General features: G+C 30.4%; 5 protein-coding genes across 12 annotated transcripts in view; 2 read left to right on the forward strand and 3 right to left on the reverse strand.

Moving 5' to 3' along the window:
- Positions 1 to 259: 259 nt before the first annotated feature.
- On the reverse strand, positions 260 to 25,708 carry LOC129918029 (rho-related BTB domain-containing protein 2). Of its 7 annotated transcripts, none has more exons than XM_055998327.1 (16): positions 25,613 to 25,708; positions 24,989 to 25,396; positions 10,701 to 10,904; positions 10,534 to 10,637; positions 10,275 to 10,472; positions 10,004 to 10,211; positions 9,701 to 9,940; positions 9,552 to 9,637; positions 9,217 to 9,475; positions 8,998 to 9,021; positions 6,729 to 6,842; positions 6,423 to 6,593; positions 6,109 to 6,351; positions 5,780 to 6,044; positions 3,514 to 3,664; positions 260 to 3,451 (listed from the first exon to the last, which is right to left on the reverse strand). In XM_055998327.1, exons 3-15 carry the CDS (start codon positions 10,878 to 10,880, stop codon positions 3,537 to 3,539), a joined length of 2,220 nt encoding a protein of 739 aa, XP_055854302.1. In that variant the 5' UTR covers positions 10,881 to 10,904; positions 24,989 to 25,396; positions 25,613 to 25,708; the 3' UTR covers positions 260 to 3,451; positions 3,514 to 3,536. The 7 variants fall into 7 exon arrangements, with proteins under 7 accessions (XP_055854302.1, XP_055854301.1, XP_055854305.1 ...); XM_055998326.1 differs by having other exon boundaries at positions 3,514 to 3,682; XM_055998330.1 differs by having other exon boundaries at positions 3,514 to 3,682; positions 9,217 to 9,404; positions 9,538 to 9,637.
- Positions 25,709 to 28,732: 3,024 nt separating this feature from the next.
- On the forward strand, positions 28,733 to 37,699 carry LOC129919648 (insulin-degrading enzyme). Of its 2 annotated transcripts, XM_056000603.1 has the most exons (18): positions 28,733 to 28,865; positions 29,163 to 29,235; positions 29,323 to 29,508; positions 29,695 to 29,826; positions 32,742 to 33,012; positions 33,078 to 33,306; positions 33,364 to 33,566; positions 33,631 to 33,716; positions 33,778 to 33,892; positions 33,953 to 34,090; positions 34,152 to 34,358; positions 34,414 to 34,764; positions 34,825 to 35,056; positions 36,486 to 36,692; positions 36,761 to 36,918; positions 36,980 to 37,114; positions 37,179 to 37,388; positions 37,452 to 37,699. In XM_056000603.1, exons 2-18 carry the CDS (start codon positions 29,177 to 29,179, stop codon positions 37,665 to 37,667), a joined length of 3,135 nt encoding a protein of 1,044 aa, XP_055856578.1. In that variant the 5' UTR covers positions 28,733 to 28,865; positions 29,163 to 29,176; the 3' UTR covers positions 37,668 to 37,699. The 2 variants fall into 2 exon arrangements, with proteins under 2 accessions (XP_055856578.1, XP_055856579.1); XM_056000604.1 differs by lacking the exon at positions 29,163 to 29,235 and having other exon boundaries at positions 28,739 to 28,865.
- Positions 37,700 to 37,949: 250 nt separating this feature from the next.
- LOC129919654 (uncharacterized) lies at positions 37,950 to 46,041 on the reverse strand. Its single transcript, XM_056000613.1, has 5 exons — positions 45,785 to 46,041; positions 41,776 to 41,904; positions 41,333 to 41,710; positions 38,166 to 38,353; positions 37,950 to 38,103 (listed from the first exon to the last, which is right to left on the reverse strand). Exons 1-5 carry the CDS (start codon positions 45,876 to 45,878, stop codon positions 37,966 to 37,968), a joined length of 927 nt encoding a protein of 308 aa, XP_055856588.1. The 5' UTR covers positions 45,879 to 46,041; the 3' UTR covers positions 37,950 to 37,965.
- Positions 46,042 to 50,668: 4,627 nt separating this feature from the next.
- Positions 50,669 to 60,687, forward strand: LOC129919650 (toll-like receptor 13). The gene is made up of 5 exons (XM_056000607.1): positions 50,669 to 51,219; positions 54,928 to 55,173; positions 55,232 to 56,889; positions 60,161 to 60,288; positions 60,369 to 60,687. The coding sequence occupies exons 1-5, from the start codon at positions 50,718 to 50,720 to the stop codon at positions 60,565 to 60,567; spliced, it is 2,733 nt and encodes a 910-aa protein (XP_055856582.1). The 5' UTR covers positions 50,669 to 50,717; the 3' UTR covers positions 60,568 to 60,687.
- Positions 60,668 to 64,882, reverse strand: part of LOC129919653 (DNA/RNA-binding protein KIN17) — a 4,346-nt gene continuing 131 nt past the window's right edge. The window contains exons 1-2 of the mRNA XM_056000612.1: positions 63,859 to 64,882; positions 60,668 to 60,947 (exon numbers count right to left, since the gene is read on the reverse strand). The exon at positions 63,859 to 64,882 is cut by the window's right edge and continues 131 nt beyond it. Coding sequence (XP_055856587.1) covers positions 60,753 to 60,947; positions 63,859 to 64,863 — 1,200 coding nt within the window. The 5' untranslated portion in view covers positions 64,864 to 64,882 and the 3' untranslated portion in view covers positions 60,668 to 60,752. The remainder of the gene's footprint in view (positions 60,948 to 63,858) is intronic.

Raw genomic sequence — 64,882 nt, forward strand, 5'->3', positions numbered from 1 at the left:
TGTTTCTATATATAAAAGTTGACAAATAAAACAATATAATAATTATAACATACTTGTTGTTTTGGCATTGTTTTAGCAAAAATTTATATATTTTTTTTTATTGATTAAGCAAAACATAAAGAACAAAATTAACAAATTTTGAGTATTGTGATGTATAAAATTTAAACACATACACTACATAGTCACCGGAATGTTTGTTGTTTTTTATTTATGTTTGTATATTTTTTTAAACGGTTGTTCTATGTTTTTAACAAGTTTGTTTGTTTTTATTTTTTTTTTAATTTATATAATTGTGTATGTCCCATTATACGACGTAATATTGGTTTAATATTGTTTGTTTTTTACTTTTTATTTAGTAAGCATTTTGTTTTTTTTTTTTTGTCTATTTTGAAATATTTTAAATTGCATTAATTGCTATATAATAAGAAAATAATATACATATAATTAAAGTATATAATAATTTATTATTGCACATTTAATTAAACAAAAAATAATTATAAGAACAAATAAAATAATACTGGCAACAATAACATTTAATAATTCTCTTTGTTTTATTTTTTTTTTAGTAATTTGTATTTTTTTATTTTTTGTTTCATTTGTATTTTGTTTTGTTTTGGCGAAAATCTAAATATTCATTTACTATAACTATTTTTATACATGTTTGCGAAAAATGGCGGATTATTTTTTTTTTTTAAGCCTAGAATAGATAGACTACAAACTTCCTACGAATCCCTAAGGCTTTGTTTTTGTTTGTTACATGTGAAATTGTATTTTTTGTTTTCTTTAAATTTATAATTAAAATACAGTTTGAGACAAATAATAATAATTTTATATAGAGTAATCTCATATGTAATAGCGGTTTATTCAAAATTAAAAATGGCAAGTTTATCGCTAAGTATGCGTTTAGTATTATTTAAGATGAGCAGCAAATAACTTTGAAAAAAATAAAATTACATCTTATTCATGAATTCATGATACAAGGACGGCTAACTGCAGGATATTAAGCTACATCTTATATATTTGCATAATGTATGTTGATTTTATAAAGTCCGTATTGTTTTTATAGCTACATTTCTGTATTAAATGAAAGTCATTTACAATATCAGTTTTGTGGAATTTAATTCTGAAAGAGAATCATTTAATTCAGAATATTTTTTGTTTGCGTTTAACGAACCGCGATAGGTCAGTTACATTCGTGTACAATTCGTCAGTAAATCTTACTAGATCATCAATTTTATTTAATTTAAAAAAAATTAACAGACAATTGTATTTGGGGCTTGAGGCCATACCAATTGGTAATATGGAACAAATTAATTAAAACGTCTTAAAACAATGCACTGTTTTTACCCAAAACTCTTGGGTCCATTTGGTACCCGGGCACGTCGGTGTCTAGGGAAATGAGGAGTCGGACTCTTTAGCAAAATCGGGACCAATTTTCTTATTAATAGGACCCAAGCCTTATTTCGGGAAAGAATAAAATAATATTCGAAACAAAACAAAAAAAGACGACGAGACCAAAAGGGCAAAAGACTGGGCAATGCCAACTACCAAAACTGAGACATGCCAAAATGATTCTCGGGAACTACAACAAAGAGCTTTTCAAATCCTATATCAGCTTAAATAGAAATATCCTCAGGATAATCACAGGTCTTTTCATGGGCCTCTGCAAATTAAGAGGTCACCTACAAATTTTGGACCTGCAATTAACAAGAAGAAACACTAGACCACATTCTAGGGAGTTGTAATGCTCTAATACACCAAAGATTCAAACACAATACACTCTATGAAAATACCCCAAATACTCAATCTCCCGATAGGAATCATCATACATCCCAAATACCAATTGGCAGTACGGAACGACTTAAAGATAGCTTATAACTTGATCAATCTACTCCTACTGTTATACGAAGCATTTTCATTATATGGACAAGTATAATTGGTAGCTCTGTTTAAATATGAAAATGAAATTTATTTGAAGACTAAAACGCAATTATTTTTGAAAGTTTAATAAAGTATTTCTGCTTTGGAAATTATTATTGAAATGCAAATTCTCTTTGCATGATATCAAGGCAGTTTAAGGATTCTTTTATATTGAAAAATCGAATTAAATAAAGATGAAAAGCTAGAAATCAATCCAGTGAATCAAGCTGGAGACCTTAGTTGGAATGTGAAAATGTCTACTGACTGATTAAATCTTCGTTTTCCAATAACCTTAAGAATTTATTTATTTGAAGGAATACTGACAGGACCAGCCTGAAAGCTAATTTTATTCCTTCAATTAAATTCCACGCGACGACATACTGTTAAATAAATAGCTAATTTTATAGTTAAGATTTAAAAAAATGTTCAAGAGATCAGTGAACTACCGCCTATAACTTATGAGATTACATTGTCTGCTGAGTGAATGTTATGGCATGGTATTTAGCAATTTATATATTCAGTGGTCAGATAGAATTAAAAATATTTTATGTTTTAAACATATTAAAATCTTTTTTGTTTTGTTTTAGACAACCACTTTTGTTTTGAGACTGTACAAAATGTATATATATTAAGATACATATATATAATATGAATAATTTTAATAAAATTGTTGTACAATAAATTCATTCAATGGTATTTAATTTTAATTAATTTTTAATTAATATTTCTATTTTATTTTTTTGTTTATTGCAAACTATAATGTTCTTAAATATAATTTTATTATTTTATTTTTTTGTTGTATATATTTCTAAGTAATTCTCATTTGCAATTGTGCAATATATACATAAATATATATATACTTATATATATACTTACATAAATATATAAATAAATATATATAATTTTATATACGTATTTAAAAATTGGATTAAGGTACTTAAAAGGATTGTTTGGAAAAGTATACAGATTGAAACATAGAGAACGTTTATTTTATAAATATTTTAAATTTGTTTTGTATTTATTTTGTTTTTTTACTTATAAAAAAGAAAGTTTTATTAAAATGATTTAGGACAGAACAAAAATAAATATTCATCGAAATAATTAATTAAAATTAAAGAGATTTTTACTGGTTGTGTTAAGGAAAGAAGATTTTGTTATGTTTTATTTAATTTTATTTTTTTGTTTATGGATAAATAGAAAGCTTAATTGTTTATATAAATTCCAGTTTATTTTCTTTTTGTTATATTTTGTAATTATTTATTATATATAAATTGTAAGGGCTAAAAAAATAAACTTATGGATTTTATTTTTTATTTATTTTTTGTTGTTGTTCATTTTTAGTTTTTAATTGAATTGCAATTCGATTTTATTATTTTTATTTTATATTCTTTTAGTTTCGAATTTAGTTGGTTTGTGGACAATATATAAAAATTTGATTTGCTATGTGTAGATTTGGAATAAAATTAATATACTTAATATAGTACAAATAAAACATATCAATACGGGCAGAATCACTATAAACCGCAGTGATCTGTGTTGAAGAAAACAAAAATAAACCGAAATAATGGTATTTCATTAAATATTTTTACATACCTTCTCTGCCCCAAGGCTGGATGTCAGAGATTCAAATCAACTTCCTGCTCCATATCAATGTGATTAATTGAATTTGCAGTGCTGTTAAATATTTGATTTCCCTCAGCATCGTTGTTGTTGCTGTTATTGCTATCGCCTCTTCGACTTTTACCTGTTAGCCAAGAAAATACTTTTTCCAAATTTCACAATTATTGTCAAGTTAAACTAAAAAGATAAATCTCATTCACTACCACACCCAAGATACATACACTCAGCACACAACTCAATACCAAACCATAGATGAATTTTATAGAAAATATTTGCAATGCAAGCTGGACAGCAGAATTTTGTGGTATTCCGAAAAATACATCCAACCAACCTCAGTTTTATATGATGATGAAGACAGTGAAATAATGAATGAACGACAACCAAAATGATGAATAATATAATTTTTTTAACATAACAAACCCTTTTATTGTATACTCTACGTAGTCGTGACATAGGTTCTGTTACAAATTTGGTACACCGTATTTTTCTTTGATTCTGCTTGCAACCACTTTAATAGCAAGTTTGTTAAATTAAAGAACAAAATATAATCGACTCGTCAACATTGTCCAATGACACAAATTAATAGTAAATAGTTTCAGGAGGTAGCAGCCAATAATTGACAATAAACTTAAAAAAAGTGAAAAAGTAAAAAATGGCGCCCAACTTAAGATCAACGCTGAGCGAATTTAATAAAAAAGTGCTTAAAAATGTTTAAGAAGAGATTGATATACATGAACTAGCGGAGTTTATTCATCATCTGCAGAATCATCTTCCTCACATAAGCATATATTTAATTTTAACTTTTGAGACCAAAAGAATACGAGCTTTCCTTGCAAAATAATGGACAACTCGAATTGATTTTTGTCTTTTTTTAGATTTGTTGGACCGTTTATATAGAAAAAACGTAGAATAAATGTCAAAAGATATAAGCCAAAGAGGAAAAATATTCAATATAACATCAATATGAAAAAACAAAGGGGTTTGTTTTTCCAATGAAAAGTTTGTATTAACATTCATTAAAATGAAGACCCAAAAGGTACTTAGTTTAGTATTAATCTTCAAGATAATCGAATTACTAGGTTAACGTGAAAAGTTCTTTCCCTGGCAATGATCGACAATTATTTCCACTCAAAAAATGCTTTTGTTTTTCTACTTTTCAAGTTAATCGATCAGCAGAATCCTTTCCGCATTCCAAAAATCTTTGGCCATAACCTTTTCGGTAAAGACGATGATCGACTTTGCAGAGCGGAACAAAGATTTCTATCTACTGCTCCGACTGTTGTTTGGTTTGGTGTATAGTGGTGGACCCAAGTCTTGTTTATGGTTACAGATTCCAATAAAAAGCTATCATCATTCTTTAACACTTTAATTTCTGAACTTTAACAAGGCTCTCAATAAGTGGAAAACCTTGTTTTCATTTAAAAATCGGACCCAATACCTCTTGTCAAGCAATGGAAACAAATTTATTCTTATCACTTCAGTTTGTAAATTTCAAGCAGCTCTCAGCAAGTTTTTGTTTTTCGTTTGAAGGATTCATCAGTAAATCCGTCCTTATCTGAAACTTGTCATAGTTCTACATCATACTCTTTGGCAGGACAACTGAAGGGCAAGGTCGTTCAAGAACAAGAGACTGATCAAGCCGGTCTTTATTTGATTTAGCTTTGAATATGTCGAAGTAACCCATATAAAGTCTTCGCTTAGTAGGTGTTAAGTTTAAAAATGGCGCCCAACGTTTCAACTATTTCAAAACGATGTAGAACCAATATGTACTAATAACAACAAAAATTCTAAATTATTTACATATTTCAATTCTTGAACTCAAAGGAACTTTAGCGGATGGTTAGTATAGAAACTTTATTTTAAATATGCATATGTTATTTCCATTTGTAACAGAAAATTAATATAAATTCATGGCTGTAGGATAGAAAATGAAGAAGAAAGACATACGCTAGAAATGTTTTAAGATGTGATATATTTTGAAATGAAAAATATTTTTGACGAAATCAATGTACACGTTATGTATTTTATGCATAACAACTATTTTCTTACCCTTCTAATTTGTTTCCATACTAAATTTTAAAAACAAAACTTCCAAAGTAAACAAAAAAATATCAAAAAATAAATAAAAACCGAAACATCACCATTGAATTGAAAAACCAGACTCTATTAAATAAAAAAATCCATCACCACTAACAAAAAACAAAAAATATAAAAATTATATTAATCATTCGTCGCTTACCTCCGGTAAAGCATAAGCATCCCTCGTCGTCACTTGGTGAATCACCACGTGCATCTTTCAATTCCTTATTCATCTCATTAATGCATCGCTGATAGTAGTCATAGTCTTTAAGATACCATACTGGTGGCCATCGATGCTCACGCAGATATTCCTGATTATCCTGATGCAGGGCTTTTAAGCCTTTTAATGAGAACTTACAAATAATATTGTAATTGACACACAGATAAGACATACACCATTCGGCCAATTGGTGTGCGTTATGAAGCTAAATTTAAAGAAAAATTAAATAATTTAAAATCAAGTTAAGTTTAAAAAAAAATTGAATTTACCTTTACTGCTTCAAGCAGCTTTAAACAATGATCAACTGTTTCATTTGTCTCGTTTTGTGATATTAAAGTCAAATCTTCAATCGCTCTACACTCGACCAAGTTCAATAATCTCGGTAAACAAAGCCTGTTTGCTAATTCCAGAAGATTTAAACATTTATCCGCAGAAACTGCAGGAATTTCATCTGTATAGAGATAACATAGAAGCTTGTGGAATGTATAGACCGTAACGCCAGGAAATACAATCTATAAACAAAAAATAATTCATTAGAAGTGTCGATACATTCAATAAATTTAAAATTTCTTTTGTTACTTACAACACTTGAATGTGCTTCTCGAAAGTCGCCAGTTAACATTGCACGCATCACATCACATCTAGCTACTAGAATAGAACGATGTGCTTTCATGTGACCATCGTCCAGCTCAAAGGTAACATCACTAAAATAACCATCGCCTATACAATGTTTTTCCATATTCTCCTTAATACTCTAATAAAAAACAAAATATTCCAAAATCGAAGAAATAAAGTAATTTTATTCACAAAAAATTTTAATTTATTTAAAAAATTAATTATATTTATAATACTTTTTCAGTAGAAAAAAAAAAATAAAACAAAAACTCACTAAGCAATAATGTTGAATTGGTTCTTCTGATAGACTAGCTAAAACATTTTGCGGCTTAGAAAGGAGCAGTGTTAGTTGAGGCAGTTCTAAGAAGTCAGCTGCTTGTTTTATTTCCTAAAAACGGGGTATATAATAGAATGGAAATTTTGTCATGATGAAATGAGGAAAAAAAATATTTTTTTTTTATATATGAAAATTGATATAATGATTGGAAATGATAAAAAATCTCTGAGTTATTAGTAATGTCATTTTACGATACGATATATTGACTTTTGACAAACCAATTTTATGGTGATTTTTACAAAACTAAAGTGAAATAAATCAAAACAAAAAAGCTTCTCTGTACAACGCCTTTAAAAATATATTTTCAAGGTTAAGTTTTTAAAACAATGATTGAAATTTTTTTTAAACAATACTTTTTTCGATGTATTGGATGGATGATATATTGTAGAGCCAAACATTTTTTTTTTTGGTTCATTTAAGTATTTTGAGAAGGTCGAAAATGCAGATTTATTGCAATTGGTTTAAATATTACGTGTCCAAAGTTTAATCAAAATCTTTAGAGCAGTTTTCGAGAAAATTGAAAGCATCAAACATTTTGTATAGGAGGTACACGTTGTTAGTGAGATATAAAACCGCTCGGAATGATGTTAACTACGAAACGAAGTATGCCATTGGATTTCTTGTACCAAAAGGATTTTTGGGAAAAAAATGCTAAATCGAAAGAGCTGCTTAAAAAAAATTATTTTGTACATGTGTATACAAAATTTCTAACTTACATACATAATATGTACTTGAACGCCTTTAAATAAACATTTTTGTTAAAATCAATTAAATCGTTTACGAGTAGTTCAGACATGAAAAAAATGGTTCTGTGGCAGGCACAGTAATAATGGCTCAAAAATATTTGTTTTTTAACTTTAAAGTACGACTTAATTTTCCATATTACACACAAAAGTTGTATTAAAATCTTTTTTTATGTATGTAGTCTCATACCATGTTTGAAGAGTAGGTTAGGTTCTATTTTAAGACAGATACAGACTGACAGATTTGCGGAACCGACTTTTTTTAACTATTCTCTATCATCCTTATATCATATATGATTGTTATCTCGAGTTCAATTTTCAGAATTCACGTACAAAGGCACAAATGCAAAGACAGATGCACGGAAGGCATGACGAAAACCACTTGACTTCTCCATCATCCGTTATGTTGGTTTTAATTAAAACCTAAAATTTTTATTTGAATGAAACCAATTCTTGCCCTATAGAGTAAAAAGGTAAGTAGGTAGAGATGGCGGTCATAAGTAACCTGGCTTGAAGACCCAATTAGCGCAAAATGCGCCGTTTTGATACCAAAACTTGTGAATTCTGTGAGTTATAAATGGATTTATCAAACTAATATGATTTTAAGAAAAACCAATGTTTAGGCTGTCCTAAAACCATTTCGTTGCATTGAGGAATGAAATCAAATCTTTGATCTTTGTTTCTGAGATTTTATCTATTTCTGTCATTGAAAAATTCACTCCCCAGAAAGAGTGCTCTATTTCTAGAAAGTGGATGACCATCTCTTTTTCCTGCTGATTCAAACAACTGCGACAAAAAATATATTGTGAAAGAATTTTTATAACTTAGCAATTACGAAGCACTTGTCAGCAGAGATCAGTGGATGTCGTATAAAAATTTCTTCCCCAACCCTGCTTTCCTACTTCTTATTTTTCATGAATGCTCTATAACCACAGTTAGAACTGGGCCAAATTGAAATGGGATGTGAAGCACCAACTTTCAAATCAGAACAGAATCATTATAATTGGTTCGCTCAGTTGAACTATCTGGGGAAAACACATCAAAGACAGTCAAATAAGAACTTCCTCCTTCTTTTAATTCAGTCAACAACTAAGGGGAAGCAAAAAAGCACTGAGTCAAAAGATAGAAATGAAAAAAAAAAAAAATGTGGCTGAAAAATAAATACAACTTTTAAAATTTTATATTTTCATTTTAATATAATAAACTGTGAACAAATTGGGCCTAAATAACAGATTTAATCTAATTCAGATAGTTTCAGAAAATTCTTAACTTTCAAAATATATATTTTTATTAAAAAACGATGTACATTGTTAACATTTAATGACATTGTATTGTTCCCAATTGTCTAATAAAATAACTCATACAACTTCAACTTCAACTTAAATAAAAAAATAAAGAACAATGATAAAACAATATCATGGTGGGTAGACGTTTTGTTTTACTTGTATTTTAAAAATATTTACCAAAAGTAATCCGATTGGAGCAGTCTGAGAAGATTGTAAATTTGTCAATTTCAATTTTAACAGAAACAAAAAACATAAGAATTGAATTTCTCTTCTAATTTAAATTATTTCTTTTTTTTACCATTTCTAAACTCTAACACTCAACAAAAAAAAAATAAAAAAAGAAAAAAACTACTACAAGTACATATATCAAAAGAAAAATTTTCTCTCAAATTTTACCTGAAGATTGTGAAATTCCTTTTCTATTGTTCCAGTGTATATAAATTTAAGACACTGATTCATTGCTTGTGGTGTGATGATTTTTGTCATTGTGACAATTGTCTGTGTTACATTCACGCCACGATTATTTTCCATTTGAACAATACGTATATTTTGAAATATCGGATGATGTAAATCCTTGTAGAGATCTGTTGATTTCTTTGATTCGATTAGTGGTAGAGCTTGATAGCTGGATCGACGTTTCAAATGTTCCCACATTCTGAGGTGCAGGCATAAGAAAACGCGCTCAATTTTATTAAGAAATTCATAATTTTTACTTACAAGTCTGTAAATACCTCAAAGTTCTTGACTCGTTACGTATTAGACACTCTGTGTCATCGTTAAAATCAGCCGTTGTTGCTTCACCAAATGTGGAACTTATCTATATGTATTTGGTTGAAATTTTAATGCTATTTCTTTTAAAGTATTTTTCTGCGCTTCTTACCATACTCGATTCACTACTACTTCTACCTCCCATATCCGAAAGCTCTGTAGTGAGCAATCGGAAGAAGACATTTGAAGCTGCGGCTAACATAAATTTATGCACAGCAAATTTTGTTGAGCCAACAATGAGTATCAGATCCGTGTAGCATTGGGATACCAACATACTGTACATGTCTTTCCTGTAATTGCCAACAACAACGGTCACCTCTGGTGGTGGAGGCTTTGGTGGACGAAATGGTGCCTAAATTAGAGCTTATGTTTAACTGCTTTTTCTTATTTATTTCTTGATAATAAACTACTTTACCTGTAACAGAGGTTTTTGAACCTTTTTCAGGTTTGTCATCCAGAATCGTTGCTGACGCCTTGCAATCAATGCTGAACGGATAGCATTTTCAAAAAGCTCATTCACTCCAAAGTATGTGAACACACTGGTTTCATAATATGCAACTCCAAGTTCCTTAGCCACAGCTCTAGCCTCGTCTGGCATTACCAAATCACTCTTTAACGCAGCTCTTTAAATGAAAAATGTGAATTCAAGTAAAATTGTATATATTTTTCTTTTAATAGAAATCTACCTAACAAATGGACTTCGCTCGCCAAAATATGATAAATACTTTTCATCTCGATACATGTATCGCAAATCATTCTTACAGCCTACTAAAATAACTGGTGTATCTGGACAGAAACGACGTATTTCTGGATACCACATTGCTTTACAATTCCTTAATGATGTTGGACTTGCTATTGAGAAGCACAATAAGACTACATCGGATCTGTTTTAGAAATTAGAAAATTATTAATTATATAAAATGAAAAACATATTGAATAACTAACCTTCCATAAGCAAATCTTCGATCTTTGTCATGATCACCAAATGTGTCCCAAAGCCTAAGTGATACATTCACTCCGTCAACAACTTCCCATGATCTTTCAAGGACCTTAAAAAATTTAAATTTTCAAATTAAATTGTATGTAAGAAACAAAACTTATTTTTAACTCACGTCTTTATATATCCTATATTGATCAATAGCCCAAACAGTTGGCACATGCGTCGATAATAGCTGTGATAGCGATACATGTTTATTACAAGCTCTAGCACAAATTAAACGAGTTTTCCCAACAGCAGTGTCTCCAACGAGTACACATTTAACTAATTCTTGATGCGGCTGTTCGTTATCCATGTTTCCATTACCGTTTTACAGATTCTGAAAATAGACAAAAAAAGTATCACTTGATGATGCAAAAGTATAACGGAAGTGTTTTCCAAATTCGAATTTTCTCTTTAATTAATTAATTTGAGTCATTTTTAATCGTATTCCTTTTTAAAGGGTTTGGGTCGCAAAATAAAAAAATACGAACATTTGAAAACCCGAAAAATTCATGGAGTCATGAAAGTTGGTCATAATCTTAATCAATTATCTGCACGAGCCATCGTGAAAAATTCCCTCTAAACTTTTAGAATATTTGCTAAAACTCCACACAATAAAAAGAAAAATAAAAAGGAGGGCTCCCAAATGTAGCCTTATCCCGGGGCCCCGAAAATCCAAATTATGCCTCTACCGTCATATAAGAACCTATGCTGAATTTTTTGAACACACTCTTTAATAAGTACATACCTATGTTATGTTTTAGCCTGATGTCTGAGAAGGGCTTTAAAAAAATAGAATCGTGGTTTTCGATGAGAGGATTATCACATAACGAAAAGAAAAGAGGCTAGAAAGTTGCAAACGACGGTAGACCTATCAAGCGAGAAATAACGATAAAAACATTCCGTTTCAAGTTAACAATTTTATTGATCTTAAAAAAGTCTTCAACAAGAACAAAAAAAGAGTTTATGGCACGACAGTATCTTGTTAAAACGGATCACGCCGAACTGATCTTGCTTCAGTAATGGTTATGCCTCAAGTCCCACCCATCTCTCGATTTTAAAAGGGGTGAAAACAGATCAAAAAGCTTGCAATGAAATTGTCTCAGGTAGTATTGCAAAATGTTTGAAGAATACTCTTTACAATTCACTGAACTCTGAAAAAGGCTCTGTTTCTGGACAAAAACCAAAAGTAAGCAGGAGAGTATCTAAGGTTTCAATGTCCAGATTTGTAGATTGTAGATTTGAAGTCCAAATTTGTACTTTTGGGTTACAGCTTCTTGTCAGTATTAAAGGGCATAAATTGTAAGACTATACACAGGAATTTTAAATCATATACAAAAAAATAACCGAAGCACTGGGGAAAACATCGAAATAAACAGTGCATGCCAGAGTATCCGTATGGCCACAAGTCTTATTTCTCTTTAAAAAATACCATTCGCTCACTGTGTAGAAACTGTAGAAAAATTCACATTTTTGCACGAGTATCTTCCGTCTTGTCACAAATTCATTATCGTGGGGCATCTTGTAGCCAGTTTATTTATTCATATTCAAATCTACAAAAAAGAAACATAGTGCACGGTGGCGTATGAGTAATATTTTTTGAGGAAATTTTTAATTCTTTTAGTTCGTCTTGTTCTGAATCAAAAAGATACATACATTTAAATACAAATTAGGAAACAACAATGTTTATAAAGTTTTCTTAATAAAATTAGATTGCAACTAAAAAAGGAGTAAGTTCGAGTAGCTTCATACGAAAGTCATTATATTTTTTTTTTAATGAAATCATTATTATAAAAAATGCTTATGTACCTACATTATGCATTATAATGAGTTTGAAAAACTTTATTTCACTTGGCTAAAAGTTTTGTTTCGAATATCCTTTTCGATAAGAATCATATTACAAAAAATGTTCAGTAGCGTGCAAGCAATACATTCTGATTTGTTCCTCCGCTGCCATATACTTGAATAACAGAAGGCTCATTCATTATGTCTATCGTTTTTTTTACAATAAGAAATAAAAAACTAAACTAAACGGAATCCCTATTAAACACCCTACTATATAAAAAAATAATAATCAATAAAATTAAATTCTTAAAGTGCTATTCATATATAAGAACAGCTCCCTTACAATATGTACGTCACACTTTGTCGTTAAACAAGAATGAATCAGATAACTGTGTACATTGTATGTAAAGGCATTTATTTTCACCGTTTGTCAGACTATGTCATCACTGACTAAAAAAACACAAACTAAAATACGTGCTCAAGAACATTGATACAACAAACCAGATAAAATAAAAAAGGGATGTAGTATGTACCGACAGACGGCTGCGGAACATTTCATCGTTTGTACTTCTGATCCTTCAAATAAATAATAATTATTATTATGTATTTTCATGTGTCATGTCCTGACAATAATTACAAAGTGAAAAGGAAAATCATAACTTTGAAAAAATCCACATACTATATTTTATCAATTTTATTGTCAACTCCCATGGGTTAGGTATCATCTCATCATCTTTTCCCCTAACTGCGTTCATATCTTAATGAATTATTATTTTATTTGCAAATGTAATTGCATCAATTCAAACAATTAGCAAAAGTCTAAAAATATATGTACCGAGAGATTATGGCTAAGGAGGACAGTGAAACTAAACCGAATAATAATAATAATAAATTGACTTATCAAATTAGTGCAGGTAAAAAGATAGGAGCTACCCTGGGGGCATATAGAGATACATAGATAACACAAGTAAGGCAATACTCTTTTTAAATTATCATTTTTTTTTTTAATTTTTTTTATGCCTTCAAGTAGATCTTCAATGCATAGAAAAATTAGTGATTACCATCTCAATTCATTACGAGGATTCGTAATGTCAATGAGACATGTGATTACGATGATGAAGAATGCCAAAAAAGTGGGTCCCAGCCCAGCAGCCTAAACTATTGGAGCGATTTCCTTCAAACTTGGTTTAAACAGTTTTGGGTAGTTCCCTAAAGGAGATAGAAAAGTTACTTTTTTTAAAAAACGGCTATAACGCTTTTGATTAAAATTTTTGTGTAGTATTATCTAGAATCCAACTTTTGAAATAAAAAAAAATATTTTTTACTAACGGTACCTATCATAAAACGGCTTTTTTGATTAATGACTTTCTCAGAAAGTCAGAAATAATTATTACATAATTAATTATATTTTTGGATTTTTAAAAAATATTTTTTTTTTTTTGAAAAATCAATTTTTTTTGAAAACTGGTGATGAATTTTATCGAAATTTGATTTTTATGTGTTGAATAATATTTTCTTAAAAATGGTTAACCAACTTTTTTTTAAACAATTTTTATTAAATTAAAGAAGTTCGGCCAACAAGACTGCTTATAAATTGATAAAAAAGTCAATAAAACGCCTTTTTAATTTTTACATAAAAAAAATTATTATTTTAACAAACGGCTCTAACGATTTTCAATTTTTTTTTTTTTTAAATTGCTTTTTTTATAAGAATTCAAATGGCAAAGTTGATTTTGTGTAAAATAACATTTCAAACGATTTTTAATTAATTATAAAAACATATATTAATTGTTTTTACATTAATTATGAAACTCCTTTAAAATATAAAATTATTAATTTTTCCTTATCTTGATTATTAATTTATTTATTTGGATTTATTTAACATTAGAGTTACTCTTAACATAAGAGCAAGTAAGTGCGTTACAGTCGTGCATTTTATTTTCTTCGAACTGACAAAGCTGCTTTTTTCACTAAAGGGATACAAATATTTTACAAATATTAATCATTTTAGTTTACCTTTAAAAAAAAAGATCAATAATCTAAACAAACAAGAATATTATGAAGATGTATTTGGACAGAACGTAGAAATACAAACAATGGCATGAGGAGCTTCTGACGATCTTTTATAGAGTACGTTGGATAGGATCTTTTATGCGACAGTAATTCTTGGTAATTCCTGCATGACATACGAAAACCTTCTAAACCTTTTATTCTCTGTAATATCAGATTTGAGCAATTCAGTTTTCTATGCTAAACTTCTCATTTTCGCTATCAAATGATAAAAACAATTTGTTTATGCAATTCATTTGCTCAATTATTTTCCACGAAGAAAACTAAATTTATAGAAAAAAAGTCATCCCTTACTAGGACGGAAAAAATCCTCAGACTATTCATTTTTCGAAGCTGCCTACATTTACAAAATAAATAACTGTCGTTTAAGTTTGGTTGCAAAAGTCCAATTAAAAGTTAGATTTTAAAAAGATTACCTACTCCAAAATAAATGCAGTTCAAACGCAAACAATAAAAATAAATTGTCCGGAGTCAAGCTTATAAAATGCCTGCTCGATTACATCAAGAAAATAATGTATGTACTTCCAAAACCATTGACCTCTTACTCGAATTGATTGCTAAATTTAAGAGTACCACACCCCCTTAAGGAAGTTTTGGATTTTTTATTTTATTTTTTTCCTAAGTTCATGGTTCCGAAGCGTTTATTATTCTCGCAATAAAATCCGCATTTGCGTCATTTGTTAGTATAAACAGTCTGACAAAACAAACAACAACAACAAAAAAAAATAACTCAATAAAAAACAGTTAAAGCAGGCAAAATGTATTTTCCTTTATTGTTATTTTGGAATTTCTTTTGTTGCGTGACCGGGAACGAGTAGTTACAACAATATGCGCGATAAGCATTTCCATCGATCGTTTATTATTGTTTTTTTTTTTTTTCTTTTTTTATTATTATATTTTTGTCCCATCTTTTATGCCTTCTCTTCCACCTGTGCTATTGAATTGAGGTGTTTACTTTTATTTTCTGTAGGCTTTTGCTTTTTTCTTGTTTTCATTTTCATATAAAGCCGGTTTCTCTGATTAGCGAGAGCAACAATCATATTATCGAACTCGAACATACAAAGAGAACATAAACAGATTGAGTTTAAAAAAAAAATCGAATTCTCTCATATTTTTCTATGGGTCTGAGTCTGAGGAGTTGCAAATTGAAACCACAATTTTGTTGCAATGCAGTCAAATACAAAATGATTACTGACCTCATTTAAGAGAAAATTTAAATAATTTTTCCGCATGCGACTTAGTTATTTAGCTTTTGATTAAATTAATTATGGTGTAGCTGACTTGATTTTTAAGATTGCAGCAAATTAGGTTTATAATAAGAATAACAAAATAACAAAGCAAAAAAAAAAAAGGAAAATCAATTTACAAAGTGCTAATGATAGTAAATTGTTTGACAAAATATTTTGCAACTTGAAGGTAAAGTATTGCGTAGATGAAATGTTGATAATTGACGATCAAAAATTCAGTCCTAATTGCCAATGGATAATTTATTTATTCCATTTAGTTACAATGGGAAGGAACTTTAATAATATTCTGCATGATTTTAATAAATAGGCTTTTAATTCATATGAGGCGATAAGTAATAAGACATATTTCTAGTACAGTGGGAAAGACTCTCAATCAAATTGGAGTGTGAAAATGGAAGCAGTTGGCTAAATTGGCCACATTAGACGAGGTTTTCCTCTACTGAGACGACGCAGTAGGTCAAGGTAGGGTAAGGTCAAAAACTTTTCAGGCCTGAGCAACGTTGTCCATGCTCTCTACATAAAATAGACATCTCAAACGCTGCAACTTTGCTCGCTTGGCCTCGTTAGAGTCCTTGTACAATCAGTACAGTTCGAGAGTTTTCATCAATTTTTGTCTAATTCCATGTCTTTGTACCAAATGGCAGAACTGAGTTGATAAGAATTTTTATAGTTCTTCGAGAGACCTTCTCTGAAATCAACCTTTCAGATTGTCAACGAAGAGCTTCAGGGGTTCATATAATACGGCAGGTTAGATCTTATAGGCGATGTTAGAAGACTAGTTCAGAGAGTCTCCTTTCTTAAAGGTCGGTCATAAAATGATGAGACTCCATTCTGCGGGTTCTTCTGAGTATATTCGGCAGATGAGTTGGTGCATAGGTACTCCCAACCAGATCATTTCCTGCACTTTAAACAGCTCAGAAGCAATGACGGTAGCTCCAGCAGCTTTATTGGACTTAATTTTGGATGTGATTTCTTTCACTTAAGCCAGGTCTAGGGGACGAAAATGTTGGTTTTCATCTTCAACGTTTAATGGTCGCTCCTTTCTCGTGTTGCGTCTTTTTTTCTCCTGTGAAGCCGATGTTCCTTCGTTGGTTTTTTTGTTTGTAGAGCTCATTGGCAGCTCTTGTCTTTCTGTTAAGTGCAACTTTGTACGCTTTCTGTTTAGCTCCATGTGCTTACCGGCATTCATCATCAAACCAAGGGTTTCGTTGTGGTGGCATAGTGAAACCTTTCACTTCAGAGGCACTATATCTATCGGCAAGGTTGCCACAGGTTCTCTATATTTACTGCTAGCGGCAGAGACACGACCGGAAAAATAGCTAGTAATATCCGACGTTGAACTTCCTCGTAATTGTGATGGTCTGGATATCCCCATACGTACATTAGCTACTCCCATGAAGTGGTCAAAGTAAATGTTGCCTCCTCCGAAGTTCGGACGTTCATAGTACTGGAGGAATATCTAGCGTCAATCGCCATATGGTCAATCTGTATACTGTTGACTGATCTGGAGATATCCATGTCCCTTTATGAATATTGAAATGCGGGAAAGGCGTAATTGTTATACATAGCAACATTTTGTTCCGCAGCAAAGTTGACTAGTGTTATCGTGCAGGGTATGCTTTTCGACTATGCTTCCAAAAGTATCATCTCTTCATAGCTTTGCATTAAAATCAGGACAATTTTAATATAGTCGCTGGGGGTTTGCTCGAAGGTTTTTTCGGAGACCTCGTAAAAACTATCTCGCTTAAATTCCCATTAGTTTAACCTTCAACTTAAATTCGGTCGTACAGTTAAGTTAGAGATTCAATTATTAGACGTTCAATTGTATGTGGAATGCTTTTTTTAATGCTCGCACTGTGTTTTTATAACATTTTAAGGGTATTCATAACCCTTTGAATATGGTCTTTAATTATAAATTCAACAGTCAATGTGCCAAATTTGAAACATTTATGATTCAGCTTAATTAAGAGAAAAAAAAACGTTTACTTCCCCCAAAAGGTATGCAACTATATTTGCCTTATACTTTGTATTTAGATTAAAAATATGTATTTTAAAAAATTCGCTTTGATCATAAAGCTAGGAACCTTTACCTACTTCTTAAAAAACTTTTAAGTTCTTCTTATTAAGTAAATCCCTTTGAACTTACAAGCCACTAAAAAAAACAACCTTGCTCCATTAGGGAGTAAATTGTGTAGATATTTTATTATTTGTTTTTCAAAAACCCCAAAAGCACCTTTCGACACCTTAATTTTTTTTTTTTTTGCATAAATAGTTAATACCTTTTGGACTATTTTTTTCATCTTCTTCTTCAAAAAAAATAAAATATAATAAAACCTCATTAGAAACGCTACACTGAATCGAGTTTGTGTGAAATGTGAACGAAAGCTAAAAGGGTAGGTAGTTAGCAGCAATACAAAGGTTGTTTAGTTCGTCCACCTAGATATTGATTTTGTTTCTGCTAACAACTTATTTATATAGATATAGTTTAGTTGGTTGGTTTTTTTATGTACAAGTTGACTTTCAAAAAAAAAAAAAAAAAACAAGTCGTGTTGTTCTCGCCTCGCTCGTCATCGCATCGTCATATAGCAAAGCAAATCCCCTCCGGAAAGGATAAAAGACTTGTACCCTTCATATGATTATCATATTGCTTCTTTTTTTTCCATGAACTTTTGTTCAAAGTCACAACGAGAATATATAGAAAGAAAACAACAACAAAAAATAAAATAAAAAAAATACTACTTTCGACCTGCTACTGCTGCTGCCATACCCCTCTTTACCAAATGGGCCCAGTCGGCTCGAGCCCAGGGCATCTCAATCACCGGGGGCCCTCAAATATCTGTTATGCTTTTATTCATTTCATTTATAGACAGGTTTTGAAAACTTTTGTAAAAGAAGTCACAATGACAAAATATTCTTCTACTAGCGTACACCCGATATGTCTCATGTTGATCAACTACCATTTATTATTTGTTAAGTCACGTGCCTGTTGAAAGGTTTTTGGACTTTATTCCAATTAACGAACATAGATCTGATTATTTAGCGGAAACCATACTGATGTTTTTGGTGGATCCTATCATTTAGATAACAGATTGCAAAAGCCAAAGCTACGACAATGCGGCAAATATGCCAGAAAAGTTTTCTCGTCAGCAGGCAAGAATTAAAGAAAAATGTATATTTGCCATTTTTGTACCATGTGCAGGGCACTTAATTAATTTGGTAGGAGTCCATTATCTTGGATATTGCAATAAATTTGCTGAGATGAATTATTTATAATTGGGCTCAGGGACAATTTTGATAACTTTTATTCATCAGCCAGACATCAGTCGACACTCTAAGCGTTTATTTGAAACAGCGACTAGGTTCGTATACGAAGTTTGGCCAACGTTTTGACTTTGTTTTCGATTAAAAAAATCTGAATTCTGAAGACTTAAAATTAAACTGCAAATCTTTTGCTAAATTTTACACTGAAGATGTGAACGGAGATGAACTACATGCTAAATGCTAGAATTTAAAAGAAAACTTGAAAATAATACGAAAATGAAAAAAAAAAACTGATAATATCCTAGCACTTTATAATTAAAAAAAAAATTGACGATGAATTTCCAAATGTTGAAAATGTTCCTTATGTTAAAAAGAATAAAAAAACGACCTCAAAATTAAAATGATTCAAGAAAGATTGACAAGTTTGTCGCTGATGTCAATCGAAAGCAACATTCTCAGAGGCATCGATTTTGAAGACAGGATCAATGATTTTGCTAATCTCAAATCAAGACAAAAACTCCTTCAATAAACATTCCTCTACTTTACCTGAAAAAAAAATTCTGTGTCACTTTTTGCATATTGTTCTTAAAATTCTAAATAACTTATTTAATTTTCTGTCATTTAAATTTTATTTATTACTAATGTCGAATTCCTTTCAATTTTTTGAATCGCCTCAAAAAAATCGAATTTTTGGTGTTAAAAAGGAACATGAAAACAGACCGAATTCTTTTTGCGATTGTATGTGTGTCATTTGACAACAATTTTTACACGAACGTCAAGCTGAAACCAAAACAATTTCTGCAAAATAAAACCAGAGATTCCTTTGATCAATAATTTTGTTTATTTTCTTCGGTAATATAGATTTATTTTAATCAGAATCAAAGGGAAATTGCAGTTATTATTAAGATCTGAGTAAGGATGAAGTAGAAGGTTATTATTTTGGCCGTATGTTGTGGTTTTACAGAGAAAAAATTTTCTGACGACAATTACGAGAAGAAAAGTCACAATAATTTGACTTTTTCACAAGAACTATGCCAGGAAAAAATATATTTTGGTCGCACATTGTTTTTTTTATTTATTTCATATTTTTTCGCAATAAAAATACGATATTCAATTTAAATTTACTCTTTATTTAAAGTTGGTGTTCTCAAATAAACAAACAACACGAAGAAAACTTTCAGCTTGACGTTTGAGAAATGTCAAATGTTCCAAGTGTGTGTGCAAATCCGTGTAAATCTCTCAAAAAAGAGGGATTAAAAAAAATTCGAATTCTGCTTCGTTTGAGGCGAATTTTTTTTCTATGGAACATGATTTTCAGAAAAAATTCGCTTCGAAATCGCCGAAAATTCGATTTTTCAATTGAAAGGAATTCGACATAACTGATCCGGCGAACGTTGTCCCGCCTTAGAGGAAACTAATGAGCAGGTTTTTGATTTTTCAATTTTTTAATTACGAAAGTAAAAATATGATTAAAACAAAATCAAATATTTTATAAATTCTCTGTTGGCCATGTATTTTGGTGCTTGGTTGCACTCTTCAGTAAAAAACATTGTGATAGACGACATATTTAATTTTATTAGCAGGCGCAAGAACAAATAATGCAAATCTAAACGGTTAAAGCAATCAATTTGATGCCAAGGAATTTTTTGTAGAACGTTTAAGCCTCTACAAGAATACATCTTATTAATTTGAAAATAATGAAGTTTCAGTGAATTGGAAAATTTTTAAAAGCAAAAATTGTTGTTATAATTTTTTTTTAAGCTTTGACCTCGAATATCTTTAGAATGGTTAGATTAATGAAAAAAGTTAATAGGACCTTTTTTGTGGAGCAATCTGTTTCCTACAAGAATATGTCATCCGCGTTTGATTATTATAATTTTTCAATTTCTTACAAAAATAAGAACAAAAAACGAATTTTTAAAGATTTTTAAAGATTTTGGACGTCAAATATCTACTTAATGGTTAGATAATTGAAAAAAGTGTACAAAGCCTTTTTTGTAGAGCGTTCAATTTTCTAAAAGAATAATGTAAAAAAATTTGCTTAAAAGTCAATTAATAAAAAAATGATTTTTTTTTCGTAGAAGCTTGATGTAATTATAATATAATGATAATTGGTGTGTATATTCTAGAGGTGTCTAGTAATCGATTTTTCGGAGTACAAAATCGAAAAAACGAATTTCGATTTTTTTTTTACCCACCCTAATGTAAACTTAAATTTTTTCCCAAAAAGCCATCCCCGGAACTTGCTATGCATATTCTTAAGTTCAAATTATAAATTCTTTTGTATGCAAAACTATTTTCACGGAAGTCATGGTCATGGACTGTCTTGGTTAGTTCCATAAGATCCAGCGTCAAAAAATACTCTAAGATCATGTGGCTTAAGCTCAGATTTTTAAATAATACTTTTTGCTTGTTTTTAGACAAAATCACATGGTGGACAATGGACTTGGTGAATATGGGTGTTAACAAAAAATGTTTTTTATCTTGTGTGGGTCTTTGATATGGATGCATAAAATGTGAAATTCTTGTAGCGCCTAGTGGCTTCCTAAACAAAATATATCAACAATGCAGTTTTTTTTAAGTATCCTATATCCTTCCCCTGGTCCTAAGCTACCTCTCCACCAATTTTAAGCCAAATCGGTTTGGCCGTTCTTCAGTAATAAATAGTGTAACTGACACGACTATATTTTATACATTCTTTTTTTATGAAAAAAAAAAAAAAAATGTTTTTATAAGAAAATAAAATGGGCTTTAATATTAAGCCAAAAAAATTAATACTAATTAACGTGTTTTTTTTGAATAAAATGATATGAAAGTAAAAAAAAAAAACTTTAAAAACGAAAAAAATTGCGTTTGATGCGAAATTGCAGAGAAACAGTTGTCCGCAGAAAAAAAGTTCTAATAACAAACTAAAACTGTAATAAATTCTTAATTGGTTATTAAAAAAATCGTAGGAATCAGACGAAGTTTGGCAAAGATAAAGCCAGATAAAGAGAGCAAAAATCGCGAAAACCGTCATAACTCGAATACGGGACGAAAACGAGAAAATTACCTCTTTAGTTTTTCGACTTAAAATAACATCAGGAATCCATGGTTTTCGTTTGGAGCAGTGACTGTGTCTGCAAACATATTCAATTTTACTGCTAAGGATTAATTTCTCCTGAGCAGCATGGATTCTGCTTGCAGAAGTCAACTTCAACAAACCTATTGGAGTTTGCCAACAAAGTTAACATCAATCTGCAAAATGGCCTCCAAACTGATGTTTTCTACGCTGATCTTAGCAAAGCTTTTGATAGAGTATGCCACTCCATACTATTTATTAAATTGGCAAAATACGGTTTTCCTGAATGGTTTATTTAAAAGCACGAACACAGTTTGTCATCTTTAAGAAAAGTATATCAAATTGATGTCTTATCCGGAGTTCCACAGGGACCACTTTTATTTATCCTTTTTCTCAATGATATTTCTAAGGATATTTCGTATTGTAAAATCCTCAAATTTGCTGACGACTTCAAACTTTTTTACGGTTATACGAACCCAAATGGCTATTTATTTCTACAACACGACATTGACAGAATATTTGAATGGTGCAATACAAATGGAATGGAACTTAACAAAAAAAAGTGCAAAGTAATGTCCTATTCCAGGAGCAGGAACCCCTATTTATCTTACTACTTTGTTGAAGAATACATGATCGAAAGAGTTGAACATTTCAATGACTTAGGAGTCTTATTTGATACAAAGCTGTCGTTCAACCCTCATATTGACATCATCACAAGCAAGGCAAGGAGTCACCTCGGTTTTATAATGAGGTTCTCAAAAGAATTCAATGATCCTCATATTCTAAAGGTTCTCTCTTGTGCTCTCGTTCGTCCCATCGTTGAATATTGTAGCTGTGTATGGTGTCCTAGCTACGACGTAGCCATAAATAAAATTGAAAGTGTTCAAAAACGTTTTTTGCTCTTCGACATCTCCCTTGGGACCCAAATATAAATCTTCCAGCTTATGAAAATCGCTTAAAGATTCTTGGACTATCGACACTTAAAAAACGGAGAGAAGTCACCAATGTTCTTTTTATCTACCAACTTATATCCGGATCAATCAATTCACCTTCTATCCTCAGCATGCTGAACATCAACACTCGCCCAAGACTTACTCGCAACCCTTCATTTTTTTATACTGCTTCATCCAAAGTTAACTATGGAATTAATGAGACTGTTAATATTATGTGCATTGACTTTAATCAGTACTATCAAAACATAGATTTTAATTTATCAAAAAATATTTTATGTCGTTTTCTATTGACTTTTGAGATTTTTGTGTAAAATTCTCAGATTTTCCACTGCAAATAGAATATGAAATCTAGTTTTGTAATTGTGTGCGAAATCTGTGCGTATAAAAAAATAAAACAACAACAAATGTTCAGACAAATGTCAAACAGAGGAGTGTGTGTGAAAGTGCGTGTGTTTGTATGCGTGAATCTTGATAAAAATCCAGAATCAGATTCTTGAATCTCAGATTCATTTTTTTGTCATTTTTTTGAATCTCAAGACGCAAATAGATCATGAAATCTGAGATTTGTCCACTATTTCCCCTCTTCACCCCCCCTTTCAGCTGTCAAATTCACAAATCTCATTCTGAGATTCGTCAATAGAAAACGACATTAAAGACAAAACTATTGAATTGTTAAATATTATTTCTTAAATTTTGTAAAATAACTATTGTTACTAATTTAACAACTTAGACACTTAGTCTGTAGTTGAATAAATAAATAAATAAATAAAAAAAACCTGTATATAAGAGAATTGAATTTTTATATGAAATACCTCTTAATTATTCTTTTGCTTTTATCTTTATAGGTATATTGTTTATGTTTTAAATGCTGCAATAATTATTTATCTTTTTAATGATTAAAAAAAATATTATTTATATTAAAAAATTAAGAGCCCTACCAATAATCAAATTTAAAGCTCAAATTTATCTGAACTCTACATTTTTCACTATATAAAAAACCAATTCAATAGTCATTAGTCAGTTTAAAGGCTAACGCTCAACTATAAAATTTAACCGAGCGTTAGTCTTTTAAGTTTAAACCGACTATTAAATTGGTGAAAATATAAGATAAATATTATTAATGTGAGCTTTAAATTTGATTAATAGTGGGGCTCTAAAAGAATAAATATTAATTTGCAGTTATGTGATTTTTTCACATACCTTTATGACACAATATAAAATTTTAAATAAAATCATACAGAGGCCCCATTTTCGATAAGTGCTTAGGGCCCCCAAAAGTGTAAGGACGTCCTTGCCCCTACCGCCTACCATCATCATCAGAGATTCTTCGAGAAAAGTGGAAAAGTGTTTTGTTTCGTACAATCACCTTTTTTTATCATATTCTCACTCATCGTCAGTCGTCACACAGTAAAGTCATTCATTCGTTTTTGGCCTAGAGACTCTGTCTTCTGTCCTCTGTGCAGTGAGCTGAGATGTGCTCTGATGTGTTAATGAACTCAAATGCGAATGATCGCTTTTTGCCTTGTACCTCCCAACCTCCCGTCGTTCGTCAGTCAGTTTTTTTTTTTTCTTATATTTCCTTGCATTAAGGTACTCAAACTAAACCAACTAAGGGCTTCGTATTTTTTTATTTCATACAACAAACGAGAATGACACTGACAATGCACCATCATAACACCACTCTAAAGCAACACACACACCCTCTCCCCCTACCCCCCTCAAAACCACACCCCCACCCTTCTCCAACCACCTCTCTTTTAATGATAGAAGAAATTCTCTCGCAGTTTTTAAATTGGAAAATATACAAAAAAAAATTACGAAATAAATTTAAATTTAAAATAAAAAAAAAAATAAGAAAAAAAGCAGAAAATTTTCATGCCTTCTTTTACAAATTGCCTTTGTTGTGTGTTTCGCACAAATGTCCAAACCAATTAAAGAGTTATAAGAGGAGAATGACACTCTCTAGGGTCTTTAAAGGAGAGGCAACTCCCCTTTGCGTTTTGCTTGTCCCAACATGAATTGAATTGAAACTACTGCAACTTACCGATTTAGAAAACTGCAGTCTTTCTTTTTTTTGTCTCCCTTTTTTTTTGTGAAAATTTTTCTCTAGGGAGCGGGTTTATAAACTTTTTCTTTGACTTCTTCGACTTTTTTTTTTAAATAACAATGAATATTTTTGGGATTTTCCTTTTTCTGACGTTGAGTTGAAGAGTTGTTCTTGTTTTAATGCGTAATATGTTTTTTCCAAACTTCGTTTCCTTTTTCGGGAGAGTAGAGGACGAGAGAGAAAAATTCAAACGATTTTATTCACATTTTTCGCGAATATTTTTTTTTCTTCACAAAAAATTAATTAAAAAAACTGATCCACACACAGAAAATTGGTGCCCCTTTTTTTTCAAGTATTGTGTGTTATTTAATTATGTGGGTTTTTTTTTCTCTGGTGAACAAAGAACTGCAGGGAAAATTCAATTTTTTCTTTTATTAAAAAAAAAAAACTTAAGAAAAACAAGATGAAAGGTGAAAAAACGGAAGTTTCGTTTTGTAGTTTTTTTTAAAGAGTTTTAGAGCAATTTTGGAATTGATTTTTCTTTTGAAATAAAAGATATTATTTTTTCTGCAAATTGCTGCCGATTTTCTTCGAGTTTTTCTTTTTTTTTGTAATTTTCACCGTTTTCTCCGATACAAGACGACGACGATGATAAACGAAAAGACGACAAGTGAGTGCAAGTGCATAGGAACTCAATGGAAGAGCAACGGTTATTTTTTTTTGCAAAAATGTTGTTTTTTTTTCTTCTTTAGGTGCTCTCTTTTTGTGAATTTCCTTATTTCTGACATTTGGTGTATGAGTGTGTGGATGTTTCAGTTCCAGGGAATTCCAGTTGAGAGTTTCTTTTGGGTTTGTTTGATTTGAGAATTAAATAGGGCTGTATTTGTTTTTTTTTTTAAAGCCTTAACTACATTGGCTCAAAAAGTGAAAAAGTACAAAAGTGAAAATTTTCAAACGCATTTTTGTATAGTTTTTCGGGCAGGAAAATTAAAACAAATAATGCAGAAAGCTTATTTTTTGGCCTAAAAAACAATTTGCATGCTTTTTTTTACAAAACAATTGCGCTAGCAAGAAAAAAAATATTTTCACTTTTGTACTTTTTCAAAAAGTGGTGTATGTAGTTAAGGCTTAAGTCTATTTCGACTAGGTAAATTTTTAGAAATGAACAAATAAAAGAAGTATACAAAACCAAAAAAAGGTCTGTTTGGGTACTGCCTAAAGGCTTAACTACATAGTGCCTGGCTACACAGTGTTGTGACCAATCACTTTCCAATTCACATTTTCTAGGAACAAACGTCAAAATGACGAAAATCCTCACCCCTCTTGCCAACAAGCTGACTGGTTAGGCGATTGAAAAATCACCGTGTAGCCCGGCACATACACCACTTTTTGAAAAAGTACAAAAGTGAAAATATTTTTTTTCTGGCGAGCGCTATTGTTTTGTGAAAAAGAGTATACAAATTGTTTATGAGACCGAAAAATAAGCTTTCTGCATTATTTGTTTTAATTTTTCAGACCGAAAAACTATACCAAAATGCATTTGAAAATGTTCACTTTTGTACTTTTTCACTTTTTGAGCCAATGTAGTTAATTAAGCCTTAAAACAAAAATATTTCTTCATTTTTCATCATTTTCAGCCCAATTCCTGTTTGGGTACTCTTGAATGGTGTAGTTTTGTACATTATTTTTGACAAAAATAGAAATATTTCTGTTTTAAGCATTAACTACAATGACCCAAAAAGTGAAAAAGTGGGAAATTTACAAAATACCGGGCTACACGGTGATTTTTCAATCGCCTAAAGGTATAACTACATTGGCTCAAAAAGTGAAAAAGTACAAAAGTGAAAATTTTCAAATGCATTTTTGTGTAGTTTTTCGGGCTGGAAAATTAAAACTAATGATGCAGAAAGCTTATTTTTTGGTCTAAAAAACAATTTGTATACTCTTTTTCACAAAACAATTGCGCTAGCGAGAAAAAAAATATTTTCACTTTTGTACTTTTTCAAAAAGTGGTGTATGTAGTTAAGCCTTAACCAGTCAGTTTGTAGGCAAGAGGGGTGAGGATTTTCCTCTTTTTGACGTTTGTTCCTAGAAAATGTGAATTGGAACGTGATTGGGCACAACACTGTGTAGCCAGGCCCAAAAGTAAAATGTTTTTATTTTTTTCTAGCGCTATTTGTTTTTGGGAAATACTACAAACATTGTTTATTAAACCAAAAAATAAGCTTTCTGCATCATTATTTTTTATTTTTTTGATTGGAAAAACTGTCACAAAATGAGTTTGAAAATTTTCCCTTTTTGACTATTTGCAAAAAGTGGCCGTTGTAGTTATGCCTTTAAAGCCTATTACGCTGCTGATGCGAAACCAAAAAATGTTCAAGTCTCCAAAGTCAACAACGAAAATGCTAACGAAAAAATATCATCGAGTATGTCAAAGTCAAAATAAAAAAAATCAAAATTAATTTAATATCAAGAAAAATCAACGTGAAAAAAACCGTCAACACTGCTCTTGGAGTCAAGAAAAATGCGCAGGATAGTAAAAAGTAAGTGACAAATGAGTGAAAACTCTCCAATTTTTCGCTAGAACTGCGTACTGAAAAACGAAAAGCAAAACGAAATTTTCCGTTCAGGATTTCGTTAACGAAATTTTGTATGGAAAATTTCTTTTCGCTTCATCAGTATACTAGGCTTAAGGCAGTACCCAAACAGACCTAATATAATGGGGGAATTCATGCAATTCTAGGTAAACCTGGTAAAATGGTAATCGAACTGTCAAATCCATAAAAAATTTTAACACATTTAGCACTTTACCACGTTTACCAGATTTACCCAGATTTTACACCATTTCACGAATACCCCTAATATAAAATATTATCTTATAGCCTTTTTTTACTACAGCCCAAATGTTAGTTAAAACATGATGTCAATTTTTGTTCATCTTGCAAAATTAATGAAATTCAATAGAGGTGTACACGATCAAATGGTCTAGTACAATTGTAAAAGTGATACTGGACCAGTGGAATTTAAAAAAATTCTATTTTGAAAATGAAAAACAAATGTTAAACTCGTTTTGACATTTGCTTCAGTATTTATTACTACAGATTATGCTTATTATTGAAGACACAGTAGATGAGTCATACCAAGAGAAATCTCTGAGGGCTTAGAGATTTTTTAAGTGAGACAAAAAATCTCAGCCGAGGGCTCACTTTTTTTCGGAGATTTCTGAGAAGAAAATTTTTTGGATTCATTTCTCAGTATATACATATATATAATTTTGTTTTTTATTTTTTTACGTTTGGTTTTTGGTGGTGTGCAGTTGTAGAAGTGCAAAAAACATGAAAAATTGAATGAAATTTTGATGAATATGTTATTATTTTGAGTTTGCTTCACGAAATAATATATTTCGAACAGAGATTTTTTCTTGGTGGGACGCGTCTAGTGATTCACTAGATAATGTTAATCAATCATCAAATATTTATTTTTCTCATTTTTTCGAAAGTGTATGCTAGCGAGTCACATAAAAACTCACACCATCTTGATGTGTGAGCACCTTAAGAAACTCTTTTATTTTTATCACAAACAGATCTTTTCCATAATTCACCACGATTACAAATCTGAACGCTTCCATATATTTCACCCAAATCTCACCACACTTTTAATCAAAATCAGCTGGTTCCTTTTTGTTCTGACATTCGTATATATATTTGTTTTCACCTCTTTCTTTGTATCAATTTTCGTCTTTCTGTAATATATAAAAAAAAAAAAAATTTTCGACCAACACACTTTTTATCCTTTTCGTCGTGAGTACGAACGAAATAAAAAAATTCTCATACAGGAAAAAATCCAATCCAAATTATAAAACCCAAGTCAAGACGTAAGTACTTACTACATCTACACCCACTTAACCCTCTCACGTTAAGAAGAAATGGAAAATAAAAAGAAAAATCATTGAAAATCGATTGAAATTTGCATAAAAGAAAAACACACCAGCTCGTGTGTGTTTTTTGTGTTGTGTTGGCCACACACAAAAAAAATAGTTAAAAGCAAGTTCTTTATCCATTATCATCATCATTTAATCATTTATCGTTGTCGTTGCGTCGTCATATAAATCATCAAAAACGCAAAAAATATAATAAAACAAGACAAAATATTCCTCGTCTCCTTTTTGTAGGTGGTACGCGCTAAATGTTGATTCGTCAAGCGACACGATTTACCTTCGCAATATGTGAATCGCATTTATCAAGGTTTGCCTTATATCATTTTATTTAATATTTATATTTGATTGAAATTCCTACAAACCAAAAAATATAAAAAAAAAAATCGTTTTACAGACAAACGAATATATCAACAACGCACGGACTCAAAATAAAACAACGTTTCTTACACATCAGCAATAATACGAGCAGCAGCAGTTCAAGTGCAAGTAACAACGTTAGAAGCACAACATTCAGTATGGAAGGAACATGCGTAAACAAAATCCCAGTCAAGAAACCAAAAGAATTGGAAAATTTAACTAGGTTTGTTGTTTTGTTTATTTTTGTTTATAAGATTTAAGCCATTATTCTAATTGGCAACATAATTTTGTTGGTTATTGATGATGTCACAAAAAGAGAAGACATTCTTCATCATTCTGTGAATTTCATCACAAATTGATACCAACTAAATCATTCATTATGACTTTTTTTGTTATACAAATTTTACAGATTGACTATTGCAAAGTCGCAACAGGATAACCGAGAGTACCGTGGTCTTCAGCTAGACAATGGCATGAAAGTATTGCTCATTAGTGATCCGAAGACAGATGTTTCAGCAGCAGCTTTGTCTGTTGAAGTTGGGTAAGTTAGATGACAAACAACAACAACAACACAATTGCATTACTAACAATCTATTCTGATCTCACTTTTATTGAATATACTTGATAGATAGTTAGTCAGCGAAATATGATATTTATTTTTAATTAACTCTTACGTAACTAATCTGCCTAATGAAAGGTATAGTTTTTTAGATTTAAATTATTCCATAAAATGTAGGATATCCTATAATTTATTTAACTTTTCTAACCAAATTAAGTAGATACATATGTAAATTTTATCCTTATTAAATAAATTAACAAAATAAAAAGGTTAAAGGTTACAACAGTAATCCATTACAATATTTAAGTAGAGTTGAAAGTTGGTAGTAATAAAATGTCAAAGGGTGATATACCCATTTAAATAAACAAAAAAAGAAAAACACTAATGGCACCTTAATAACATGGTTTACGTTCGAATGAAAAGAAAATCTATAAAAATGTATAAAAATGTGTTCTTAATCATAGAGAACATGATGATAAACAGAAACTATCATGGGTGGAAGATAAACCTTTGAGGTTTGAGTGCATAGTAATTTTCACTTGGTGTGTGTAGTTCGCGTGAACAAGGATTTGGCCCTGAGGGACTAAGTGCACGTGTCGACATTTGCAACAATCTAATGAAGAAAATGAAGTAAAAATCGTTTCAAAAGTAAAGTATACTTTTAGGCGCAGATGGAAACAATTGAATTGAAATTTTCCAAAGGACAACACAGCAATGATTGTTTTTCATAAATTTCAATTCCAAACATCCAAATCTCAAACCATTTCTTACGTTTCTCTTATCAAAACGATAATAGAAAACGTGATGGGTTTTGACTTTCTCTCCGTAACTCAATCACTTTCGTATCGTCTGTCGTCATGAAATTGCATACTTTGAAGGTGCTATATTGAGTTACGGAATGACCCCCAATAGACAACATACGAAATGAGTACCATTAGAGGTCATTCCGTAACTCGATTATCGAAAAAAGATATCGTTTCGATGATGATTGGATTATAATACGATTGTGCTTGGACGGTAATTGAACGATAGCTAAATAGGTATCGTTCTGAATAAATTTGTAAACAAAAATTAATCCTTTCTGTGAATTGTATCATTTTATAGAAACTTTTAATGTAAATAAGCACGAATAAAATTATCTACAATAAAAAAAAAGCCTATTAACGATGAAAGAACAATTGAAAAAAAAAATCTAATATCTTATCATTATATTCACATTTCACATTCATTTCAACTGCAATGTTTTTAATTATTTTGGGCAGACACCATTTTATTTTTCTCAACCAGCCGTGAAATTTTGTTAACGTGAAACTCACAATAAGGCTTAATATCTAAGATCTTTCACATAATAAATAAGTCGATCATAACGAAGAAAAAAAATAACAAAAAGAATAAAAAATTATTAAAATTATTTTAATTTTAAGTGGAGTGATTGAATATAATATTCATTATAAGTTCAAGTGACCTCAACTCCAAAAATGTATAAAGCGTTTCGCCCAGGTACGGGCATACATTTTCTAAGTGTCTGAATTTAAACAAATTCCCTAAGTCGATCATAGACTTAATCAGAAGTAGTCTTAATTTTAATTGAATCAGTTCGCTGCACAAATTTTGGTTTAAATCGGTTGAGTCGTTGATAAGAAAATGAGAAATAACAAAAAAAAAAAAAAAAAACAGTTCTATTAAAGGTATCAGTTGTTTTTTTTTATTTCAAATAACGACGTTTTTTGCGACAATTTACGGACTAATTTCAATCTAAATTGTTAGAGCCGTTTTTGAGAAAAGCTTTTATATTGATTACACTGCTTAACATACAACATTTTTTAGACCGTTGTTTATCATTTCTGACTGGAGGGTGCTGATTTCGAAAAAAAACAATAGGTTTTTTTCCTAGGTTTAAAATTATTCACACATAAATATGCACGCAAATCATACCATTTTTGTTAATTTTAATTTTACCAATTGAACCGAAATACTTTTCATTTAATACATTTTTCCAGCAAAATCTATGATAAAAAAAAACTAAAAAATCAGTATGAAATGACCCGCAAAATGTGATAAAACGAAAATCTATAAATTCAAATTTTTCAGGTTACTCAAAAGTTTCTGTATAAAAATCAACCAAGTCGTTTATGAGAAATTCAGAAATCAAAAATACTATTGTATGGCAGGTACCGTTAATAATAGTTCAAAACAATATTTTTTTTTTTAATTCAAAATAAGACGTTATCCACGACTTGTATCGGTGCCGATTTTGAGAAAAAGTGCAAAAACAGTGCATTTTTTTCAAATGATTATGATACCAAACGAATTACTGTGTCTATAATACGTGATACCAAAAATATAATTTATCAAAGTTTAAACGAATCCATCTGCCCACAATATGCATTTGAATTCTCGTGAATTTTCACATTTCAATTGAATTTTTCGGACAGAAGGTAATGACTAAACTCACTTAAACCAATTTTTTTTTTTGGTTTTAGGGAATGATAAACTGTTGTTTTTTTTTTTTTTTTGTTCCATAACCATTTAAAAAACTGCAGTGTCGTTGCACTTTTTCCCAGAATCGGCGCCGATACAAGCCGGCAGACTTACATGTTTGTTATCGCTATAAATGGACCTCCTTGCTCTATTAATATAAATCGGTTATCTCTCGCGCAAGAAATCTGCTGCCGACTCTTAGGGCCGGTTTGTTGACACTCGATTATCTTTTAATCAAGGATTTTTGTATGGAATAATCCTTGATTAAAAGATAATCGACTGTGAACAAACCGGCACTTAGACTATTACAATGAAATTAAAACAAATAAAAATAAATAAAACATGAATTTATACTCACAATACAATTGCCGCTCTTTAATTTTACAAAATTTAACAATAACCGTCTTTTTTTTCAGTCACATGTCCGATCCCGATGATTTACCCGGGTTAGCTCATTTCTGCGAGCATATGCTTTTCCTTGGCACCGAAAAGTATCCACACGAGAATGGTTATGCCATGTATGTATCGCAAAATAGTGGAAGTTGCAATGCAGCTACATACTCGCACATGACCAAATATCATTTTCATGTTGCATCTGATAAACTCGATGGAGCTTTGGATCGTTTTGCACAATTCTTTATTTCACCATTATTCACTCCTAGTGCTACTGATCGTGAAATTAATGCTGTAAGCTTATAACTCCGGTACATGGTCTATACAAAAATTCTAACTCTACTCTTTTATATTTAAAGGTCAATTCAGAATATGAAAAGAATCTCTCAAGTGACATCTGGAGAGTTAGACAAGTTAATAAACATCTAGCTAAACCTAATCATCCGTATAGCAAATTTGGAAGTGGCAATAAAAAATCATTGTGTGATACACCGAAAAGTATGAACATTGATGTTCGAGAAGAATTACTGAAATTTCATAAGAAATGGTATTCATCGAATATTATGAGTTTGGCAGTGATTGGAAAAGGTTAGTTTTGAAATGATTAATATTTGTAACTAATACTAACAATTTTTGAATTTACAGAGTCTCTGAATGAATTAGAAGATATGGTCATTTCAAAATTCGCCACAATCGAAAACAAACAAGTTGAGCTGCCAATTTGGCGTGGAAATCCATTCGATGAGAATCAGTATGGTAAAAAGTTACTGGTTACACCAGTCAAGGATATACGTTCCTTGACAATTAGTTTTACCACAGACGATTTAAGTGAATACTACAAATCTGCGGTAAGATGATGAATTTCTTGGTTATTCGTTTGATTTCTATTTTTTTGTATTTTGTTTCAAACAGCCCGATGGTTATCTGATTCATTTAGTTGGACACGAAGCAAAGGGAAGTATTCTTTATGAACTCCGTCAACGTGGTTGGTGCAATGAGTAAGTTTGTTTACTTATTTTCCTCAATCTTCTGACTAAAAGACAAATTTTTTCATTTAAGTTTGATAGCTGGTCATAATAATACAGTTCGAGGATTTGGCTTCTTTGAGATTGTTGTTGATCTTACCCAAGACGGTATGGAACATATCGATGATATTGTTCATATTATATTCCAGGTTAGAATCTCAACAAGATATAAATCCGATAGGTTTGTTTTGAAACGTTTAATTTTTTAGTACATCCGAATGTTGCGGGAGGAAGGCCCTAAAAAATGGATTTTCGACGAATGCTGTGACATTAATAAGATGCACTTTAGGTTTAAGGAGAAGGATTTGCCAGAGAATTTGGTTACCAATGTGGTTGCTTCTATGCAGGTCTGAAATGACTTTTCTTGTCTAATAAAGTTCAGAGTTTCATTTGATTTGTTGACCACAGATGTATCCATTGGAAGAGGTTCTAACGGCACCGTACTTAATCAATGAATGGGAACCAGAGCTTATCACTAGCCTTCTCAATGAACTGGTTCCAGAGAAATGTCGAATTATTATTGTGAGTCAAAGTTTGGAACCCCAATTATTGCAGAGCGAGCCTTGGTATGGCACCAAATATGATACTGTGGAAATTGATGCTAAAACAATTAAAGTGAGTTCTTGATTCTTTAATGGGAATTTCTTATGAATTTTTTTCCAATTTTTAGCGTTGGGGTAACTGTGAACGCAACGAAAATCTAACTTTACCAGCACCCAATGCTTTCATTCCCACTGATTTCACCCTAATGCCACTCGATCCAGATATGAATAAGAATCCAGTTGTTATAATGGATACACCGATTCTTCGTGTTTGGCACAAACAAGATGATGAATTTCTTACACCCAAAGTTGCCATGGATTTTGATTTCTCCAATCCAATGGTTTATTCTGATCCACTTAATTGCAATTTGAATCGTATGTTGGTGGCATTGTTGAAAGATCAACTAAATGATTATTTGTATGATGCTGAATTGGCTGGTTTGAAATTAGAAGTTATGAATACTTCGTCAGGAATAAGTGTAAGTTTTTGTGCTCTTAATTGTGTTGGAAATTTATTATTTTGTTTTTTAAATTTTTAGGTAAATATTAAAGGTTACAACCACAAACAAGATGTTTTGCTGGCAAAAGTTTTGGAACATCTTTTCGATTTTAAAATCGATGAAAAACGTTTTGATATCCTGAAGGAGGATTACATAAGGTCATTGAAGAACTTCAAAGCAGAACAGCCATTCCAACATGCTATCTATTATTTGGCTCTTATACTTACTGAGAATGCGTGGTCGAAAAATGAATTGCTAGATGCAATGAGTTGTAAGTTAATTATTTAGTTTTTTTTTTCGTGTAGTTTTTTGTACTACAGCCATTCGCCCATCTCGCGCACAATATTGTATATTGGTCGAAGAATTTTTGTATCGAAAGGGATCGATATAAACGCATTTATTTTTTGTTCGGTGTTATAAGGCTGTACTGTGAGAATAAGGTTTTTCTAGATAGAGCAAGCATTTAATGAGTGTACAGTGCAAGACGTAGTATCACCTTTTTTGAATATTAGACAAAAAGCCCATACATGATTGATGATTTGGTAGAAGCGGCCTCCAATTTGCAAATCATCTGAGTATTGAAAGAGTTGCACAGGACGACCAGCGGTTTTGTAAACCTTATTTAAGCTCCTTCAACCTCTTGTATGCTGAGCGGCGACATTGGTTCTTAGGTCTCTTACCCAATTTCTCTCTGTCTACAGGTTATGCAAATACACTGCACAGTTTGCACTTCGGTGGATAGGTTACCTTCAAATTTTCAAATTCCGGTTTTAAAACCCGAAGCAAGTTTCAAGTAGTGTTGTTTACTGTCGAAAATTTAAAAATAGGTTGTTTCCACAGCATTTTTGTATCCATTCTGCTGCATTCATTTTCGCTGCAGCATATCTAGGTTAGGTTCCAAATTTTAAAGAATCCATTATGGTTTTCGGCATTTAGGAGTAAAAGGAATAGACGTTTGTGGAATGTGGCTACGTCCATTCTCGCAATGTGGACTCCTTTGTTTTTTTGTTTTTATTATTTGTCCAGGGATTTCTAATAATTAATTATTAATCGGATGGAATTCCCGCCTGAATGTCTGGAAAAATATCAATACGCCTATTTTATTAAAGATGTTTGATAAAATTAAAATTTTTTCTCAAACATCCTTAATTAAGTAATCACTTGGTCAAATAACTCATCACATATTCCTACTTTAGACATGAAAAAATGGTTATCAGCTTTGTAATCTGTAAGGAAAGGAATGTTTCTAGGGCTGTGACTCTTCTAGTCGTGTCTTAAGACTTACCAATACAAGCCAGTCTTTGAATATATGCCGTAATTTTGAGTTTAATTGCCCTGATTGCCGGACAGCAAACTAAACTTGCGTACGTCAAATTGACAAATTGAGTCAGTAAAGAGTTTTTGAAATACGACCCCTTAATTTAAGGCGGCACTTACATTCCAGAATCGACCTTTGCTTCAACTTCTCTATAAGCTCGATCCCAGCTGTTCTTTTTTCAGTTTTGGACATCAAGTAGGTTGAGCTTATTTTCCACTTTTGCGCGTCAACTGAAATGTTTCCAGACTTCTGACCGCTCTTTATTCAAAGTATACTAGCGAAAAACAAATGGTCGTAAAGTTAACATAACGACATAACAATCAATCTGATGGATAAGATCTGTAGAGAAACTTTTAATAAAATCATTAAACTTTCTTTTCAGTGGTTACAAAGGAACGAGTTGAATACTTTGCAAAGGAATTCTTTTCAAGATTACACACTGAATGCTTTATTTTTGGTAATGCTACTAAACAACGTGCTCTAGAAATCTCGAGCATTATAAATAAAAAGCTTGAAACAACAAATTCTATAATCCTGCCACTGTTAGCGCGACAAATGTTAAAGAAACGAGAGTACAAATTGTGTAATGGTATGTTAAAAAAAAAACTGAAAGAAATAAGTAAGATTTTTTTGGACCAATCAAACTATAATTTCCAGGAGAAAGTTATTTGTTCGAAAATACAAACGAATTCCACAAGACTTCGTGTGCAGAATTATACTTGCAATGTGGCCCACAAAATGATCGATCAATGGTGTTGGTGGATCTTGTTTCACAAATTCTTACAGAACCCTGCTATGATGTTTTAAGAACTAAGGTGGGTAATGAGTGAGTTTGTTTTTGGCCTTTCAAATTTTTAACATCAATATTTTTTTTAGGAACAACTTGGCTATATTGTTTTTTGTGGTTCTCGAAAAGTAAATGGAGGAACTGGTCTGCGAATTTTAGTGCAATCCACGCGGCATCCAGCGTATGTTGAAGACCGCATTGAGAATTTTATTGAAGACATTGTGGTAAGATATAATTCTTTCAAAATAATAACAAATATAAAAATCCTAATCTATATTTTTTTGGTAGAAAAAAGTTGAAGAAATGCCTGTTGATGAGTTCGAAAATCACAAAGAAGCACTTGCCAATAAGAAGCTAGAGAAAGCAAAGAGTTTCTGGGTGAAGTTTACCCAATTGTTCAATGAAATCACTCTCACTCAGTATCACTTTGATAGAGCCGAAACTGAAGTTGCTATTTTGCGAAAACTTTCCAAGGAGGAACTTCTTGAATATATGAAAGTGAGAAACCTTGAAAATAAATAAATATGGTTTTTGAATAAAAAAATTAAATTCTCTTTTTAGACTCATATTAGCCGCGATGCTCCAGAACGTCATGTTCTTTCAGTGCACATTGTTTCAACGCAGTTTGACAAAGAGGCTGATGCTGCCGATTTAACCAATATGGAACGTCATACAAAACTCAACGATTTATCAGCATTCAAGTCAAGCAAGGAATTGTATCCAGTAGCTAGGCCGCATTTGGATATTAGATCCAAGGGTGCTAGAAGCAAGTTGTAAACTAAATACACACATCTTTTATTTTTGTTTAACTGTTGACGGTTTTTATGATCATTTTTTTTTTTTTTTGTTTTTAACTTTAGGCGAAAAAACTTAAAAAAATTAATATTGCAAATTTAGAAAAATTTTTAATAGCATGCATGAAATAAATATTAAAATTCTATTATACATACAATCTACACTCCCTTTTTTGCAAAACTTAAGAACAAAATTCAAAATACGAGTGCATACAAAAAAAAAATCATTGTTTTAATCTTTTCTTCATTTCAACAAAAAGTTTAAAAAAATCAAATAAAAATCATAAATACAGAGAAATTTGAATGAGTAATGAATTGTTTTTTGAATAAGTTGGCGATAAAAGTGCACTCATCGGAATTGGAAAACCACTATCCAATGTGCTAAAATCTTGAGATACTAAATCATTTGAACCATTTTTCTGAAACAAAAATGTTTATGGTAAAAAGGATATGGAATTGATTTTAATTTTTAATAACTTACTTGATCTAAAATTGAGATCTTATAATTGAAAAGTACTTTATCATCGATATGCTTAAATATTCCACCAGTATCCAATACAATGTTGTTTGTAAATTTATCACGATTCTCAAACACAGCATAAACTAGATGTAGGTATAAAAAGTCTCGACGAAGGTGATTAAATGATGCTTTGATTCGAAGTGGTTTTCCTGAAAGTTGTGGAAATATTTTATTAACTTAAGAAAAAATATTCATATTTGCAGATGAAAATGTTTAAAACCAATTAAGGAATCAAGGATTAGGATAACAATAAGGAAAGCTGTGAAGTTTTACAAAACATAGAATGTTCATATCATTTAAGGTTCACTATGGCGTATACGTACTAAAAAAAATATTGAAAACAAAAAAAACTAAACCTCTGTGGGTCTAGTTCGTTGTTAGCCCCACTTTTTTTTTTTTTAGTGCCGTGCCGGTGTTATTAACATTCTTGGTTATTAAAGAAGATATAAAAACATTGATTCGAAGTACACTGCGGCGTATACGTGTATACAAAAAACATTCGTTTTTAGGAAATTGGTGGGAATATGTTGTGATTGCTTGTTTTTGTTTGCCAGGAAAAGTTAAATATAGTAGTACCTATTAAGAGGAAGTAAAAAAAACAAAATTGTACGTAATTTCAAAATGAAAAAAAAAGGGTAAAAACTGACTATCATGATTTTTTGAGTGGCGCTATGATCATTTTATTCAAATGTTTTAAAATTATGTGATCTCAAATCGAAAGAAACAAAATAAAACAATCGCGAAACTATACGCACTGTTTAGACGAAAACTATTTTTTTTCTTCTAAAATTCCATCCACATGACAGCTGGATTCATGTAGAAACAAGTACTTCTTTTGTTCAGCTCCGAAATAATTTTGATAATGGTTTTATCATTTGAAAATGAGATGCTTTTGGAATACCACCTTATATTATTCATGAACTCAACACTTTGAGTCTTTATTCTTTTCTATTAAAATTACATTGAAAGTGTGGACTAACAGATTTAAGGTAGTGAAGCGGCTTAGCAACAAAATCGTGCACTTTGTGATAAAAGCATGAAATTAACATCGTTGGTAGTACTCAATATAAGAGTTATTTTGAGATATTGGGCCACCTTGTATTACATCCGGAAGGGTAGATACAAGACTTTTTCTGTGTTGCACTCGATTTGTTGCATATCATAGTATAGGCAATGAAACCTTTTTATTAATATGATACATGATTTCGAGGTAATTTTTAACGGCCGATCGAATAAAGTCAATACTAAAATGTCTCGACCATCATGTAAAAAGTTATTGGACTCTTTATGAATTGTCTTTTACTCAAAGATCAAGAGTCAGATTATTACCAAGTACTCCTTGAAAAAAAGTGGTAGGTTGATAAAATTTCGTGTGGACGTTTCATATATCATAGAAAAAAATAATAAAATATGTCCATCAAAAAACTTCAGGTCAAAGGGTGTTTTTTTTAGCGAGAAAGAACACTTTTGAAATGGTACCATTGCAGCGCATGGAAAATTTTTGCATTTTTTTGAACCGCATATATATTTTATACATCGTATGAGAATCAAAAATAATCAAAAAATGAATTACATTTACCATGGAATGTTGAATTTTCATGCAAAACTTAAATTGCTTGCTTTTATTTTTTATTAAAATTTCACACAAATAAATGTTTTGAAGGAGTGAGGTGCAAAAGTAAAAGTATGAAAAATAATTGTGCCGTTTGTGATAAAAGGATCAAATTAATAGGATTGTTAGTACAATATGTAACCCTCATTTGAAGATATTGGGCCACTTAATACTTCACCTATGAGGATGTACATGAGCCATCTAATAACCCCAAATTTCACAAAATTGCATTTAAATAGCTTTCTGTGCATCGTTATAAACACCCTTATAGGTAAAATATTAGGTGGCGCAATATCTTCAAATGAGGGTTACATATTGTACTAACAATCCTATTAATTTGATCCTTTTATCACAAACGGCACAATTATTTTTCATACTTTTACTTTTGCACCTCACTCCTTCAAAACATTTATTTGTGTGAAATTTTAATAAAAAATAAAAGCAAGCAATTTAAGTTTTGCATGAAAATTCAACATTCCATGGTAAATGTAATTCATTTTTTGATTATTTTTGATTCTCATACGATGTATAAAATATATATGCGGTTCAAAAAAATGCAAAAATTTTCCATGCGCTGCAATGGTACCATTTCAAAAGTGTTCTTTCTCGCTAAAAAAAACACCCTTTGACCTGAAGTTTTTTGATGGACATATTTTATTATTTTTTTCTATGATATATGAAACGTCCACACGAAATTTTATCAACCTACCACTTTTTTTCAAGGAGTACTTGGTAATAATCTGACTCTTGATCTTTGAGTAAAAGACAATTCATAAAGAGTCCAATAACTTTTTACATGATGGTCGAGACATTTTAGTATTGACTTTATTCGATCGGCCGTTAAAAATTACCTCGAAATCATGTATCATATTAATAAAAAGGTTTCATTGCCTATACTATGATATGCAACAAATCGAGTGCAACACAGAAAAAGTCTTGTATCTACCCTTCCGGATGGAATACAAGGTGGCCCAATATCTCAAAATAACTCTTTTATTGAGTACTATCAACGATGTTAATTTCATGCTTTTATCACAAAGTGCACGATTGAACTCTTTTTTAATGCTAAGCCGCCTCACTAAGGTGAAAATACGTTAGATTGAACTTTAAAATCTCAATACTTTAAATTAATGTAAAAAAAATTGACAACGTAGGCAGTTTTTAATTGCCTAAACATTTTCAACCATTCAACCCTTATAATAAAAATAATAAAAAGAAATGTTATAGGTATGTTAAAAGTAGGCTTAAGGTACAATTTTTTCTTTTCAAAACGACGTTTCGGGGATGTTTATCCCTTAAGCCTGCTTAACATATATATATATACCTATAACATTTATTGAAAGAAAGTCACTAAATAATAATCAAACTATTAATAAACAGAAATTTATGCACTAAACTTCATGAAAGAAATCAGGGGATGTTATTATTCTCATTTAATTTCTCAAACATCCACTGTGGCGTATACGTACTATTTTTTTTAAACAAGAACTGTTTTGTAATAAATTCAAAATTTTACCTTTTATTGAAAAAACCGGACTTTCAACTCTCCCCGTCGAACCATTTATATGTTCCGTGAAGTTTTCAAGTTTCCAATAATATGAAAATGTTTTCTCTTTGAATGGATTATTCTTTGTAATTAATGACTTCAAATTTGGTTGTTTTGTTTTCTTTAGAATAATTGTTGTTTCTTCTAATGGCTGTGGAATTGTAGTTGTTTCTGGGGTGGTTATAGGAGTTTTTGTGGTATACAAAAATTCTTGAGTGCTAATTGGTTTTACTTTAGTATCAACAATTCCAACTTTTTGGTATCGAATATCTTTAAGGAGTAATTTAATCTCTTGAAGTTCTTTATACAGTTTAGTTTCTAAATTACGAAGAGCCAAGTTCATTTCAGCTGAAAATTAAAAAAAATATTAATTTAATTTAATTATTTATCAATTTATTAAATTTTATATTCACCTGATCCGCATACACCTTGTAGAGTCTTGGTGGTAATTGCTTCTGCACTAGCTCGCACTTCACCTGCTGTAACTGTGCAAACAGCTTTTTGTATCTCCTGAGGATCATCATGAGAGCTCGTTGAATTATCTGATAGGCATAAATTCGGTTTATGAGTTTGTCATTCAAAAAATAATACAAAAAAAAATAATCCATTTCTATCATAATTTATAATTTTTAGCAATTTAATAATTTTATACATAATTGATAGCAAACGAGAATGCAAGCTTGAAATTATTAATAATATTATGCTTACTGACCATCATGAATTAGTTTCTAAAATTGTTTTCAAAACTAAATTTTTTCAAAAAATAATTAAAATCCTAAAGATGGAAACTTCCTAACAAAGACGTAAATATTTTTCGTACTTGGACAGCAAATTTGCTATAGTTTTATGTACTTATAGTCAACAAATCATGTTTAGCAACCTATAAAACACTGCGTACAAACACCCTATTCTTACTAAAGCGCTTTGTGACAAAAGTATGGAATTAACGAATGTCACTGACACTGACCTTAAAATTTTCGTCCACAACATTGAACGCTTAACCTTGACTTTCTTGAACCAGCCAACAAATAAACATTATTGACCTGTACACGTACTACAGTTCATACCAAAAAATGTATATGGGGTACCTACTAACGTTCATGTTAGTCAATTATTTTGATTTGACTTTACTTGGAGTAACTCTTGAACTAAATTAGTATGGGATTTATTTAATTTTGTTATGTACCTATTTGTTACTATATTAATAGTATTTAGTTATCATATCGATTAAAAAAAAGCAAAATCATTTATCCGGCGTGTGGCGGATTGAGATAAAAACATACAAGTGCAATCCAAGTTTTATAGAAGTTTATTTCTTTTTTTTTTATAATTATCTTTTGTATGTTGTTTCCATTACTTAACATAGCTAATACTTATAGACTTCCTGGAAACTTTGCTGAATGAAAAATAACCCTACTATAAAAAAAAAAACAATAGTAGTTTGTATTTTGTGTTTACTTCCTCTTCGAGGCAAATGTTGACTTAGATTGGATTTACACCAGGGCATTAAGGTTTTGACCCGGACAAAATTATATCGACCATGGGTCTATACATTACCTACCCAAAGTCCCAACAAATCCCATTTGGGTTTTGTCACCATATCGTCCAAAAACTGCATCAATTATGCAAACAAAAATTGATCACGTAGTGAGTCACTATATTGTGAGTACTTAACAGTTTCAATCATTTAAACCCTTATACAAAAATAAACAGCCATCTGTCTGGTAGAGCCTTCAATCTATTAAACTGCGTTAAAGAAATCGGGAAAAAAAACATTATTCTTATTTAATTTCACAAACGTCCACTGCGGCGTATACGTACTATTTTTAACAAGAAAAATTGTTTTTGTGAAAAATTCAAAATTTTACCTTTGATTGTCATATAGAACCTACCTATATAGCAAATAAAGTAAATACAAGTACACTGTAATATGAATAACGTTGATTTAACATGATACATCTTTAAAATAAAATTGAAACAACGTAAGAATTTTTTTTATTTTTGTCGGATTTCAGCTTTTATTGCATTTTATCACAATTATTTCTAACAGTGAGATAGCACGTTGGTAAAGCATTCGCATAGTGACCCAAAAGTTGTAGGTTCTCCCCAGCGCACACTGTTCGATTCAGTACATCGTAGCTGGTCAAAAGTCGAAAAAAAAAAGTTGTTGTCAACTTAAAAAATACTGTTAGGCCGAAAGTAAATATTCTTAAACAACAAAAAACAACAAAAATAATTTTTTGATTCCGTTATTTTATTCATGGGAAGCATCTCAATGTAATCATTCATGATTTGCTCACTCTCTATTTTAACGTCCTCGAATTAACAAGTGTTTACAAAGTGATAGTTTATGATAAAAGTGAGTAATTGAGTTGAACAAAAAAATGTCAGAAAATGCTAGTGGTATGTATTTTTAAATTCAATTTGTTTTTTGGAAAAAAATAGTCGGATTCTATTTCTATTAACTGAATGTTTTAAGGCATTTTTTTGATAGTTCTCAGATGTTTGTTTTTTACTTCTTGGACGATTAAAAAAAAGTGCCGAAGAGTGCCATCGTGAATTTTTTATATTTTGTAGTTTGAATCATTATCTTTAATTTGATGCTAAAATTAAGTGCCGAAAACCGCCGCAAACTATTTTTTTCGTCTCTTTCAGGTACCAATCGGCTCTTTTTAAGGTGACCATTTTTTTTACGGAAGGACATTGTTCAAGATTGTCAAGCTTGTAGAGCATGAACTGTTATGTGTGATATATGAAATGAAAGGTTATATTATATCTTTTCAAAATAAAAATAAATCAAATTTTAAAATGCTCTATGTAAAAAGATATTACGTGTCAAAAAAAAGACCATCTTTTTACCGTTATCTCAAAAATGTGACTATGAAAATGTTTGAAATTTTGCACAAATATAGTCCTGGCTTTTATTTATATTCCCTATTAATTTGATTAATATATCTATCAAAACCAAAAAGATATAAATAAAAAACGGTCAAAAGGGCTCGAAAACGGTCAAAAATTTGGGAAAAAGAAATATTTTTTCCCATTAAGGATATCTCGGGCAATAAAAAATACATCAAAAGATTTAAACAGGCATTGGAAGATGGAAAACAGTTCTTATAGAAACCGTTACTAAATATGTTCAAACAATTTTCCTTATGTAAAAGAATAAGGTCCGAAGTACTCAAAAAAACGTTTTTTTGCATCTTCTAACGGTAATATTTCAAAAACGGGAGCTGATTAATTTTTTTTAACTTCGGATTCGAGTTCAGGACACCGAAAACCTCCAGAAAAGTATATTTTTGTTTCGGCAAAATAACCCTTATAAACCATTGTAATAGTTTAAGCTGTACATTGATAATGAATATAGCAGCTAAGGTGAAAAAAACAGCTAACAGGCACGGGAAGAACGGGAGACCAGGGTTCATCGATTTGTAAGACGTTATCACATTAAAAATAATATTCAAAACCAATAAGACATACAAAAGAATTAAGTCCACCTAGTGACTCAAAATCGACCACTGTGCAGCGGCTGCCATTTTTTTTTTTTTTTTTTTTAATAAATTGATGCTTTTTGTTGAAGTTGAAAGAACTTTGATTTCAAGATGTTTTATAACGGCAAACCACTTAAAACTTATGATGTTTTACTTTGATTTTAAAATTTTCGTCTTCAACACAAAATCATTCCAACAAATAGTTGAATCAACGTGGTTTTCGTTGATTTTAAGTTGTTTTTCCCTCAGTGTAAAAGCATGAAATTCGTTTTTCAAAGGGAAAAAAAGAACAACATCTTAAATGAAATTAAACTCCAGAAAAGGGATGTTATTTAATTTCTTTTGTTAAGATGCATTTTTTGTAAAAGCTTTTTTAAGAACATTAAAGAAAACTTTGATTTTTTTAAAATTATTATTATTTGTTGGTATTTGTTCATTAAATTATTTCACATTAATTGAAATAATTAAATTGTCTTTATTGTCTGTCTGTTAAAAATTTTGTTAATAGGTGTGATATAAACTTATTTCATCAAAATTAATCACTTAGTAATGGACTTTTTTCTTTATAATTTTAAGATAGTAAAAAGACTATTATAATAAATTTATTAATCCCAATTAGCTACTGTATTCCAGACACTGTTGAATCAGAATTTTTAATATTATAACAACCCACTTTAAAGATATAATTTTCAAGTTCTTTTTTTTTTCTGCAAGCACATGTGCAAGAAAAAACTCCACTTCAATCAAATATTTTGATTAGATTTTTATATGTTTATTTTTTTTTGTATTCCTGCATTTTTTAATTTACCACAAGTGTTTTAATTGAGGGATAAGAAAGAATAAATTTTAGTCACACAATATTGCACACTTCCATTTTTATCAAATATGATTTGAAAATGAAAAAAAAAAAAATTGTGCTTCACTCTCTCACCTGTAACGACGTCTGTGGTCGAAACAGAAGCTAATTTACAGCCTACAATAACAATAACGCACAGTAAAATCGAATTAACACAATAATAAACCATATTTTTTTTGTTTTTCAAAATTTATCAGACAATAGATAGGTGCCTCAAATAATCGTAAATGCACGATTATAAACCAAATAAACGTAATGACTCCTTTAGTTGTGTGGAACGTAAAATTACGCGTCGTCATCAACCCATGCTAGAGGGCTGGAAAGTTCTCTTATACTGATTTGCGTGTTTTGGTGTGACGGTGCGGTGATTCGAATCCCCAAGATTTGATGTTTCGAAAAGAACCATCGCATGTTAAAAATAGACTACCAGTCGACTATACGTAAAACGTTCGATGGTGACAGCAGGAACCTACCTCTCTATAGAAGATTGCAAACATTATTGTGATTATGCGTCGCGCAGTGTGTTCTATCTCAAACCCAACAAGACACACGGACATACGACGACAACATAAATTATGGCGGAAACAAAAACATTACCTGATGATTTTGAATTTTAATTTTCCAAAAATAGAATGTTTGAAATTGGGATAATATTTGGGTTGAGTTAAGTAGGTGGCAGGCACATGGTAAAGATCATGGAACTTTTTTGTTTATCACAGACGAAAAAATAAATAAACATTTGAAAAAGAATTTGCGAGATGATCGATGGCAGATTTTTGGATTGTATAGTAACTTTTTGCGACAGCGTTTTTAGCAACCAAATTCAATGTGTTGCAGGTTTTACAAAGGTTTTTTCAGAAACTATACCTTCTAGTGTGGAGAATTACTGTGGTTTAAATTTTGTCTTAGTCTTATGAATTTTAAACATGTTATTCAATATGAATATATAATAAAATTAATAATTTGAGGCTTTTAAATTTTTAATGTTTCGGGCGTGACACTTAAATAATGCTCCTTAAGCTTTTGAATATATAATTTCAAACTAGGAAGCCTTGGTTTTGATTCTTTATACCTTATTTAAATTGCATATAAATGTACCTACCTGTAATTCTTAAAAAAAAAAACAAACAAACTTAAAACTCACAAGTCACAAGATTGATATTGTGACTTTTTGTAATCTATACCCTAACAGTCTCAACTTGTGACCATTTTAAAAGATGGTATAAACCCCAAACAAACTTCACAAGAGCTTGTGACTTGCTACCTGCCACCAAACCAACGAATACAAGGGTGCGAATCGGGCTAGTAGATAACATCAAAAACAAAATTCACAACTGTGTCGCACGTAATAGCTCATATTCGTACTATATCATCAAATTTAAGCTTTTATAGAAAAGATATCAAAAGAAATTTACCGATTTCACCACCTTCCAAATGCAAATTTTGATTAAAATCTCTAAAAAAAATTTGAAGCATGACAATACATATATTATGCCCCATAGAGCAAGTACAAATTAAACTGGTCGGCAACGAAATTGGAGCTTGAACCAAATCATACTTTTCTAAAGGACTTTTGTGTGCTGATTCCGAATCTGAAGTCAAAATTTCACTGGCACGTCAAGTTTTCGAAATATTTAAATATTAACAGGTCAAAAACGCGTTTTTGTGGTACTTTTGGAGTTGAATTTCATCACCGTTAAATTTTTTTTCGCAAAACTACATAATATGCAATATTCAAAAGCCATATTTTATCATCTTAAATACGTTTATTTTTATTTTCAAAATTATTTTTTTTCTAAAAGATATTTGGTGTAGAAAGGTATGATATCTCAAAATCTTGGTGGTTAAGGTAACTGATGGTTTTTGAAGCAGATTTGAAGTAAATTTCAGTTTTCGACTCCTGATTCGGTTGAAAAAATAGCAAAATATTACGGAAAAATAATATTTTTAGATCAAATGTCAAAAAACATTTTATTTAAAATTAGTTTTTGGGACTTTATAGCTAAAATTGTGATGAGCAGAGCTCAAAAACTAGACGTGATGGAGAAAACCTTTAAACTGTTTTGAACTCAGCACACTCAAGTTTATTAAAATCACCTTGCAGAGTTCTTGCTCCCGACTTTTTTTTGTTTTTTTTTTTGCCGACGAGTGTTATTATAGAAACATAATAACGTCAAAATGTTAATTTATTGATAACCATTGCTTTTTGTCATGTCAATATAATAAAGCTTTGAAGATAGTGGATTTGAAAGTAAGTAAGTGCAAAGAAGATAAGTCTTATCCGGTTGTTAATCCAAACAGTTGTCACATGCGATTGACGTGATAGTAAAATTCTTGACAAGGATTTATTAATAAAAAAAAAAAACAACAATTTTTTACCTGGTCTATTGGGCACCTATTGGGTCAAAACAAGCTTTAAATCAAACCAATATAAGGAGATGAAGATTACCATCCGTATTCTGCTATTCGATTCACGTGAATCGAAAGATTTCCCTTCTTTATCACGTCAACATTGCTTTGAAAAAACGCTTAATTTCGAAAGCAAAACGTTGTTTCCGTCTGTTTTAGAAATTTTAAAGAAAAAAAAAATAACCCCCATTTAAACGCTTTTTTCACGTGAATCGAATAGCAGAATACGGCCTTACAACTTTTAGAGGAGAAATCCCTTTGGACGACTGTTTTTTCAATAATTTTCATGGAAAATTGAAAGCATTTATTGAAATTCGGAAAAAAAATATATTTTGAGCCAATGAGTTAACGAGTAATTTGTACTAAATTCCAAGTTGATAGCTTCATCAGTTTTTGAGTTGGTGCACGACACTGAAAAAACACTTTTCGTAATCTACTAAGGTAGATTTAGAGCCCATGGTTTTGGGAACTTTTTGAGGTTTCATATAAGGCTAAAACCACTGAAAATAGGTTCTTTAGATGGTAAGTGGAATGTTTTAAGCAAACAAAAAATGCCCAAAATGTTCCAAGGGGATTTTCCCCGAGTACAAGTATTTTGTTCGAATTTGGATTGATGATTAGATGATTTCTATGGAATTCTAAAAATTGTTTATTTTATAATTAAAAATTCAAAATCGCCAAGCAGAGAAAAAAAAACACGGCGCTATGGTTTCTAGTTGTTTTCGTAGTCATATGTTGTTCCCAGGGACGTAGCTACTATATGGTATTAAAAGTCTAAAATAAAAAATGAAGCGTAACATGAAAGTTTTACCGTTATTTCATAGATAAATAGGCACTGCATCTTTTGACAACCATATTTCCGTTTCTTTTATTCTAAGTGAAAAGGTAATGCTTTCCGGATCGATTTTTTTTTGTGCGATTTTGTTTAAGGGTGTATTTTTATAAGGTGGATTTCCAGTGTTTTTGATTTTATTTTGAAAATTTTTTTGCCTTTATGTAGAGGTGTTTATGTTTACTCTACTTCAATTAAGCAAGTTTCTTTTTTTAATTTTGATCATTTAAGGTGAGAGTTCAAAGTGTTTTTTCACGACAGCTAAAAAAGAAAAAGTAACAAAAAAGTAATATAGTAGCCTTTGGTATCTAAAAACTTAGTACTACATAATTTTCGCAGCATTTTCTCCTATCAGGTAAGAAAATTCAAAATTCCGCCAACATCCGCCATTTTGTTTTATGATTTGTTTTCTGTATGGGTTAGTGGGTTAAAAATACTTTACCCATTTTCGCTTGCGATATTTAATGGCTTCGAAATCTTAGCATCCAATATGCAAAATTTTGACATTTATTTATTGGTCAACAATTGGTGTAAATTGTTTAGTCAGCTATAAATTTGTTTTAACTATTTTGTTTGTGTCTTAACTGCGGATCACTGTGGCGTATGTGTAACTTTTTTATTTTGAAATATCTTAATGGGTAATACAAATTACAAAAATCGTAAAAGATGGTAAATATTTTTTGTATTAATTAATTACACTTTCATTTGAAAATACGAACAAATAATTTTAACGAATCTCAAGAATTGACAAAAATAACGCGTTTTAATAAAAAATTGATCGCAGCGGATTTCCCATGCAATTTTTTGGCTTTATTTTACGAAACTCTCTTAAACTAGAATTTTAAAAGTTTCTGTCCTCAAATTCGCAAAATTATGTGGGATTTATGCCCCATTTACAAAAAAATTTAACATTTATGATTTATAAATTCGTAATTATTCAAAAAATTATCTATATGCATACTTGCAGATATTGTTGTTTGTTATTTTGTTGATAATAACCTTTGAACAATAATATTTAAGAAGGTACGTAGTCCAAAAAGTTATAATAAAATAAAAAATATTTAATAAGAATTTAATAAAAAAAAAAAACTTTATTAAAAAAAATATTCACCAAATCTATAATAATTATGGTTCTAAATCATGTTTTATTACAACCAGGAGTATCAACAATAGTAAAATGTTATCTTAGTTTTTTCTTATCAAGCTCAGCGTGTATAATAAAAGGATTAATAAAATAATATTATTTATAGAACTGTGTCGAGGGAACAATATTTTATTTAAATTTTTGAACAGTTACAAAAGGTTTCGATCGTTTAAATTGTTGGTTTTTGAAATAAATGATCAATCGGTAACAAGAAGACTATCTGTATCAACCTTTTTTATATCACTTTCAAAAAGCATATTATATTTATAGTCTAAAGAAAGGCTACTCTTGACCTTGCATTTTAGAATTAAAACGAATGCATTCGAATAAAAATACTGTTTTTATTTCTGCGTATCCAACTAAAACATTCTAATCTATCCATATCATCCTTCTATAATCGTCTAAAGATAAGCTCAATTATTCTACGGAAAGTGTTACCTAAATAAAAACATAAACACTGTGCCGTTGGTATGGAGGGAGTTTTCGATAACCTTATCCAATCAATGTTTTGCCAATATACCAATAAATATAAAATCGATAATGATTTTCTGCCTCTGGGTAAAAATTGACCATTTACCTTGACTTTAGTTTAGTTTAGTGCAAATTTCGATTCGATTCGGCATATGTCGGGAATTATTTCGTTAACTTTGAAAAATTCAAAAATGTATCTGCGACACACGATCCTAGTGTTTGTTCTATTGTTTTATTCAAATAATTGCACACAAATCGGTGCATCGCCGATTATCGATCGAAATAAAGGATTCGATGATGATAAATTAGAGTTTTTAGATGATTTTACGGTAACTTTTAAGAAAATAGTGCATTTAGCTGCAGTGAATGTGAAAGGAATGATTATTTCGGATATTGAAAGAAATAAAAATAAAAGAAATCATTATAATGAAACAAGTGATGAAGAAATTGAAAATAACAATGGTTTAGGAAATGATAACGATTTGACTGAATTTGAGGAAAGTTTGACAAAAGATATTGTTAATGAATATGTTTTGAAGTATTTAACGGATGATCCTGGAATTTGTATGATGTCAGGATTAAAGGAATATATGCAAACTTGGGCACATCCAAATGGCAGTTTAAGGATTTCAGAAACATCGCGGGATTGGGCAGGTTAATACAAAGAAATTTAAATAATAATCACATATTTTTTTTTTTTCGATAAAAAAAATGAGTAACATGTTAATATTAAAAATGATTTGATAGGAGAATTATTTTTGTTGATGGTTTTGGTTGATTTGGTTATCAAATATAAATTAAATGGCCATAGTTTTTGGTTCTTTATCAAAAAAAAATTATTAACATTTGGTTATCAGTTGCGGTATTGCGATACGAAGAGACGTGGTGCCAAAAATACTAAAGTGAGGTACAAGTTCAACTTGTTTTACCGACGGAATTTCTTATGGTTATGACTATCAGCAGTCATAAGAAATTCTGTCGGAAAAAGAAGTTGAACTTGTACCTTACCTAAGTATTTTATTTTTATTTGAAGTTAAATCGCAGTACTCATTTTTACTTGCTATTGAGTTACAATAAAAGAACAAGTTTAGGAATCGAAAAAATCAAATCGATATAATCAGATATATGGCATAATAGAGAATGCAAAATCTGTCTGTATGTTATTTCAACCTACATATAACCAAAACCTCTAAAGCGATTTGCTTCAAACTTATCAGGAAGGAGTTTTGGGTGATTCTCTAGAGTCTAGAGCGAAAATGGAAATTTTTGTAGGACCTAACGGTTCTTATGAAATTTCAAATAAAAAAATATTTTTTGACCCGCTATTAATGATAGCCAGCTTTTTTGATGTTGGTAAATGACTTAACAAATGTCAACAAAAAATGTGTATACAGAATTGTTTCACTAAGCCTTAATAGTAAAATTAATTTTTAAAATTGCTTTACAAAAAAATTGGATTTCTATTTTCGGAAAAATCAATTTAAAAAAAAAAAATCGGTAATATCTAAAAGTGGATAGAAAATTTTCAAAATTGGAAATTATCTTCAGTATTATAAGAAGTACACGAAAATGTATTTTAGATTTTTTAAAACAATGTTAAGCCAGTCAATAAAAACCGTCCATATCATGGAAAAAAAAAACGAAATTGTTTTGTTGGCTCTGATGTCGCTATAAATATTAATTCATAACAATAATTCCTATCTTCGTGACCTTATTTTTGAAAACAAATTCAAAATAGAAAAAAATTATAAACCAGACGTAAAGCCCACTTAGGATTGAATTAATTCATAACGTTTAAATTTTTAAAATTATTATGCACATATGCAAATTTGCTAAACATACATATGAAAAAAGCGAAAAAAAACATAAAATTCGTTTTCGAAGGAAAAAAACGATATCTTAATTATTGTTAAGATGCATTTTTAGAACAAACATTTTAAAATACTTTTTCAAAAAAACTTTTTTTTTAATGATTTTTGGAAATGGAAAAATTTTAAATAAAATTTGTAATTTGTATTAGTAAATATTGATCAACACTTAAAACTGAAATTAAAAAAAAAAATAAAAACTAAATTTTACTTTCAAAAATGCAAATAACACTGGTCTGCAAGGAAATCCTCCTTTAAATAAAACTATACTTTTCTAAAGGATTTTTGTATGCTGATTCCGAATCCGAAGTCAGAATTGATCTAGCACGTCACGTTTTTAAGATATTCCCGTTAGAAAATCTCAAAAACCCATTTTTTTGCTGTTTTCGAAGAAATATTTTGGCGTAATGTAATATTTTTCAATTAAAATTGTTACGGTTTATGAAAGAACTTATTTTTTTCTTTCAAATTCAGTTTCAATCTTCTCAATATATATTCTCCGAGATATCTTAATTTAAGTACTACTAAGGTTTGGCATATCTTATCATTAAAAAAACTGATCTCTAAAAATTAATATAACTTTCTCCCTAGAACAAAAATATACTTTTCTAATGGACTTTAGTGTGCTGATTTTGAATCCGAACTCAAAAAATTTCGGTCAGCTCTGGTTTGTGAGATATAGTAGTTTTTATTGAGATTTTCTAAGAAAAAACTTGATTTTGTGATACTTTAATGCGAATATCTTAAAATCCTCACGTGATAGAATTTTTTTGACTTCGGATTCTAACTCAGCACATCAAAAACTATAAGAAAAGTATACTTTTGTTTCTAGGAGAAACAAATCTGAAGCTTTACAAGGCAGTTTATCGAATGGTTTATTACAAATTAGATATTTCTAAATAGATAAATAGTATATAAAATTACAAAACACGTAAAAATTTTGTTTAATGTATTTTATTATGGTTTTCTTTACATATTTGACTTTTTAAATATAATGGGCGTTGATATTTTACATTTTCCTTAATTAAGGTGTTTTTGTTCATGTTGGATTTACTAAAAAGTAAATGATTTCGATATTTCTGCTTTTTTTTTATAAATCAGTATTTTAAAATATGAGTAAACATTAATGTAAAAGGACATCTTTCGTGTCAATCGATAGGCCATATTACGAGGAATAAGTCCTCCAAATTTGAGCTCAATGCTTCAAATAGTTTTAATTTTGCACGAGTTCAAATAAATCTAAAAGGTTGATTTTTTAGAAACTACCACATTTTTCAAAAATCATTTTTACAAAAATGGTACCTGATAGAATTTTTCTGAAACCAGATTTAGATTCAGGAAAGTCTAATCTTTCATAATATCAAAAAATTATTTGAAGGAGAAAAAAAGTTAAATTTTGCAGACCAGTGTAATTTCTTTTCAAATTTTTATTTCTTGTTTATGTACATATAATTTAAGTTATACAAATAATAAAATTTGTTGTTTGAAAAAAATGTAACTTAGAAAAAAAGTTATATCGCAGATACCTACTAAACAAAAATAAATAGATATTGTCTACAAACTAAGAATTTAATTTCTTTATCTTAATTTCTTGAGCTGTTTTTGAAAAAGAAATAAACTTTTCCAAAATAGGTATATGGGAGATAACTTTATTTATTTTTTGTCCTAAAAAAATATTACTAAAAACCCCTCTGGAGAATTTCCAAAAAACATTACATAATACATACCAAGTTTTAAATTGATCCATTTAGTTGGATGCGACCTAACTACAATTTTGTTTTTCTTAAATAACTCGCCTATAAGGCAATTTTTTGTATTCTTTTTTTTAAGGCATATACAAAATTTGAAGTCCATCACATTTTTTAGATTAATATTCGATGTTTTACTCATAAAAACCACTGGAAATGAGACCACTGAAGCTCATACAGTGCCCGACAAAATTCTTCGTACGATGCACAAATATGTAAGGATTGCCAAATAAAAGAAAAAAGCAGATTACAACATAATTATTTTTGAAAAACCTCTTAAAATTTACTTTTTTTAGCACACTCTCTTGGGACCTCAATTTTTTTTTAATACGCTTTTGGAAGAGACTTTTTAAAAGTGTGCATTAAGATTAAAACAGTATTTTTTTTATTACAAAGGCTAATACTTTCATAACTTAGTTGTTTATTTATTTCCTTTATTCCATTTATTTGTGGTGCTTACTGCTTAGTCTAGTAATTTTCATTTAAGTTGCAAAACTTTGTCCGTCACACTTGAGAATTGAGTTCTAAGCGATTCCAAAGGCTGGTACACTACATACTACTTTTGTTTTGCTTCACCCAATTGTAGGTTTTAAACCTATCTATCAGTGCCAATGAATAGACTATCATTTTTAAAAGCCCCTCCAAAAATGCTGTTGTTATTTCGTTTCTTTTAGGTTTGTCTCCATACCATTAATTTTGTTAAATTTTTAAAACATTCTTTTATACCTTTTTATTTTCTATTCAAGGACTAACGACACTGTTCGTGGACAAATCACATAAAAGGCGCAACACTGACGAATCACTTGCCCGTGAAGTGACCAAAGAATGTGATAACATGCTCGACAACGTTATTGCCTTTTCTGCTGCATTTAATGACTTGGAAAAGGCACCCTATAAAACTCTCAAAAGAATGAGGAAAAAATTACAATACCTTATGTTGAAGGGTAATAATTTTAGAGCTTACATACCCGGTGGTGAATCTAAAAAAAATGGTAAACTTATAACGGTACAATTTAAGAACCTAACCAATCTATATTCACATCTTTTCAGACTTAAGCATTGCCTGGGCTACATTTCCCGAGTTGTCTTCTCTCAAAGAATTAGACATCAGTAACTGCAAAATAGAATTCATCACATCGGCCATATTCAAAAACTTAACCAATCTAACATCTCTTTATATCTCACACAACAAAATTTTACGAGTATCAAATCAAGCCTTTGATTTTGTTCGCAAACTTCGTTACTTGGATTTCTCAAATCAAAATGCATTGGATTTTGACTTTAAGATTCCAATTCCATCAGTTGAACAAGTTGTAAATCTTCTCGTTGGAGTCCGCATTGAACAATATGCTCTAGCGAATCTTTCCAAGTTAGTTTACTTGGACCTATCTTTTACGAAACTTACAAAAGCCACTGTATCAACTTTTTACAACTTGCCTGCGAGTATACAATATATAAGTCTCTGTTATACATCACTTCATAAGGTATCATCAACCATATTTAGAAACACTAAGCTTCGAGGCCTTGACATGTCTGGCAACTCTTATGCAGCTTACTCTTTGGACGATGACTCCTTCGCAGCGATATCAAAATCATTGAGAGTCTTTCTATACGAACAAGGAAATATAAATAATATCCATTTTATGAAAAAGCTCAAACATCTTGAAATTGTAAGCTTGTCTAGAAACAATATCGGAAATTCCGGTTTGGAGATATTTGCAACTTACAAAAATATTCAAATTCTCGATTTGAGTTGTAATCATGTTGGAAACTGGTATAATCAAATATTCCCAAATAATACCAAACTTACTGTCCTGAACCTTCGAAGCAACAATATAAATATTCTAACATCGGAAATGATGAAAGACTTTCAAGGCTTGCGATATCTTGGAATTGGTGATAATGATTTCGTTTGTGATTGCGTCCTAAGAGACTTTGTCGATATAGCTATTGCAAATAACAATAAAGCCGATTGTCTTAGTCAAGTTTTTGAAGAAAATCACGATGCTATCGAAGAAAATATCAAGCATTTGCAATTTCCCATTGACTTGGGTATGAATTTTGTAAATGCTTCAGGAGGTTTCTCGGCAACAATTGACAAATATGCTCCAATGGTCAGGAGAAGTTATAAGAACCTTCAACAACAATTGACCAATCATAAACTATTTAATTTTCGAGTTGTTTCGAAATATTTCAAGGATCTTAGCTCGAATCCTTGCCCAAATCCAAGTCAAATAATTCTCTATGACAAAATCAATGGATCTTCGATGAAATTTCAATTGCTTGACTATGAAGACATTCATTACTGGTGTTTCAATGAGACAGAGAAAATGACTTTTTTCGATTTAAACTGCCAGTCGAGGTCTTTTGAGGATGTTATCATTCAGAGTGTTCGAAATGTGACAAATTATGTTGTTGGTGTATCGTGTGTTGTTGTATTTCTTGGAATTGCTGTCGTTGTGGGTTATGTTAAGCGTTGGCATATTCATTATTATTGGTCTTCTTTGAAGTCGGCTGCTTTGTTGTCGGTAGCTGCAAAGGATAAATCGGATAGCTTTAATAATTTGTCAGAATCTGAATCGAATCTCATGTATGATATATTTATAAGCTACTGCCAGAACGATAGGCAATGGGTGCTGGAGGAATTGATGCCTAATATCGAGATAGCTGGAGATTTATCAATTTGCATGCATGAAAGGGATTTTGAGGTAAGATTGAAAAAATATTTGCTTATTTAAATAAGACTTGGTAGGTTAAAGTATTAACTTTTTTTTTCTTTTTAATTTCATCTTTATCATTTTAACTTGCGAAATATTTACCATAGGGTAAAATATTCAACTCAATATAGTGCGTTTTTACTTGCGATATAGGTACTATAGGGCAAGTTTAGGATTCGTAAAAAAAATCGAACTCGAGATAACAATTTTACATGACATTAAGATGATGGAGAATGCCAAAAAAGTGGGTCCGGCAATTCTGTCTGTCTGTCTGTGTGTCTGTCTCTATCTGGAGCTGCAGCCTAAACGAGTGAAGTGATTTTCTTCAAACTTGGTAGTTAGCAGTTTTTGGTGATTCCCTAGAGGGGAAATTGAAATTTTTTTTTTATGACCAAAACTAACGGTACTTGCCATATAACGGAAATAGAAAAGATAATTTTTTTCAAAAACGGCTCTAACGATTTTGATTTAAATTTTTGTGTGTAGTACTACACATAAGAGCCAACTTTTAAAATAAAAAAAATATTTTTTGTACAGTTATTAATGGTACCTGTCATAGATCGGTTTTTTTCGTTTCTGAATATCTCGTACAACATTAACCCGATTTAAATGAAAATTTTTATACAAACGTGTGTAAGTAAAGATAATATTAATAATTTAGAAAATTTTCAAAAAACCCATTTTTGGATTTTTAAAATATATTTCAAAATTTTTTTTTGAAAAATCAATTTTTTGAAAACGGATCAATGAAAAATTTTAAAATTTAGTTTTTATGTGTAAATTAATTATTTCTTCAAAATGGCATGCCAACTTTTTTTTTGAAAAATGTTAAAAAATTTTTATACATAAAAAATTATTTTTTTAAAAAACGGCTCCTACAATTTTCGAAATTTTTTTTCTAAAAATACCTTTTTATACAAGAAATAAAATGGAATATTTGTTTTTTTTTTAAGATAATTTAAAATGGAGTTTAATTAATTATAAAAACAGATTTAATTTTTTTATACTTATGAAATTTCTTCAAAATATCAAATTTTAAATTTCTTGAATAAAAAGCTTTAACATTATAGTTACTTTAAGCATAAGAGCAAGTACGTGCGACCCCAGTCGTGCAATTTATTTTTTAATGCATGTCCAAAATTTCCCCAAGAGTATCGTAAGCTGCCCCTCTAGGAGTGCAGATTTTCACAGTTGGGAACATTTACTTATTTTGAAAATTAACCATAAAAAAAATGCAAAAAAGAATCTATTTCCAAGAAAAATACCAAAGCACAAAGATATTCAAAAGTATTTACTTTCCTAAAAAGTGTTTTTACAGATAAAAGGAAGTTTTTACAGACTCTTTCATAGAGCTATTAATTTAATTAATTAATTAATTGGTTTTGAATTCGATTCGTTATTCATGATTAAAATAATTACGATTAAAAAATGCTGAGTAACCACACAAAAAAAAACTTTTATGTGTGTGGTTGAAAGGTGCTTTTGCAAGTTTGTTTTGTTTGAAAACAAAAAAGTTATTATTAAGAATTTATTAATGAAATTACTTTTAGGGGTTTTCCAATTCCTCTCAATCAAACATTAAAGCAAAAAAAAAAGATAAAAGAAAACAAACGATTCGACCCCAAACCTTAAACCTAAATACTGATTAAGAAGCTATCATATCTAGTAAAACAACACGCACTAGATTTCCTCTCGTAAAAATCATACATTGCTTCCAAGATAATCAAGATAATCAATAAATTTATGTACAAACTCAATTTTGTTGGTTTGTTTTGACCTGTAGTCCAAAACAATTTAGAACTAGAAGTGGTCGAATAGTAAAAACTTCAGAGGTTTGGTTATGGTACATAAACTTGGTCTAAACGCAAGTAGTTTTTTTTTTTAATTTGCGTAAAAAAAGAGTGCAATGAGTTTGGTTAGCACTTTAGTTTACATTTGCTTATTACTGCCATCACTCAGCTGAGTAATATTTATTTTAAGAAATTTTAGATTTTGAGTCAGCCAAATTAATTGTTCTATTTATGATTCTATTGTTTGCTCTGAACTTATATGAACTTAAATAAACTTTCATATTAATTTTATTGTTTTATTGAATAATAATCAAAACAAAAACACATTTTGTTTACATTCTCTTTTTTTTTTTCTATTTACGAACCTTATAGCTTAAATGAGAAAATTTGGCAAATTACTGACCTATTTTGCGAAATTACCTCATTTAGGCTGTAGTAAAAACAGGCTGCTTTTAACATTCTTTTCTAACTAAGGCAGTGTTTGAAAAAAAATGTTTTTAATCATTCTTACAAATCATTCTAATTCATAAAAATTGTATTTTATGTTGGATTAAAGGTGCCCGCCCGTAAACAATGCCTTTAATAAATATTTTTCACACTGCACATCTAGAGATGTTCATCCATTTTTTTTTTTTTTCATAGTTTAAGATATCAACTTTTGAACATATGTACTTATCTGGGACATGCATTTGAATAGCCGCCATCCGTTTGAAAATGTTGAGAAACAATTTCACTACTTTTTCAGATTTTTATTTGACTTCCTTCCTCTCCCGGATTTAACGTGAAATTTTCATGTCAATCTTATCTTTGGATATTTATAGGTAATTTTATATGGGATATTCCATTAGATTCGCCTACATTTTGTAAAATCAGGATATTTTTTTTAAGATTTTTTGTTTCCATTCCTTTGGTTATAGATGATAGGAAAAAAGTTATCAGGATTTAAGTTGAAAAATGCAATCAAATACAAATACATACAAATTCAATTTTTTTAATCAAATTAATGAATTTTTTTAAACTTTGTGTTCAAGTTAGTGTCGATTAATATTTTTATTGGTGTACCTATCAATCTTTTCTTAGAATTTTTTTTGAAAATTTGTATATGAATGTACATAATACATTATACATAGAAAAATATTTATGGTATAGAGGTCAAAAACATTTAAAGATATGTTTTTTTTTGTAATTAATAAACAAATTTTATACCTTTTTTTATAAATTTCTAACAAAAATGAATTCAAAATATCCTTTTATGAATTAATAAAAGCTTTAGTTTTTTAATTAACTTTTTCAATACGACCAATTACGTGCGACCCAATCGTACATTTTATTTTTTGTTATTTTTGTTATGTTCTGTTGTTTTGCTAATTATAAAACCAACCAATTTTGATAAACCAATTTTGATAATCAACTTCTTTGCAGAATATACTACGTTCTTCCAAAAGTTAACACTTACATTTTTTTTGTTTTAGGTCGGAGTTCCAATTCTTGACAATATCATAACCTGCATGGATCGATCTAGATGTCTAATGCTACTAATATCGCCTAATTTTCTTCTCAGTCATTGGTGTCAATTTGAAATGCGTTTAGCTCAACATCGGTAAATAACTTCCTCTTTCCAAAACAAAGCAAAACAAAAAAAAAATCAAACTGACTTACCATTTCAAAATTTTCTTACAGAATGTTTGAAGCTAGCAAAGAACATGTTATCCTGGTCTTTCTTGAAGACATTCCCAAACGGAAACGACCCAAAACTCTGCAATATTTAATGGACGTCAAAACATACATCAAATGGCCATCTGGATCAACGCCCAATTCCAAGCTGGATGAAAAGAAACTATTCTGGAAACGTCTTCGAAGATCGATAAATAACATCTAAAATTGGGTTTTACCAAACCATGTTCATAAGCTTCACACAATGTACCTGATAGTTGAAGAGTTTTTGACCTGCTTTTCTCCATCACAACTTAAACTCTTCGTTTCTTAAGTAACTTAATTTATTTTATTTGTTTTATTAAAATTATTAAAAACATAAAAAAGAAGAACCGCTGCGGATTTGTCGTTTCATTGCATTTTACTTATATCCTCGTATTGAACACCCTCAACGATTCTTCCTTTTAATGGCCCACGGGATATTTCCACAGTAACACAAAAGTTCTTTTCGTCGAGCTTTTTGAGGATAGCTTCATTGCCACGATAGGCTCCATTGACAACACGAACTGGTTTGTCCAGAGCAGGAATTACAGTTTCTAAGTGAGCCTACAATTGAAATAAATGAAAATTAGTAAACAGTCTTCTTAATAAACCTATTTTTAACAATAAGGATATTAATATAAAAATTGGTGAAGATGTGGTGTCTAATAATAATACTATTACTTGCAGTCTTCTTTTCCACCAACCTGTGCTTCTTGCAATTCTACTATCATCAGTGCAGATCCCTTGAACTTTTATTATCTAAACTGGAAAACGTTGGTATAAGGAGATTTATGAATGAAAATAGATCATTACGAGTAAAAATTAATGATTTTAGAAGTGACTTCAAATTTCTTAATATAGGAGTGCCATATAAGGCTCAGTGCTTGGTTCAATGTTATATTTAATATACATAACCTTGTTATTTAAATTACCAATCAAGTCGAAAATGACCACTTTTGCAGATGCTGTTGGTTGTGTATGTGGTGCTCTCATTGCTGAAGTTTATTGGAATTTGAAAACAAATTATAGTTTTCAGCCTTTTTTCTTAGAACAACTTCGAACCGGAAATTTTTTCCCATGAGTCAGAGTGCAGCAAATTTAAACTACTAAGTTGCCATTTTTCTTCTGATTCAAGTTCGTTCACTTACTTTTCCAACTTAATTTGTAGTGATGATTGTTTCAAAATCGAGAAGGTGGATGTTTTTTTCAGTATCTTGGAGAATTTAAAAAACTATTTTCGTTCAACATTCTGGCACTTCTTCTATCTCCAAAAATATTCCTCATCTGATCTTTTTATAAAAAAATTATTATGGAATTTTCCACTCCAAATAACAATATGGAATAGCGCGTTGGGGGAGGGGGGGGGGGGGGGAAACGCACTTTAAGAAAGTTAAACCAATTTTACTCTACAAAAATATGTGATTAGAATAAAAAGCAGGAAACGACAACTGCAGCTATGTTTTCAATTATTTAATTGATTGGAAATTCTTCCAATTTGTCATTTATACTGTTTCAAAGTTCTGGAAATTTTTCTTATGCGCTCAGGAAATCTGCATTTTATAGTATTATTTATTTATTTATTCAAATCTACGATATTTAATCCACAGATTTTGCTTAGATTTAATATAAAATAATATAATGTATTATAAGGTAAATTTAACAAAACATGAATGAATATGAATGAAATTAAATCCTCACAATCTATATTACTAAAAAGTATATCATGGATGAACACAACACTATACATTCTACGCTGCGACTCAAGAATTTGCATTCCGAGAAACAAGCATCTACTTTAATAATTCAAATGAGTTTGTCCAGACAACTGAAATGCTCTCAAAGAAAATCTCAAAAAGTTTTTCTGAATTTTTTCAAACCTACCTGATAATTTTTTTGAAGTTGGGTTCCCGATAATACAATTATTTTATTCCAAAATTGGACGAACAATAGAACAATAGGCGTGTTTTATTGGTAATCACTACTCAGCATTTTACTGAGTAAACATTTTATGCTACAAATAACAACAAACGATTTCTTTTATTTATTATTAATAGTCTTTTATTGTTGAAGGGTGAAAAATGTATAAGTTAAAAAGAAAAATGTCTCTGTAAACCAACAAATTGTTGTTTCCCGTACAAAATTTTACTGAGCTAAGTACTGAGTTACCAATAAATCACGTCTAATATATAGCTTTCAGTGTATATGGGTCTTTGAAAAATGACGAATTTCGTTTGACAAAGCCAAGCATAGATATTACTCCTACCTATCCAACAGAACACAAAAAACATCAGTGAATGGAGTTTTGTCAAACAGCGTCGAAACAGTTTACGGAGTTCCCCAGGGATCGATTTTAGGCGCACTGCTATTCATCATATACATCAACGACATTAAAGAAGTTATTATCTATTCTCAAATTGTGCTTTTTGCCGATGATGCACTTATTTTCATATCGGGAAAAAACGCCAAAGATTACACGAAACATTTACAAGAAGACCTCAAAAGAATCAGCGAATGGTTGAAAGCTAACAAATTAAAACTCAATGTGGTGAAATCGAAGTGTATGGCCTTAAAATATAACATCGACTTGCACCTAGAGATTGACAACGAAAAAATAGAACAAGTGCAAATAATTAAATATTTAGGTATAGTTATAGATAGCAAATTAAAGTTTAATATGCATATTGATTATTTAGTCAAAAAAATAAATATTTATAATGTAATGACTAATGATAAAACCTCACTTCGAGTATTGTTCGTCAATTTTGTATCTTTGTTCTAATTCAGAATTGTTAAAATTACAACGGTTACAAAACAAATCTATGCGAATCATTCTTAAATGTTACCGTTTTACCTCTATGAGAACAATGCTTGAGATGCTTCAATGGATGAATGTAAAGCAAAGAATTTTTGTTAATGTTTTATGTTTTGTGTTTAAAATTAAAAACAATTTACTGCCTAATTATTTAAGTAAATATTTGAGATATGTAGGCTAATCGCAGCCTTATGAGCTAAGAAATAGAGAAGATTTTAGACTTCCTCATTATGTAGATAATATTACACAAAATAGCATTTTGTATAAAGATTGTCGTTTATTCAATTCACTTCCTTATGAAGCTAAAAATGAAACAAACTTAAAAAATTTTAAAAGATATGTAACTGAATTCATCAAATGTAACTATACTTAAGAATGTAAAAATTGTATACCTATATGTACATAGATTTTAAGTTTAATATTATTATAAATTTGGAATTTTAATAGCAGAGTTCTGCTAAATAATTAAACTAAACTAAACTAATAATACCAAATATTTCTAAATCTAAAGTAGCATTTGATACTGTTTTGTATTCTAATAAATAAATAAAATTAAAAAAATTTATTTAAAAAAATAAATTAATTAATTTTAAACTTAACAAAAAATCTAAACCTTAAACCTAAAAAGGAGATGAATAAATAACAGAAGTGGGATAATCTTACTTGATCCACTTTGACTTTTTCGCCAGTTTCCAGGAATTTGATCTTTCCTCGATATTTGTCTATCACCTCCAAGACGACAGCTTTTTGTTTATAGAACTTCTCCCCCAACGATTTGTCTACAAACTTTACAATGATTCCTTCCGTCAGCCAGTAGTCTTTTCGATTCTGTTTTTCTTTTTTAATTTCCTCCATTCTCATGATTTCACTCAAAGCAGATGTGTTTGAAGTTGAAGAGGAGGATGACGAAGATGAAGACGCTCTATCAACAGGTCTAGGTTTTTTAAAAACCTTTTCATCCTCCTCCCCAGATGGTCGTTTAAGTAAACACGATCTACCCAAGGCAGTTCCCTTTGGATTGAATTTCTTTTCCAACTTAATTCCCAATACAACAGGTTCGTCTTCGTATCTCACAAACTCTGTGTACTTTTCATCTTCACTTAATTCATCTTTCTTCTCCGACTTTTTAGCCTTTTCAATTTGTTTTTCAATAAATTCCATCATTCTTTCTTGATCGTCTTTTTCCATTTTCTCTTTTTTATCTAATTTATTCTGAGCCTCCATAGCTTCCGGACTACGATCAATATAAGTAACAAACCAACCTTTTTCTGTTTCATCCACAACACATTGGCCACTTCTTCCGAGCCATTTAACATAGTCGGATAAAGTTAGCCAACGAGTGGCATTCATGTGAATGTGATTCTTGTCAGCAATGTATTCTTGATAGATTTTATTTGCTGCGACTCGTTTTGTTCCGAAACGACGTCGCAATAATTCCATATAGCCATCGGAGAATTCTTTGGAAAAACTATAAATGAATTTACCTGGGGTATCAGCGAAGAGGAGCAATTGTCGCTGATGAGCTTCGCTGGTTGTGTGGCATTTGAATCCGTTTTCGTCGCGACATTGTTTTTGACACATTTGGCAATACCAACGGAGTTTTTGTAATCCCTTGGCTTTCATTTTGTTGGCCAGGTATTTGGGGGTGCCTACTTCTGCTTTACCCATTTTGGAATATTTAGGATGG

This window comes from Episyrphus balteatus, chromosome 4 (assembly GCF_945859705.1).
Source record: "Episyrphus balteatus chromosome 4, idEpiBalt1.1, whole genome shotgun sequence".
NCBI lineage: Eukaryota > Metazoa > Arthropoda > Insecta > Diptera > Syrphidae > Episyrphus > Episyrphus balteatus.

Coding starts and splice junctions, on each gene's coding strand:
- LOC129919654 (XM_056000613.1), bottom strand. CDS start 45,878: ATGGTTTATTATTGTGTTAATTCGATTTTACTGTGCGTTATTGTTATT. Junction 41,905..45,784: donor GACCACAGACGTCGTTACAG/GTGAGAGAGTGA, acceptor TATGCCTATCAG/ATAATTCAACGAGCTCTCAT. Junction 38,104..38,165: donor AGATCTCAATTTTAGATCAA/GTAAGTTATTAA, acceptor TTTTTGTTTCAG/AAAAATGGTTCAAATGATTT.
- LOC129918029 (XM_055998326.1), bottom strand. CDS start 10,880: ATGGATAACGAACAGCCGCATCAAGAATTAGTTAAATGTGTACTCGTT. Junction 9,022..9,216: donor AGGAATTTCACAATCTTCAG/GTAAAATTTGAG, acceptor CAATCTTCTCAG/ACTGCTCCAATCGGATTACT. Junction 6,594..6,728: donor CAATTCAACATTATTGCTTA/GTGAGTTTTTGT, acceptor GTTTTTTATTAG/AGTATTAAGGAGAATATGGA.
- LOC129919650 (XM_056000607.1), top strand. CDS start 50,718: ATGTCGGGAATTATTTCGTTAACTTTGAAAAATTCAAAAATGTATCTG. Junction 55,174..55,231: donor TGGTGAATCTAAAAAAAATG/GTAAACTTATAA, acceptor ACATCTTTTCAG/ACTTAAGCATTGCCTGGGCT. Junction 60,289..60,368: donor ATGCGTTTAGCTCAACATCG/GTAAATAACTTC, acceptor ATTTTCTTACAG/AATGTTTGAAGCTAGCAAAG.
- LOC129919648 (XM_056000603.1), top strand. CDS start 29,177: ATGTTGATTCGTCAAGCGACACGATTTACCTTCGCAATATGTGAATCG. Junction 33,307..33,363: donor TTTGGCAGTGATTGGAAAAG/GTTAGTTTTGAA, acceptor TTGAATTTACAG/AGTCTCTGAATGAATTAGAA. Junction 34,765..34,824: donor ATACTTCGTCAGGAATAAGT/GTAAGTTTTTGT, acceptor TTAAATTTTTAG/GTAAATATTAAAGGTTACAA.